General features: G+C 37.4%; 3 protein-coding genes across 4 annotated transcripts in view; all 3 read left to right on the top strand.

The window, feature by feature from the left end:
* The window catches only part of Prl3b1 (prolactin family 3, subfamily B, member 1), a 5668-nt gene extending 3746 nt beyond the window's left edge, over positions 1-1922 (top strand). The window contains 1 exon segment of the mRNA NM_012535.3: positions 1590-1922. Within this exon segment, the coding sequence (NP_036667.1) occupies positions 1590-1778 (189 nt within the window). The 3' untranslated portion in view covers positions 1779-1922.
* Positions 1923-33721: 31799 nt separating this feature from the next.
* Prl3a1 (prolactin family 3, subfamily A, member 1) lies at positions 33722-52149 on the top strand. Of its 2 annotated transcripts, NM_153736.3 has the most exons (5): positions 33722-33909; positions 37046-37221; positions 49108-49215; positions 50995-51174; positions 51833-52149. In NM_153736.3, the coding sequence occupies exons 1-5, from the start codon at positions 33879-33881 to the stop codon at positions 52019-52021; spliced, it is 684 nt and encodes a 227-aa protein (NP_714958.1). In that variant the 5' UTR covers positions 33722-33878; the 3' UTR covers positions 52022-52149. The 2 variants fall into 2 exon arrangements, with proteins under 2 accessions (NP_714958.1, XP_087446035.1); XM_087589909.1 differs by lacking the exons at positions 33722-33909; positions 37046-37221 and adding an exon at positions 37811-37945.
* Positions 52150-65660: 13511 nt separating this feature from the next.
* Prl6a1 (prolactin family 6, subfamily A, member 1) lies at positions 65661-70509 on the top strand. The gene is given in 5 exon segments (NM_022176.2): positions 65661-65996; positions 67171-67349; positions 68111-68224; positions 69212-69391; positions 70167-70509. Coding segments are annotated over 5 exon segments (705 nt in total). The 5' UTR covers positions 65661-65956; the 3' UTR covers positions 70359-70509.
* Positions 70510-72089: the final 1580 nt, after the last annotated feature.

The raw sequence follows: 72089 nt of genomic DNA, 5'->3' as shown, positions 1-72089 counted from the left end.
TCCTTATCTCCTGTGTTGAAGAGGTGATTTGTTTAAGAGGTGAAATATTCAATATTCCATTTCTGAGATAGAAATATAATTTAAGTAAACAAACAAATAAATGATATAATTATATAAAATAACAAAATAACACATATTAAAAAATGTAACACACATCCGCACACACACGCACATACATACAAACACATATATAAACATATATATATATATATGTATATATATATATATATTTCACAGCCTTTCCAGTAATGAATTGTTATTTATAAATCCAACCTTCTTCAGGACCCTTACTAAGAAACATACACATCAGAATACATGGACTGACCCTGGGCTCCAACCTCATAGGTAGTAATGAATAGCCTAGTAAGAGCACCAGTGGAAGGGGAAGCCCTTGGTCCTACCAAGACTGAACCCCCAGTGAAGGTGATTGTTGGGGGAGGGCGGTAATGGGGGGAGGATAGGGAGGGGAACACCCATATAGAAGGGGAAGGGGAGGGGTTGGGGTATGTTGGCCCAGAAACTGGGAAGGGGAATAACAATCGAAATGTAAATAAGAAATATTCAAGTTAATAAAGATGGGGAAAAAAGAACTCTCAATTTAAGGTAGATGCTTTTCATAGTAATTCATAAAGTAACCTCAATAGGTGGAATAGATATCTCTGACTAACATAGATAATCTGATAACAGTATTAGAGTGACTAAACCTTAATATATTTAGGATATGTTTGGTATGTTCAAATATTTGGGAGAATGCATTATATGGAGAACTGGTTAAGTTTAAAAATAGAATAATAAGAGAACATTGTCCCTATAACCATAATATTAATATGAATGATCCTTAGGAATGGTCTGAGAAAATACTCGTACTTTTTACTGTCCTTTGAACAAATGCACAAACACTTTTAAAATATTTTCTTATTTGTCATCACTCAGTATATCCAGTATTAGTATACCTTGTCTGAGATTAATGACACAGCAGAAAATATGTATTCTTATATTTACTGTTACAGCCTTAATGCTTTCTTAATACCTTGACCCATATGAATGACAAACCAGCTTATACTAATAAATTTTCTAACAATCACAATTCAATATTTATCAGTTTTAGAAAATGAGACTAATAAAATTGGCATAGTCTATAAATGCTTTCCTTGCAGCAAGGAACTTGATCTCAGAATATATATAAAAATAAAGAGGTCCAGTGACTATTTCTTACTATCCAAACATTAGGAAGGCAGAATGACAGATATTTCAGCAAAGTCTTTGGTGAGTGAAAGAATTTGTCTTAAGTGGATGGAAATCGAGAAAGTTAAAAATCAACAGTGGAGGGGCTGGGGATTTAGCTCAGCGGTAGAGTGCTTGCCTAGGAAGCGCAAGGCCCTGGGTTCGGTCCCCAGCTCCGAAAAAAAAAAGAACCAAAAAAAAAAAAATCAACAGTGGAATTTTATCCAATGTTGACCTCTTGTCTCCTAATACACACACATAGTTTTCTGCACATGTGCATATACATATTTATACAGTCATATGCAAGAATGCAATGTGACCAAGTAATACCAATAAAATAAACAATCCCTTTCCTTTCTGTTTAGGTTCAACCTGGAGCTGTTGGAAGTGATTATACTTTCTGGTCTGAGTGGTCAGATTTGCAGTCATCTGATAAATCCACTAAGAATGGTGTTCTTAGTGTCCTGTATCGGTGCATGCGCAGGGATACACATAAAGTTGACAATTTTCTCAAGGTCTTGAAATGCCGCGATATTTATAACAACAACTGCTGAGTAGCCATCCCTGTCCTCTGTCTCTGAGAAGGTCCCTCATGCTCTAGACCTTCAGGGCACTAATAAATCTCTACCTCTTTGGTGCCCTTCCTGATTTAGTTTGTATCTTTCTTAAAAATAAACTCACTCTTTGGAAATGCTAAATTCAATTGAAGATTTGTCAATGTTTCATGGGCATTTAGTACGGAATTTGGTAATGGTTTCATGACATTCATATCAAACATTCTTTACTAATAATTTAGTTTACAAAAGTCAACTGAGTACTGGTACTGGTCAGAATGAGTGAGGATGGTTGATCATATTAGAATCTAAGCAAGAGGTTCCTAGTAATCAATGGGTCCATTTTGCCAAGAAGATGGAATCCTGAATATAAATTAAGAAAACCAATCACAAGCCATGAGCACTTTCACTAATTACTTCACAGACAACACAATTGCTATACAATTGGACTATACTTAAGCACAGTAAACATACATGCACACACATCCACACATGTATACACACACACACATACTTTTAATATCTATCTTTTTGTTTTCCTTCTACCAAGTATTCTCATATTCTCCCCTTTCTCCCTTTGGAATTCATTGCCATATTTTTATTAATTTGTACCATATGCATATATAAATTATATGCATATTAATATAGACAATCCTAAATATAATCTCCTTAGTCTGTATAATGTTATTTGTTACTGGTATGTATGTATGTTTTCAATATTGAACATTTGGTATTAGACAACCAATTGGTATGCCTTTATTTGGGGAACAATATTTATCTGACCCTCAACATTTACTAGTTGCTTGTAGTTCTTTGTGTAGACTTTGATGCCTTTTTAAATACTTGGAAGGTTTGTAATATACATGCATGAATATGCATATAGAGTCTATGAATATTTCTAAAAACTATTCAATCTTAAACCTCTATATTGCCATCTTAGACAGATTCTGTATATTTCAATGCTCTATATTAGTATTGATTTAACAATGATTCTCGTTTTTAAGCTTTTTTGATAGCCTACTCTCACGGTACATTTATTAATGTCACATACCAGTGAATACAAATTCTATTTGTTCTTTTGACCAACTAGTAGTTCAACCAGTTTATGGTCCCTGAACAATCTAAGATATGGAATAGTTCCTTCCTTTTCTTTAGTCTCCCTAGGCATAGAAACTCCATTCCATCTTCTCATCATTTAAAATAATTTTACATGTATTATAAATAACATACAATGACTAATGATTCAGTGAACATGTTACTGTACATGAGATAAAATTTTAAAAATATTTGTGCAATGTAAAGTTAAAGTGAGGTAGAAAGAAAGGCAGAATAGGAAAAAAAATCAGTAAATGATTTGGTATAAAACGTAAAGCCTAAATTTAATTTACTTCTCTCTCTCTCTCTCTCTCTCTCTCTCTCTCTCTCTCTCTCTCTCTCTCTCTCTCTCTGTGTGTGTGTGTGTGTGTGTGTGTGTGTGTGCGTGTGTCCGTATGTGTGTGTATGTGTGTGTGTGTGTGTGTGTGTGTGTGTGTGTGTGTGTGTGTGTACGTGGTATGTGTTTAGATGAATTTAGTAAGTGGTCATGCACTTATATATGCATTTGAAACTAGAAGTTAATGACTGATGTCTTCCTCTACCCAATCACATAATAATGAATTTTTTGACAATTCATGAATATATATTATATGCTGTAATCATTTTTATTCTTTATTATAATATCCTGATCCCATCTCCAGTTTTTTTCCATCTTCTACCTGTGAGCCTTCTTTCATTCTCTTGTATTACCTTTATTATGTTTGCAAAGTTGATATAAGATTTATTCTATAATGGAAACCAACTCGCACCAATCACTTCATTTACTTACTCTTCAAAAATGAATACAATAGAAACAGAAGGGAAAATTTTTTATCTACATGTGCATGTACTATGTCTTCCTATGTTTTACTGGCATTTTACCAGAACTCATAAAAAATAATGTAACATAAGCAAAATATAAGCAAAAGTCTAACATCAAATATTTTCACTGAAATGTGTAATATACTACAACAGAACAATTTATATTGGCCAGTATTAACAAGTTGTAATTCACTCATCTTCTTTAACACTTCTTGTGAACAATTTAAAATAAGAATGAAATCAATCTATTTATTTACATTACCAGCCTCAATCACTGATCTCTTTAATTTTTTCCACTGTATATATTTAATTTCCATAATTTGATCTGTACAGCTCTAATAGACACATATAATGAATGTTTGAAATCAAGCCAATGGCACCATTGCAAGATCATTGGACCTTTAAGACAGAGGAAGTTCGTACACTGAATAGGGCCTTGTAAGTTCATTTATGGACGAAAGTCTATTTCTCCTTCTTTCTGTTTGTCCTTTCTCTGTCTACCTATCTCTTACACAGTCCCTCAGCTGGTCACTAATTTAGAAGTTTTAGAAACTTCCTTATAAAATAATATTTTTATTATTATCTTAAAGATTTCTGAAATTACAAAGCTTTTTAAGTTCCCAAAAATGATATATCCTTAGAGAAATACGCCATAGGCAATAGATATGCTTCTTATATGCGATAATCAGTAATAATCACAATCAAACTGTAATATAAAGACAAGAAGACAAAGGAAAACAATAAAATGAATTAGAAAGTGATGTATAAGCAGGGGAAGTGATCAGATATTTTAAGAAATATGTTCCTACTTGCCTGACTCACCAAGGGAAGGAAGAAAATGTGAGCCAAATCAGTACTTGTTTCTCCACTGAAGACAAGGCATGCATTTCATTGAGAAGCTCAGTTAACACAACTGTTTAAAAACATATTTGTGAGAGTTGCAATCTGGCTTTGCAGTGTACAGATGCTTGCTTCTTATTGTGACAAACTGTTTATGATCTCTGGGGCCTCCATATAGGAAAGGGAGGACTTATTTTTTCATGTTATTCTTTGACTCTACAAGAATGAATATATATGTGCATGCATATTTGTGTATACATAGTGAGACATGCAAACATATAGTGTTGTAAATGTTGTGAGACAGACTTTTTTTTTGTGTTGAGATACATATCTATTCTCCTAGGAAAGAAAGCCAAACCAATACAGATACCATTAAAAGGCAAGTAAAATGCAGATATCACTAAAGTTCAACGTGAATTAGTTTTCTTGCTGTTATTTATATGAATTTGGTTGGTGGGTTAATATAAGGCCCCAAGATGAATGCATGACAGTTCCATCACCAAAGCCAACAACTTAAAGGTGAAAGTGACACAAATACTGGGAGCCAGAATCACACTACACAGCCTGCAGGAATCTGGACAGTTTGGAGCATGCCCTTACCAAGTGTTTTAGTTGATCTGAACCTCTTTAGGCTGTTGTCTAAAATCCAATTGGTTGTAAATTGGATTTTAGATAGCCTCAGCTACATGTAGGCAATTTAACCATTTCCTTCCTATATTAGATTGCTTGCATGGTATCTTACTTGTTGGTGAATGTGCCTTTGCTTCTTCTTGGTAGTTTGACTAACAAGAGAGTGATATTCAACAGACTACCCCCTCATTAGCTCTTAAGAAGAAAGCAACCTAACAACAATGTCAACCAACAGGCACACCAGAGCTCCCAGGGACTAAACCATGAAAAAGAGTACACATGGAGCAACCCATGGCTCCAGCCACAAATGTAGCAGAGGATGTCTTTGTCAAGCATTAATGGGAGGAAAGGCCAATGGTCCTGTGAAGGCTCGGTGCTCCAGTGCAGGGGAATGCCAGGGTGAGAAGTTGTGAGGGAGTGGATGGGTGGGAGAGGACCCTCATGGAGGCATGGGTGGGGGATGGGATAGGGGTTTTTGGAGGGGAAACCTGAAAGGAGGATACCATTTAAAATGTAGATAAAGAAAACATTCAATAAAAAACATGAAGGAAAATAAGAAGAGAACAACGAGATTTTTAAGTAGTGCTGATTTCACAGAACTACTTTGAGTTAATTTCTTCATATTTAATGGAGCATTTATGCATAATGGAGACTTTCACATCCCCTGATAATATTCTGTTGTTTTACCTTCATATAAATATACCATCATGAAGTATTTTGCTGTTTATCTTTACCTTTACATTCTATATCAAATAATGATTTTCTCAGAGGAAACATCTAACAAACACTCATTCCCTCTTTTAACTCATATTATTTCTGCCTTCTCTTTCACAATGGGTACCCCGTTTTGGAGGGGATAATGTATTAGTTGACTGTGGCTCTTGAGCTTCTTTATATCTGTTTGTTTATACTTGTTTACAGAGCATGATTGTTGTTTTGCAATTTTTATATATAATATAAAGTATATATAGTATATTTATATACAGTAGTGAAAAATTTTTATATATAATATAAAGTATATATATATGTATATATATATATATAGTATATTTATATATAGTAGTGAAAAAAAGACACAGGAAGCAAGAAACCACAGCCCCAACAACAATATTAATATATATCATTCAAATGTATTTGGCTGCAGTAATAACCTAACCATATAAATAAAAATGTTGATAAGCAACTTAAAGTCTCCATCTTTGCCCAGAGCTAGGGCTGTCCCACAGCCCTTGGATACAAAATCTGCCCTCAGACGGCTGGTCCACCAGGAGCTCTCTCCCTCATAAGCCCATAGCCCCTAAGTGGGATCCCACTTTCTCTCCATTGCTATCCAAGGAGAGACGAACCAGGAGCACACAGGGCTTGGGAGCCTCAAGGTGGCCAAGAACAGGACCCTTTCAGTATCCATTTGCACCCAGAGCTGAGGCTTCCCCACAGTTCTCGGTCCAAAAATCTGCCTGTAGAGAGCTGGTCTACCAGCGGTGCTTTTCCTCTTAAGCCCACATGGCCACTTCATTGATAATTTAAATAGAAACCTGCCAGGAGTGTACAGAGCTCGGGAGCGACAGGGTGGCCTTCTGGTCTTCATCTGCGGCCAGAGCTAGGACTGTCTATCAGCCCTGGGACACAAAACCTGTCCTCAGAGAGCTGGTATGCCAGGAGCACTCTCCAACCCATAGCCAACAGGTGGGAGACCACTTTCTCTCCATTGATTGTTGAAGGAGAGACATGCCTGGAGCACATGGGGCAAAGGAGTCTCAGGGCAGCCTACCACAGAATATTTCCAGTCTCCATCTGTGCCCAGAGCTGGGGCTGTCCTATGGATCTCAAACCCAAAACATGCCCTGAGAGAGCTGGTTTCCCAGGAGTCCTCTCATTTCTAAGATCACAGGCTCAGAGGCCCACAGGAGGAACAAGCTCCAATCAGAGACAGCAAGACCAAATAACATCAGAGATAACCAGATGGTAAAAGGCAAGCACAAGAACATAAACAACAGAAACCAAGACAATTTGAAATCCCAAGAACACAGTTCTCCCACCGCTAAAACTACTGGATACCGTTACATAACCAGAAAAGCAATATTTGGATTTAAAATCATATCTCATAATGATGATAGAAGACTTTAGGAAGGACATAAATAACTCCCGTAAAGAAATATAGGAGAACACAGGTAAACAAGTAGAAGACCTTAATAAGGAAACACAAAAATACCTTAAAGAATTACATGAAAACAAAACCAAACAAGGGAAGGAAATGGACAAAACCATTGAGGATCTAAAAGTGGAAATAGAAACAATAAATAAATCACAAAGGGAGATGACACTGGAGATAGAAAACCTAGGAAAGAGATCAGGAGATAAAGATGCAAGTATCACCAACAGAATACAAGAGATTGAAGAAAGAATCTCAGGAGCAGAAGATACCAAAGGAAAATATTGACACAATAGGAAAAAAAAACCCAAAAATATAAAACAAAAACCCCTAACTGAAAATAGCCAGGAAATTCACAACACAAAGAGAAGACCAAACCTAAGAATAATAGGTATAGAAGATTCCCAAATTAAAGGGCCAGTAAATATCTTCAAAAAATTATAGAAGAAAACTTTCCTAAACTAAAAAAGGAGATACCCATGAACATACAAGAAGCCTACAGAACTGCAAACAGATTGGACCAGAAAAGACATTCCTCCTATCACAAAATAGTCAAAACACCAAGTACACAAAACAAAGAATGTTAAAAGCAGTAAGAGAAAAAAGTCAAGTAACATATAAAGGCAGACCAGACATCTCAACAGAAACTATGAAATCTAGAAGATCCTCAAGAGATGTCATATAGACCTTAAGAGAACACAAATGCCAGCCCAGGATAGTATATCCAGCAAAATTCCCAATTATCATAGATGGAGAAACCAAGATATTCCATCCAAAACTAAATTTACATACTATATTTCCATAAATCCAGTCCTACAAAGATAATAGATGGAAAACTCCAACACAAGGAAGGAAACAACCTAGAAAAAGCAAGAACGTAATTTTTTTGTAAAACATCTAAAAGAAGGTAGCAACAAAAATGTAATTCCACCTCTAAATACAAAATAACAGGAAACAACAATCAGCACTCCTTAATATCTCTTAACATCAATGGACTCATAGACTAAAAGACTGGATTTGTAACCAGGAACAAGCATTTTGCTGCATACAGGAAAAATACTTCGTGACAAAGACAGATACTTTCTAAGAGTAAAGGGTTGGAAAACAATTTTCCAAGCAAATAGTTCAAATAAACAATCTGGAATAAACACTCTAATATCAAATAAAATAGACTTTCAACCCAAAGTTATCAAAAAGTAAGTAGGGACAATTCATACTCATAAAAGAAAAAAATTCTACCAGGATGAACTCTCAGTTCTGAACATCTGTGGCACAGATGAAAGGGCACCAATATTAATTAAACAAACTTTAATAAAGCTCAAAGCACATTTTTGCCACACACAATAATAACAGGAGAATTCAACACACCACTCTCATCAATGGACAAATCATGGAAACAGAAAGTAAACAGAGACACAATGAAATTAACAGAAGTTATGAACCAAATGGATTTATCAGACATCTATAGAACATTGCATCCTAAAACAAAAGAAAATACCTTCTTCTCTGCACCTCATCATATCTTCTCAAAAACTGACCATGTAATTGGTTACAAAACATGTCTTGATAGATACAAGGAGATTGAAATAATCCCATGCATACTATTAGATCACCAAGTTTGATACTGACCTTCAATAATGACAAAAACAACAGCAAACTCACACACCCATGGAAGTTGAACAATGCTCTACTCAATAGCAATTTGGCCAAGGAAGAAATAAAAAAAAATTATAGACTTTTTATAATTTAGGGAAAATAAAGGCACAACATACAGAAACTTATGGGATTCAATGAAAGTGGTGCGAAAAGGAAAATTCAGATCCTATTACAAAAGCCTATACTTGACAAAATAGAAAAATCTGGGGAAAACGGACAATTTTCTAGACATATACCAGGTACCAAAGTTAAATCAGGATCAATTAAACCATCTAAACAGTCCAATAACCCCTAAAGAAATAGAAGTAGTCATTGAAAGTCTCCCTAGCAAAAGCAGCCCAGGGAAAGATGGGTTTAGTGCATAATACTATCCGACCATCAAAGAAGGCTTGATACCAATATTCTTCAAACTAGTCTACAAAATAGAAACAGAAGGAACACTACCCAATTCATTCTTTGAAGTCACAATTACGCTTCTACCTAAACCACACAAAGACCTTACAAAGAAATGGAACTTCAGACCAATTTCCCTCATGAATATAGATGCAAAAATACTCAATAAAATTCTTGAAAACAGAATCCAAGAACACATCAAAATGATCATTGATTAGGATCAAGTAGGCTTCACCCTAGGAATAGTTCAATATATAGTTCAATATATAGAAACCCATCAATGTAATCCTCCATATAAACAAACTCAAGGAAAAAAACATGATCCTTTCATTAGATGCTGAGAAAGCATTTGACAGACTTAAAAACCCATTCATGATAATAGGTTTAGAAAGATGATGAATTCAAGGCCCATACCTAAACTTTGTAAAAGCAATATATAGCAAACCAGTAGCCAACATCAACTAAATGGAGAGAAACTTGAAGAAATCCCACTAAAATCAGGGACTAGACAAGGTTGCCCACTTTCTCCCGACCTATTAAATGTAGCACTAAGAAACATTTAGACAACAAAACAATGTTAAATGTATAGAAATTGGAAAGGATGAAGTCAAAATATCAGCATTTTCAGATGATATGTTAGTATATTTAAGTGATCCCCCCAAATCCCACCAGACAACTCCTACAGCTGATAAACAACTTCAGCAAAGTGGCTAGATATAAAATTAAATCAGTAGCCTTCATCTACTCAAAGGATAAACAAGCTGAGAAGCAAATTATAGAAATAACACCCTTCGCATTAGTCATAAATACTATAAAATTCCTTGGTGTGACTCTAACCAAGCATGTGAAAGTGAAAGAGTCAGAGTTGGGACCAATTAGGGGATAGGGGGAAATTACCACAATAAACCTCTGAGCACAAGGACCCCTCTCTTCCATGAAGAAAAAAGCTGATTTAGTTCCTGGAATTGCTGTAAGCCTGACTCCCAACTGAAAATCCTGAATGGTACACTTAGTTGATCTGAAAGTTGTTTCACTACACCAAATGTGCATAGTACCATGCCTAGGTAGCATTGTGCAAATTCTGCCCCAAGTGTTTGAATTCTGCCACAATTGTTTGCACGTTGTGTAACTCTGTTTTAAAGTCTGTTCAGGGTCATTTCCCCTTAAAGTGGGATGACCCCGGCATGTCGGAATTATTAAACTCCTCTTGCTTTTGCATAGATCACTATCTCTAAGAGTATCATTTCAGGAGGTCCCAGTTGAGGTTTAATTTGGACTTCACAAAAGATCTGTATGAAAAAAAAAACTTCAAGTCTCTGAAGAAAGAAATCAAAATGATATCAGAAGACGGAAAGATCTCCCATGCTCATGAATTGGCAGGATTAATATAATAACGACCATCTTGCTAAAAACAATCTACAGAATCAATGCAATCCTCATCATAATTACAATTCATTTCTTCATAGAGTTAGAAAGAGCTATTTGCAAATTCATTTGGTAAAGCAAAATAGCCAAGACAGGAAAATCTATTCTGAACAATGAAATAATTTCTGGGGGAATCACCATTTCTGACCTCAAGCTGTATTGCAGAGCAATCATAATTAAAAAAAAACTGTATGGTATTGGTACAGACACAGGCAGGTAGACCAGTGGAATAGATTTGAAGACCCAGAAGTGAGCCCACACAACAATGAACACTTGATCTTTGCAAAGAAGCTAAAACTATCCAATGGAAAAATGACAGCCTTTTTCACAAATGGTCCTGGTTCAACTGGTGGTCAGCATATAGAAGAGTACAAATTGACCCATTTTGATTGCCTTTTTCAAAGTTCACATCCAAATGGATCAAAGACCTCCACATAAAACCAGATACTCTGAAACTAATAGAAGAAAAGTGAGGAAGAGCTTCAAAAATATGGGCACTGGGAAAAATTACTTGGACAGATACCAGTGACTTATGCTCTAAGATCAAGAGAAAGAAATGGGAACACATAAAATTGCAAAGCTTCAATAAGACATACGACACTGTCAATAGGACAAAATAGCAACCAACTGATTTGGAAAAGGTCTTTATCAATCCTACATCTGATAGAGGGCTAATGACTAATATATACAAAGAATTCAAGAAGTTAGACTCTTGAGAATCAAACAAAACCTGGGGTATAGAGCTAGACAAAGAATTCTCAACTGAGGAATACCAAATGGCTGAGAACCACCTAAAGAAATTTTCAACATCTTTAGTCGTCAGGGAAATCCAAATCAAAACAACTCTGAGATACTACCTCAACCAAGTCAGAATGGCTAAGATCAAAAACTCAGGTGTCAGTACATCTTGGTGAGGATGTGGAGAAAGAGGAACACCCCTCCATTGTTGGCAGGATTGCAAGCTGGTACAACCACTCTGCAAATCAGTCTCGAGGTTCCTCAGAAAATTGGGTATAGTACTACCAGAAGACCCAGGATACTACTCCTGGAAATACATCTAAACGATGCTCCTACATATAACAAGGCCACATGCTCCATTATGTTCATAGCAACCTCATACCCAGATGTCCTTCAATGGAGAAATGGATACAAAATTTGTGGTACTACTCAACTATTAAAACAAAGACTACATGGAATTCTTAAGTAAACAGATGGAACTATAAAATATCACCCTGAGTGAGGCAACCCAGTCACAAAAGAACACACATTGTATGCACTCACTAATACTGGATATTTGCCCAAAACTTGGAATACTTATGAAAAATTCACAAATCACATGAAGCTCAAGAAGAAGGAAATCAAAATGTGGCTGTTTCATTCCTTCTTAGAATGGAGAACAAAATACTCACAGGAGGAAATACAGGTACAAGAGTAGAGCAGGAGCTGAATAAAAACTCATCTAGAGACTGTCCTTCCTGGGGATTCATCCCATATGCAAACACCAAGTGCTGTCACCATTGCAGATGCCAAGAAGTGGTTACTGACAGGCGCCAGAATTGGGTGTTTCCCAGAATTGAGAGCCCTATTCATACAGTCAAGGATGGTTTCAGCTAACCATTGGACTGAACAAGGGGACTTCAATAGAGGAGTTACAGAAAAGACTGAAGGAGCTGAAGGGATTTGCAAAACCCATAGGAAAAAAAATAGTATCAAGCCATCAGATCCCCACCAGAGTTCCAGGGACTAAAAACCCCCAACCAATGAGTTCACATGGAAGGACCCATGCCTCCAGCCACATATGTAGCAGAGGATGGCATTGTTCAACTTGACCCTGTGAAGGCTTGTTTCCCCAATATAGAGGAATGCCAGTGTGTTGGGGTGGCAGTGGGTGGATGGGAGGGGGAGCATCCTCATAGAAGCAGGGGAGGGGGACTGGGTATGGGAACGGGGATAACATTTGAAATGTAAATACATAAAGTATCCAAGAAAATTAAAATTAAAAAAGGATAAAATGGCAGCTTATAGATTGGTAAAAGATCTTCACTAACCCTACATTCGACAGAGGGCTAATATCCATAATATATAAAGAACTCAAGAAGTCAGATTCCAAAAGAACCAATAACCCAATTAAAAAATGGGGCACAGAGCTAACCAGAAAATTTTTAACAGAGAAATCTCAAATAGCTGAGAAGCATGTAAATAAATGTCCAACATACTTAGTCATCAGGAAAATGGAAATCCAAACACTAAACTTAACCCTAACTCTAACCCTGAAATTTCACCTTATACTAATCAGAATGGCTAAGATAAAAAATAAAATCAAGTAACAGCTCATGCTGGTAAGGAAGCTGAGAAAGGAAAACACTCCTCAATTTAAAAAATGTTGACAAGCACCTAAGCTTCCATATCATTCAAATTTACTAAGTCAATAGCAATTTTTTTCTTTACCCATGCCTGTGATTATCCCCTTCACAGGTTTTCTATAAGGTCCCAATAAGAGCTGTGAATGTCCACCTGTGGAGCTGTCATTAAGGCAACTAAGAATTGTGATTTTAAGTTTTATTTTTTTAGTTTTACATGTCTGAGCTTTGGCTTGCATGTACCACAGATATATCTGTGAACCACATATGTGCTTAGTACCTGTGGAGGTCAGAAGATGGTATTGGATCCTATGGAACTGGAGCTATGGATGTCTGTATGCCACCGTTTTGTTGCTGGGAAAGGATACTGGACCTTTTGCAAGAACAAGTGTACTTTGCCACTGGGCCGTCTCTTATCAATTCCACATTTTCCTTATGTCCCTCTGGCATTTGAGAACTTTGAAAAAGAGGAGGCAGAAACATTGTAGGAACCAATCACAATCACAGACACCAAGGAGACAGGATTTCAGGACGGAACAGGCCTGATGGCCATATTAATCTATAGAGACTCACATGACATCATTCACAGGTCTAAGCCAAATGGGTCCTCTAGACTCCTAGAACTAAGAGGGGAAGTGGACACAAGACCCTGTCCTTCATCTACGAACTATTTTCAATTGATAATTGCTCAAAAGGAAATTAATCTTCTCCAATGGAGTCTTATTGGAATTACAATAAGACTCATTCAAGCAGGTGACATGTCCAGCAGTAGATGGATAAAACAAATAAATCAAACGATGTCTTTGGAGGATTTCTAATCTCATAAAGCTATGTGTAGGCTTTTTGCTTTTGTTTTCTAGTTAGAGAGAAGGAAATGCTGTGGATTTTTGTGAGTGGGTTTATGAGGAGGATCTGGGAAGACTTATGGAAGGAAAACAGAAATCAGAACACATAAAATCTATAATTAAACTAAAATTGTCTTTTAAAAACTACAAATTTCTTCTCAAATAATTCTAACACATTTTTGTTTGCCACTTTCATTAGGAATCTGGCAGTCCAAAATTAAGTAGGATTTTGAGTGACAATTTTCCTGAACAATAGCATATTCCAGTGTTACAAAAGCTAGATCACAAGGAAGAAACACTTTGTGCATTGTCTTAGAATTATTTCTTCAAGTAGTGTAGCCAACATATGGAACATGTTAATAGGGTCTTAACATCCAATTCTAGAAGACATCTAGCAATAATGGCAATAGATTTTTATTGTTCTCGAGACTCTAGGGCAGTGCTTGTCAACCTGTGGATTGAGATCCTTGTGGGTTGTATATCCTATATATCAGATACGTACATTAAAATTCAAAATAGTACATAACAATTCTGAAGTAGAAACAAAAATAATTTTATAGACAAGGGTGATGACAACAAGAGGGTCATATTAAAGGGTCATAGCATTAGGAAATTTGACAGTCACTGTGATGGAGAGTAAATATTTTATTTTGCAAGGTCTAGTTAAACAAAATAAATTACTCAGTGATAACAGAGGCAGATCTTTATAACTATGGAAATGCATGAATTATGGTATAGTATTCACCCCAAATCTAGAAAAATTGATGCTTAAACTCTCAGTGTTTTGAGAGTATGCATGTTTTATATTACTTTGTATTGAAACAATATCATTTAGGAAGGAGAGGAAACAATAGAATAGTAAAGAAGAAAAGAGTTTTGGAAGGTAGAATATTGATTGACTATCCAATGGGAAGAAAAAGTAGGTAGACAGTGTTTGCTTAATTTCTTCTCTTCAATTTCTATCTGGATACCATCTGCAGAAAAATTACACCTACAAAATGCATGAGTAATGTGATCATATATCAATTAATTCAATAAATCACCCCAAGAAATCAAATCTTTTCAATCTGTTCAGGTTTTGGAGTATGCAAACTCTGATAAAGCACCTGTCTATTCTATCTCAGTAAGGTCCTGTGGACAGTCAATATTTGTAAGAAGTACCTGGTTTCTCAATGGAAATGATCAAATAGAATACTGTTAGCTAGAGTTTAGATTGTAGCAGGTTTATTGAAAACAAATCAAGATCAATTTAACATTAACCAGAAATCATTAAGTGTTAATTATTATTATCATTATTTTTAGCAAACTCCAATTCCATGAAAGAAAATTAACATTTTTGTAGTGCACATCATATATCCAACAGACTTTCTATATGCTTAGTAATAACAAATCAATACTAGAGCTCACAACCTTCCTGTGGCCATCACATGTATACAATCCACTAAGTTTTGCTCATTTTAATGAGATGTTTTTCATGATTGTTTATGGAATGACCATGAGTATTTTTCAAGCCTAGGTAGAACCTTGGAAACAGGTGGTGCGTGCACTGTCTGATCTTCAGATGCATTTGATACTATGATGTTAAGAACAAAAGAGTTAAGGAAAGAACTTTATGGTTTGCTGTCGGACTGAAGAACATACACAGCAGGGTAAACTCACTCATTCTTCACATTTTTCTGCCTATTTCCTGGAAAAAAAGGTAATTCATGGATGTGAAATAAAATTTCTTATATACTTGCAGTAGTGCGAATTAAATATTCAATATCATAGCCCTGCCAGGAAGGATCATGCTGTTTGAAAATCCTATCTCCCCCAGCCCGCAGCAGCTCTCTGCTCCCAGACCCCGTGGGAAAGAGACCTCACCGCCTGGTCAGGTTGGCACTCCTAAGGCTGCAGAGCGGAAGAGACCACCAACACTGCCCACCCCTGCCCACATCCCTGGCCCAAGAGGAAACTGTATAAGGCCTCTGGGCTCCCGTGGGGGAGGGCCCAGGAGCTGCAGGACCCCTGCCTGAGACACCGCCGGAACCTGAAGGAAACAGACCAGATAAACAGTTCTCTGCACCCAAATCCCGTGGGAGGGAGAGCTAAACCCTCAGAGAGGCAGACACGCCTGGGAAACCAGAAGAGACTGCACTCTGCATACACATCTCGGACGCCACAGGCAAACACCAAAGGCCATCTGGAACCCTGGTGCACTGAAGCTCCCGGAAGGGGCGGCGCATATCTTCCTGGTTGCTGCCGCTGCAGAGAGCCCGTGGGCGGCACCCCACGACCGAACTTGAGCCTCGGGACCACAGGTAAGACCAACTTTTCTGCTGCAAGAAAGCTGCCTGGTGAACTCAAGACACAGGCCCACAGGAACAGCTGAAGACCTGTAGAGAGGAAAACCTACACGCCCGAAAGCAGAACACTCTGTCCCCATAACTGACTGAAAGAGAGGAAAACAGGTCTACAGCACTCCTGACACACAGGATTATAGGACAGTCTAGCCACTGTCAGAAATAGCAGAACAAAGTAACACTAGATATAATCTGATGGTGAGAGGCAAGCGCAGGAACCCAAGCAACAGAAACCAAGACTACATGGCATCATCGGAGCCCAATTCTCCCACCAAAACAAACATGGAATATCCAAACACACCAGAAAAGCAAGATCTAGTTTCAAAATCATATTTGATCATGATGCTGGAGGACTTCAAGAAAGACGTGAAGAACTCCCTTAGGGAAACACAGGAAAACATTAATAAACAAGTAGAAGCCTACAGAGAGGAATTGCAAAAATCCCTGAAAGAATCACAAAAATCCCTGAAAGAATTCCAGGAAAACACAGTCAAACAGTTGAAGGAATTAAAAATGGAAATAGAAGCAATCAAGAAAGAACACATGGAAACAACCCTGGATATAGAAAACCAAAAGAAGAGACAAGGAGCTGTAGATACAAGCCTCACCAACAGAATACAAGAGATGGAAGAGAGAATCTCAGGAGCAGAAGATTCCATAGAAATCATTGACTCAACTGTCAAAGATAATGTAAAGCGGAAAAAGCTACTGGTCCAAAACATACAGGAAATCCAGGACTCAATGAGAAGATCAAACCTAAGGATAATAGGTATAGAAGAGAGTGAAGACTCCCAGCTCAAAGGACCAGTAAATATCTTCCACAAAATCATAGACAAAAACTTCCCTAACCTAAAAAAAGAGATACCCATAGGCATACAAGAAGTCTACAGAACTCCAAATAGATTGGATCAGAAAAGAAACCCCACCCGTCACATAATAGTCAAAACACCAAACGCACAAAATAAAGAAAGAATATTAAAAGCAGTAAGGGAAATGGGTCAAGTAACATATAAAGGCAGACCTATCAGAAGCACACCAGAATTCTCTCCAGAAACTATGAAGGCCAGAAGATCCTGGACAGATGTCATACAGACCTAAGAGAACACAAATGCCAGCCCAGGTTACTGTATCCTGCAAAACTCTCAATTAACATAGATGGAGAAAACAAGATATTTCATGACAAAACCAAATTTACACAATATCTTTCTACAAATCCAGCACTACAAAGATAATAAATGGTAAAGCCCAACATAAGGAGGCAAGCTATACCCTAGAAGAAGCAAGAAACTAATCGTCTTGGCAACAAAACAAAGACAATGAAAGCACACAAACATAACCTCACATCCAAAGATGAATATAACGGGAAGCAATAATCACTATTCCTTAATATCTCTCAACATCAATGGCCTCAACTCCCCAATAAAAAGACATAGATTAACAAACTGGATATGCAACGAGGACTCTGCATTCTGCTGCCTACAGGAAACACACCTCAGAGAAAAAGACAGACATTACCTCAGAGTGAAAGGCTGGAAAACAATTTTCCAAGCAAATGGTCAGAAGAAGCAAGCTGGAGTAGCCATTCTAATATCAAATAAAATCAATTTTCAACTAAAAGTCATCAAAAAATATAAGGAAGGACAGTTCATATTCATCAAAAGAAAAATCCACCAAGATGAACTCTCAATCCTAAATATCTATGCCCCAAATACAAGGGCACCTACATATGAAAAAGAAACCTTACTAAAGCTCAAAACACACATTGCACCTCACACAATAATAGTGGGAGATTTCAACACCCCACTCTCATCAATGGACAGATCATGGAAACAGAAATTAAACAGTGATGTCGACAGACTAAGAGAAGTCATGAGCCAAATGGACTTAACGGATATTTATAGAACATTCTATCCCAAAGCAAAAGGATATACCTTCTTCTCAGCTCCTCATGGTACTTTCTCCAAAATTGTCCATATAATTGGTCAAAAAACGGGCCTCAACAGGTACAGAAAGATAGAAATAATCCCATGCGTGCTATTGGACCACCACGGCCTAAAACTGGTCTTCAATAACAATCAAGGAAAAATGCCCACATATACGTGGAAATTGAACAATGCTCTACTCAATGATAACCTGGTCAAGGAAGAAATAAAGAAAGAAATTAAAAACTTTTTAGAATTTAATGAAAATGAAGATACAACAACCCAAACTTATGGGACACAATGAAAGCTGTGCTAAGAGGAAAACTCATAGCGCTGAGTGCCTGCAGAAAGAAACAGGAAAGAGCATATGTCAGCAGCTTGACAGCACACCTAAAAGCTCTAGAACAAAAAGAAGCAAGTACACCCAGGAGGTGTAGAAGGCAGGAAATAATCAAACTAAGAGCAGAAATCAACCAAGTAGAAACAAAAAGGACCATAGAAAGAATCAACAGAACCAAAAGTTGGTTTTTTGAGAAAATTAACAAGATAGATAAACCCTTAGCCAGACTAAAGAGAGGACACAGAGAGTGCATCCAAATTAACAAAATCAGAAATGAAAAGGGAGACATAACAACAGATTCAGAGGAAATTCAAAAAATCATCAGATCTTACTATAAAAACCTATATTCAACAAAATTTGAAAATCTTCAGGAAATGGACAATTTCCTAGACAGATACCAGGTACCGAAGTTAAATCAGGAACAGATAAACCAGTTAAACAACCCCATAACTCCTAAGGAAATAGAAGCAGTCATTAAAGGTCTCCCAACCAAAAAGAGCCCAGGTCCAGACAGGTTTAGTGCAGAATTCTATCAAACCTTCATAGAAGACCTCATACCAATATTATCCAAACTATTCCACAAAATTGAAACAGATGGATCACTACCGAATACCTTCTACGAAGCCACAATTACTCTTATACCTAAACCACACAAAGACACAACAAAGAAAGAGAACTTCAGACCAATTTCCCTTATGAATATCGATGCAAAAATACTCAACAAAATTCTGGCAAACCGAATCCAAGAGCACATCAAAACAATCATCCACCATGACCAAGTAGGCTTCATCCCAGGCATGCAGGGATGGTTTAATATACGGAAAACCATCAATGTGATCCATTATATAAACAAAGTGAAAGAACAAAACCACATGATCATTTCATTAGACGCTGAGAAAGCATTTGACAAAATTCAACACACCTTCATGATAAAAGTCCTGGAAAGAATAGGAATTCAAGGCCCATACCTGAACATAGTAAAAGGCATATACAGCAAACCAGTTGCTAACATTAAACTAAATGGAGAGAAACTTGAAGCAATCTCACTAAAATCAGGGACTAGACAAGGCTGCCCACTCTCTCCCTACTTATTCAATATAGTTCTTGAAGTTCTAGCCAGAGCAATCAGACAACAAAAGGAGGTCAAGGGGATACAGATAGGAAAAGAAGAAGTCAAAATATCACTATTTGCAGATGATATGATAGTATATTTAAGTGATTCCAAAAGTTCCACCAGAGAACTACTAAAGCTGATAAACAACTTCAGCAAAGTGGCTGGGTATAAAATTAACTCAAATATATCAGTTGCCTTCCTCTATACAAAAGAGAAACAAGCCGAGAAAAAAATTAGGGAAACGACACCCTTCATAATAGACCCAAATAATATAAAGTACCTCGGTGTGACTTTAACAAAGCAAGTAAAAGATCTGTACAATAAGAACTTCAAGACACTGAAGAAGGAAATTGAAGAAGACCTCAGAAGATGGAAAGATCTCCCATGCTCATGGATTGGCAGGATTAATATAGTAAAAATGGCCATTTTACCAAAAGCGATCTACAGATTCAATGCAATCCCCATCAAAATACCAATCCAATTCTTCAAAGAGTTAGACAGAACAATTTGCAATTTCATCTGCAATAACAAAAAACCCAGGATAGCTAAAGCTATCCTCAACACTAAAAGGACTTCAGGGGGAATCACTATCCCTGAACTCAAGCAGTATTACAGAGCAATAGTGATAAAAACTGCATGGTATTGGTACAGAGACAGACAGATAGACCAATGGAATAGCATTGAAGACTCAGAAATGAACCCACACACCTATGGTCACTTGATGTTTGACAAAGGAGCCAAAACCATCAAATGGAAAAAAGATAGCATTTTCAGCAAATGGTGCTGGTTCAACTGGAGGTCAACATGTAGAAGAATGCAGATCGATCCATGCTTATCACCCTGTACAAAGCTTAAGTCCAAGTGTATCAAGGACCTCCACATCAAACCAGACACACTCACACTAATAGAAGAAAAAGTGGGGAAGCATCTCGAACACATGGTCACTGGAGAAAATTACCTGAACACAACACCAATGGCTTATGCTTTAAGATCAAGAATCGACAAATGGGATCTCATAAAACTGCAAAGCTTCTGTAAGGCAAAGGACACTGTGGTTAGGACAAAACAGCAACCAACAGATTGGGAAAAGATCTTTACCAATCCTACAACAGATAGAGGCCTTATATCCAAAATATACAAAGAACTCAAGAAGTTAGACCGCAGGGAAACAAATAACCCTATTAAAAAATGGGGCTCAGAGCTAAACAAAGAATTCACAGCTGAGGAATGCCGAATGGCTGAGAAACACCTAAAGAAATGTTCAACATCTTTAGTCATAAGTGAAATGCAAATCAAAACAACCCTGAGATTTCACCTCACACCAGTGAGAATGGCTAAGATCAAAAACTCAGGTGACAGCAGATGCTGGCGAGGATGTGGAGAAAGAGGAACACTCCTCCATTTTTGGTGGGATTGCAAACTGATACAACCATTCTGGAAATCAGTCTGGAGGTTCCTCAGAAAACTGGACATTGAACTGCCTGAGGATCCAGCTATACCTCTCTTGGGCATATACCCAAAAGATGCCCCAACATATAAAAAAGACACGTGCTCCACTATGTTCATTGCAGCCTTATTTATAATAGCCAGAAGCTGGAAAGAACCCAGATGTCCTTCATCAGAGGAATGGATACAGAAAATGTGGTACATCTACACAATGGAATATTACTCAGCTATCAAAAACAACGACTTTATGAAATTCGTAGGCAAATGGTTGTAACTGGAAAACATCATCCTGAGTGAGCTAACCCAATCACAGAAAGACATACATGGTATGCACTCATTGATAAGTGGCTATTAGCCCAAATGCTTGAATTACCCTAGATGCCTAGAACAAATGAAACTCAAGACGGATGATCAAAATGTGAATGCTTCACTCCTTCTTTAAAAGGGGAACAAGAATACCCTTGGCAGGGAAGAGAGAGGCAAAGATTAAAACAGAGACTAAAGGAACACCCATTCAGAACCTGCCCCACATGTGGCCCATACATATACAGCCACCCAATTAGACAAGATGGATGAAGCAAAGGAGTGCAGACAGACAGGAGCAGGATGTAGATCTCTCCCGAGATACACAGCCAGAATACAGCAAATACAGAGGCGAATACCAGCAGCAAACCACTGAACTGAGAATAGAACCCCCGTTGAAGGAATCAGAGAAAGAACTGAAAGAGCTTGAAGGGGCTTGAGACCCCATATGTACAACAATGCCAAGCAACCAGAGCTTCCAGGGACTAAGCCACTAACTAAAGACTATACATGGACTGACCCTGGACTCTGACCTCATAGGTAGCAATGAATATCCTAGTAAGAGCACCAGTGGAAGGGGAAGCCCTGGGTCCTGCTAAGACTGAACCCCCAGTGAACTAGACTGGTGGGGGGAGGGCGGCAATGGGGGGAGGGTTGGGAGGGGAACACCCATAAGGAAGGGGACGGGGGAGGGGGATGTTTGCCCGGAAACCGGGAAAGGGAATAACACTCGAAATGTATATAAGAAATACTCAAGTTAATAAAAAAAAAAGAAGAAAAAAGAAAAAAAAAAGAAAATCCTATCTCCAAAGATCTTAACTGAGAACCACACCCACCAGTAATCTCAGTAGGAAATAGGTGCTCCTTGTAGTAACGCAGAAAGTATGTTTCATATGTACAAATTATATTCATACCAAATTCAGTTGTGCCTTGATATTTTAAACCTAAACAAAGCTATGGGAATGCTCATAATGGCTAAGGAGTAGGAAAAATACATCATTCAGAGATTTTAAAGATAGAAGAATGTAAGAATTTTATCACTAAACACATAAATATGAATGATGTGTCATGGAATGAGATGAGAATACACTAGCTTCTTTATTGCTCTTTGGTCTTCCAATTTCTCAATAATTCAGTTAAATCCTTATGGATATAACTTTCTAAATCTGAAGTACAAAAGAAAAATATGTATTTCCTGTCTCAAGTTCAATTTTAGACTGTTAATCTCTTAATGATTCCATGACTGATATACATGACAAACCCATGATTTCCAATCAAGCTCTTACATTTCCAAGTATGTAATATTATTTAACTTTTACAAGTTCTACAGAATGAGCCTAAGAAAATAGATTAGTGTGTAAATGCCTTCTATGCCAGCACAAGGATCAAACTTGATCCCAGAACCCACATAAAATAAAGGTATAGTGACTTCTTTTTATTATTTAAATATTAGGAAGGTTGGCACTCAAAGATACTTGATGAGTCTTAGTTATAATAAGAGGTGACTCAAGAGAAAAAATGCAGGGAAAGTTAGAAGCTACATATTGAGGTTTAAACACTATAGTTCTCTGACTTTGAAAAATGTGGGTCAAATAATCCAAATAGTATAAATAACCTGGGTCCTTTCTACATTCATGTTCATTCCTGAGTTGTTGAAAATAAATTACTATATATTCTCATCTGGATGGTCGTTTTTGTAGTTATCAGATGAAAACACTTGTTAATTTATTGTTTTTAGTCTTGTCCAAAGTCTGAGAAAAAAGGGATCCACATAAAGTTGACAATAACTTCAGGTCAAAATGCTAAGATGTTCTTCACAACAGTTCCTAAGCACACATCTATGTCCTTTGCTTCTTAAAAGGTTTGGAATTATATAAACTTTCAAATCTCCATTTAATTTTTCTTTTTGTGCATTTCTTGGCTTGATTGAATTCTTGTTAAAAGTTAAATTCATTAACTCCTTTAAAAATTTTGTACCTGTAAGTGCAGATGACTAAACTTATTAGAACCAAAGCACAAGATTTCTAGTGTCAGTAGATCCGGTCTAACAAGAAGATATAAGTCTGTGGATTCATAATGTATACAAACATCCACCTATCTTCACTTCTTCACATCTAATGGCAGGAAGTAGAAGTTCTCTTCTAGGGTGCTATACCATAAATGTAGTGTGCTTTCTACAGTTTGGAACCAGTTAGGATACATACAATATTTACCTTTATATTTACTATAAAATTAACTTCAACCTCTGTCTTCATATTGATATCTTGGAGCAATCCTACATATCTGAAGACTCCATAAACTACATGTCTGTAAATACTTCCTCTAATATTCAAATATTGAGTTTCCTTTACCTATCTTCCAGCTTTTAAATTCAAAACACATAAAACAGCTGTCATCTCTTCTTAAAATATTTCTTCCATATTCTTCTTCTATTTATTTGTGTCTTATTGTTTTTTAGAATTCAGTAGATAAGGACAAATAACAAATGGTTACCGTGCTAATTTTAATAAGACTACCCACCACAGACAGAGATATGAAGTATTCTCTCTCTGGCTGTTAGGACTGCTTGGTAAGGACTATATGTGACATGGTCAGAAATGGTGTGTGTCCTTGGAAGTTCACTTTAAGATTTCACAATTCCAGGCTGGTTTTCATTTTCTGTCTCATCTTTGCAGAGAAAGATGTATATTTTCATGTCTGCATGCCTGTTGCTGGATCACAACCATGAAAGTCATAGACTTTCTTCTATAACTTGCCTCAATCATGATTTTATTTCACAGAAATAAAACAGTAACTAAGATATTGATATCACACAGGTTATAAAGTGAGTAACTAGGAGCCAAGTTAAATTTCTCTGAAAATCAGATGCTTCTCTTGTATGTCCTCTAATGTGGTCCAAACACATGCAATGTCTGTACATGTGGATCTTGTATCCCACCCACAATGTGTCTGTAGTAGACAAGAAGCACAGTCTGTAACCCAGCGCCTCTAACCTTCAGGAAGGGAACAGTTAGCTTGACTCATAAGCACACTGAAATGATGTAGACTGTGTCTAATCAATGTTTATATATTGAAAGGTGGCCCCAGGCAGGAATGAAAAAATACTTTTCTCCCTACCACAGTTTAGTAGGAAGGTAAAGACAGAGAAAAAAAACTCACATTTTTTTTTTCAACTTCACAGACAGGATTATCTGAGCTCTGATTCTGAGCTTAGGAAAAAGGGAAGGCATGGTAAATATGCTTGTAAAAGAAAAACTTGGTATGTGTTAAGTCTGATCATAGTGACTGAGCTGTACAGCTAAGCTAATGGAAACAACCACCTCTGGGTTCACTAAGATACCTGCTTAAAGAAGGTGGAAATTGGCACTTGAGCAGAAGGTCCCCTGTGCTCCAGACACCACCTGGACCTGAAGGGACATGGTCAACAGCTCTCTGCACCCAAATCCCATGGGAGGGAGAGCTAAACCTTCAGAGGGGCAGACATGCCTGGGAAGCCAAAAGAGACTACACTCTGCCCACATTTCTGACTCCAGAAGAAAACAATTAATGCCATCTGGGACCCTGGTGCATAGGGACTCAGGAAAAGGCGAGGCAGGCCCTCCTGGTTGCTGCCCTCACAGAGAGCTCAAAAGCAGCCCCCGGGAGCAACTTCAGCCACGGGACCACAGGTAAGACCAACTTACCTTACCAGGTCTGCTCCAAGCGACCTGTCTGGTGGACTCAGGACACAGGCCCACAGGAACAGCTGAAGACAAGTAGATAGGAAAGACTACATGCCCGAAAGCAGAACACTCTGTTCCCATGACAGGCTGAAAAAAAACAGGAAAACAGGTCTACAGCACTCCTGACACACAAGCCTATAGGACGGTCTAGTCACTGTCAGAAATAGCCGAACAAGGTAACACCAGAGACAACCTGATGGCGAGAGGCAAGCACAGGAAACCAAGCAACAGAAACCAAGACTACATGGCATCATCGGAGCCCAATTCTCCCACCAAAGCAAATGCTGAATATCCAAACACACCAGGAAAGCAGAATCTAGATTTAAAATCACATTTGATCATGATGATGAACTTCAAGAAAGACATAAAGAACACCCTTAGAGAAATGGAGGAAAACATAAACAAACAAGTAGAAGCCTATAGAGAGGAATCACAAAAATCCCTGAAAACACAAACAGGTGAAGGAATTAAAAATGGAAATAGAAGCAAAAAAAGAAAGCACAAAGGGAAACAACCCTGGATATAGAAAACTAAAGGAAGAGACAAGGAGCCATAGATACAAGCATCACCAACAGAATACAAGAGATAGAAGAGAGAATCTCAGGAGAAGAAGATTCCATAGAAATCATCCACACAACTGTCAAAGATAATGTAAAATGGAAAAAACTACTAGTCCAAAACGTACAGGAAATCCAGGACTCATTGAGTAGATCAAACCTAAGGAAAATAGGTATAGAAGAGAGTGAAGACTCCCAGCTCAAAGGACAAGTAAATATCTTCAACAAAATCATAGAAGAAAACTTCTCTAACTTAAAGAAAGAGATGTCTATAAACATACAAGAAGCCTACAGAACTGCAAGTATCTTGGACCAGAAAAGAAATTCCTCCCGTCACATAATAGTCAAAACAACAAATGCACAAAACAAAGAAAGAATATTATAAGCAGTAAGGGATATAGGTCAAGTAACATATAAAGGCAGACCTATCAGACTCATTCCAGACATCTCACCAGAGACTATGAAAGCCAGAAGATCCTGGACAGATGTCGTACAGACCCTAAGAGAACACAAATGCCAGCCCATGTTACTGTATCCAGCAAATCTCTCAATTAACATAGATGGAGAAACCAAGATATTCCATGACAAAACTAAATTTATACAATTTGTTTCTTCAAATCCAGCCCTACAAAGGATAATAAATGGCAAAGCCCAATATAAGGAGGCAAGCTACACCCTCGAAAAAGCAAGAAACTAATCATCTTGGCAACAAAACAAAGAGAAGAAAAGCACACAAACATAATCTCACATCCAAATACGAATATAACAGGAAGCAACAATCACTATTCCTTAATATCTCTTAACATCAATGGACTCAACTCCCCAATTAGAAGACCTAGATTAACAAACTGGATACAAAATGAGGACTTTCGATTCTGTTGCCTACAGGAAACATACCTCAGAGATAGACACTACCTCAGAGTGAAAGGCTTGAAAACAACTTTCCAAGCAAATGGTCTGTAGAAGCAAGCTGGAGTAGCCATTATAATTTCGAATAAAATCAATTTTCAAGTAAAAGTCTTCAAAAAAGAGAAGGAAGGACACTTCATATTTATCAAAGGAAAAGTCCACCAAGGATTAATATAGTAAAAATGGCCATTTTACCAAAAGCGATTTAGAGATTCAATGCAATCCCGTTCAAAATTCTCAATCCTAAATATCTGTGCTCCAAATAAAAGGGCACCTACATACATAAAAGAAACATTACTAAAGCTCAAAGCACACTTTGGACCTCACATGATAATAGTAGGAGATTTCAATACCCCATTCTCATCAATGGACAGAACATGGAAACAGAAATTAAACAGAGACATAGACAGAGTAAGAGAAGTCATAACCAAATGGACATCACAGATATTTATAGAATATTCTATCCTAAAACGAAAGGATATAACTTCTTCTCACCACCTCATGGTACTTTCTCCAAAATCAACCGTATATTTGGTCATAAATCAGGCATCAATAGATATAGAAAGATAGAAATAATCCCATGCATCCTATCAGATCACCACTGGCTAAAGTTGGTCTTCAACAACAATAAGGGAAGGACGCCGACATATACATTGAAATAGAACAATGCTCTACTCAATGATAACCTGGTCAAAGAAGAAATAAAGAAATTAAAGACTTCTTAGAATTTAATGAAAATGAAGGTACAGCATACTCAAACTTATGGGACAGAATGAGAGCCGTGCTAAGAGGAAAACTCATAGCTCTGAGTGCCTACAGAAAGAAACAGGAGAGAGCATATATCAGCAGCTTTACAGCACACCTAAAAGCTCTAGAAGAAAAAGAAGCAAACACCCAGGAGGAGTGAAGGCAGGAAATAAACTCAGAGCTGAAATTAACCAAGTACAAACAAAAAGGACTATCCAATCAACAGAACCAATATCTGGTTCTTTGAGAAAATAAACAAGATAGAAAAATGCTTAGCCAGAACAATCAGATGACACAGAGTGTGTCCAAATTCACAAAATCAGAAATGAAAAGGGAGGCATAACAACAGAGCCAGAGAAAGTTCAAAAAAATCACCAAATACTACTATGAAAGCCTATATTCAACATAACTTGAAAATCTGCAGGAAATGGACAAAAACCTTGACAGACACCAGGTACTGAAGTTAAATCAGAAACAAGTAAACCATTTAAACAACCTCATAACTCCTAAAGAAATAGAAGCAGTCATTAAAAGTCTCCCAACCAAAAAGAGCCCAGGTCCAGAGGGGTTCAGTGCAGAATTCTATCAGACCATCATAGAAGAACTCATTCCAATACTATCCAAATTATTCCATGAAATTAAAACAGATAGAGCACTACCAAATTCCTTCTATGAAGCCACAACTACTCTTATACCTAAACCACACAAATACCCAACAAAGAAAGAGAACTTCAGACCAATTTCCCTTATGAATATCGACCCAAAGATACTCAATAAAATTCTTGCAAACCGAATACAAGAGCACATAAAGACAATCATCCACCATGATCAAGTAGGCTTCATTCCAGGGATGCAGGGATGGTTTAATATATGGAAAAGCATCAATGAAATCCACTATAAAAACAAACTGAAAGATAGAAACGACATGATCATTTCATTAGATGCTGAGAAAACATTTGACAAATTTCAACACCCCTTCATTATAAAAGTCCTGGAAAGAACAGTAATTGAAGGCCCATACCTAAATATAGTAAAAGCCATATACAGCAAACCAGTAGCTAATATTAAACTAAATGGAGAGAAACTTGAAGTATTCCTACTAAAATCAGGGACTAGACAAGGCTGTGCACTCCCTCTCTATTATTCAATATAATTCTCGAAGTCATAGCCAGAGCAATCAGACAACGAAAGGAGATCAAAGGGATAAATATTGGAAAAGAAGAAGTCAAAATATCACTATTTGCAGATGATATGATTGTATACTTAAGTGATTCCAAAAGTTCCAACAGACACCTACTAAAACTGATAAACACCTTCTGCAAAGTGGCTGGTATAACATTAATTCAAATAAATCAGTAGCCTTCCTCTACACAAAAGAAAAACAAGCCGAGAAAGTAATTAGGGAAATGACACCCTTCATAATAGTCCCAAATAATATAAAATAGCTCAGTGTGACTTTAACGAAGCAAGTGAAAAATCTGTATGATAAGAACTTCAAGGCTCTAAAGAAAGAAATTTAAGAAGATCTCAGAAGATGGAAAGATCTCCCATCCTCATGGATTACAGGATTAATATAGTAAAAATGGCCATTTTACCAAAAGTGATCTACAGATTCAATGCAATCCCGAACAAAATTCTAACCCAATTCTTCATAGAGTTCGACAAAACAATTTGCAAATTCACCTGGAATAACAAAACAAACAAACAAACAAACAAACAAACAAAAAACAGGATAGCTAAAAACTATCCTCAACAATAAAAGGACTTCTGTGGGAATCAGTATCCCTGAACTCAAGCAGGATTACAGAGCAATAGTGATAAAAGCTGTATGGTATTTGTACAGAGACAGACAGATAGACCAGAGGAATAGAATCGAAGACCCAGAAATGAACCCACACACCTATGGTCACTTGATTTTTGACAAAGGAGCCAAAACCATCCAATGGAAAAAAGATAGCATTTTCAGCAAATGGTGCTGGTTCAACTGGAGGTCACCACATAGAAGACTGCAGATCAATCCATGCTTATCACCCTGTACAAAGCTTAAGTCCAAGTGGATCAAGGACCTCCACATCAAACCAGATACACTCAAACTAATAGAAGAAAAAGTGGGGAAGCATCTCGAACACATGGTCACTGGAGAAAATTACCTGAACAAAACACCAATGGCTTATGCTCTAAGATCAAGAATCGACAAATGGGTTCTCATAAAGCTACAAAGTTTCTGTAAGGCAAAGGACACTGTTGTTAGGACAAAGTGGCAACCAACCGATTGGGAAAAAAATCTTTACCAATCCTACAACTGATAGAGGGCTTATATCCAAAATATACAAAGAACTCACAAAATTAGGCTGCAGGGAGACAAATAACCCTACTAAAAATGGGGTTCAGAGCTTAACAAAGAATTCACAGCTGAGGAATGCCAAATGGCTGATAAGCACCTAAAGAAATGTTCAACATCTGTAGTCACAAGTGAAATGCAAATGAAATAACTCTGAGATTCCACCTCACACCAGTCAGAATGGCTAAGATCAAAACCTCTGGCAATAGCAGATGGTGGCAAGGATGTGGAGAAATAGGAACACTCCTCCATTTTTGGTGGGATTGCAGACTGGTACAGCCATTCTGGAAATTAGTCTGGAGGTTCTTCAGAATATTGAACATTGCACTATCTGAGAACCCTCTCTTGGGCATATACTCAAAAAGATGTTCCAACATATAAACAAAGACACATGCTCCACTATGTTCTTAGCAGGCTTATTTATAAAAGCCAGAAGCTGGAAAGAACCTAGATGCCCTTCAACAGAGGAATGGATACAGAAAATGTGGTACATCTACACAATGGAATATTACTCAGCTATCAAAAACAATGACTTTATGAAATTCATAGGCAAATGGATGGAAATAGAAAATATCTTCCTGAGTGAGGCCACCCAATCACAGAAAAACACAAATGGTATGCACTCATTGATAAGTGGATATTAGCTCAAATGCTTGAATTACCCTAGATGCACAGGACACATGAAACTCAAGAATGATGACAAAATGGGAATGCTTCAGTCCTTCTTAAAAGGGGGAACAAGAATACTTGTGGAGGGAATAGAAAGTCAAAGTTTAGAACAGAGGTTGAAGGAACACCCATTCAGAGCCTGTCTCGCATGTGGCGCATACATGTACAGCCACCAAACTAGAGGAGATGAATGTAGCAAAGGAGTGCAGGCTGACAGGAACCGGATGTAGATCTCTCCTGAGAGACACAGCCAGAATATGTCAAATACATAGGCGAATGCCAGCAGCAAAACACTGAACTGAGAAAGGGACCCCCGTTGAAGGAATCAGAGAAAGGACTGAAAGAGCTTGAAGGGGCTTGAGACCCCATATGAACAACAATGCCAACCAACCAGAGCTTCCAGTGACTAAGCCACTACCCCAAGAGTATACATGGACTGACCCTGCACTCCATGTGCATAGGTAGCAATGAATAGCTTAGTAAGAGCACCAGTGGTAGGGGAAGCCCTTCGTCCTGCCAAGACTGAACCCCAAGTGAACGTGATTATTGGTGGGAGGTTGTTAATGGGGGGAGGATAGGGAGGAGATCACCCATATAGAAGGGGAAGGGAAGGGATTATGGGTATGTTGGCCAGGAAACCGGGAAAAGGAATTACAGTTGAAATGTAAATAAGACATACCCAATTTCATAAAGATGGAGGAAACAGAACTCACATTATACTCCCTAAACACTTAAAGCTATACTTCTCTTAAAAATAAAGTCAAAACAAAAAAAAATGAAATCAGGGTAACTTTCACAGCCCTACACTCTCTTCAGCACCAGGAAAAATTCCCTGTATTCAAACCTTAGAAGCAGTTTGATTATGAATTTTCCTCATTTCTAGACTAAACCCAAATTATTCATAGGCAGGTTGATCTATGAGCTCAAACTTGAATTTCTGTGATTCCTAGTCTAATTAGAAAATGAATTGTTTAAAAAAGTTTTTTTTCTTTACCTTCTGACTAAACTGTGGTAGGGAGAATAGTATTATTTCATTCCTGCCTGGGGTTACCCCTCAATATGTAAACTTTGATTGGACATGGTCTACATCATCTCAGTGTGCTTATGAGTCAATCAAACTGGCCCCTTCCTGAGGGTAAGAGGCAATGGGTCAGAGACTGTGCTTCTTGTCTACTTCAGACACATTGTGGGTGGGATACAAGATCCACATGCATCTTTAATGTTTCAATATTCTTCCACTTAGAGATAGATAAGGAAACCTTTTTATCGCAATTTCCATCTCAAGTTTAGATTCTCACTGTTACACATCTTTTAAAGACATTCAAATGTTTAAGTTAAAAAATTAATGATGACAATCTGGCCACCAAAGTTTGGGGCATACAGTTTATGTTAAGAATATATCTTCTTCAAATCAGAACGTCACTAAAGGAAGATGCTTATAGTAGGAGAAGCATTACACACACACATACATACATACATACATACATACATACATACATACATTCAGGAATACTAAAATGGTGAATGTGAGTTGGAAAAAGAAGACTGTCAAAGAGTGATTGCTAGAAGGCAAATGGTACAGGATTTGCTTTGGGATCTATACAGCTCTCAGTATGGATACTTATCTCTATATCCCAAACTGTGCTATGAGCTTTTATTCTTGGAAATAATTATGCTAAAAATGAATGCTTCAGACATATTCTTAGTACTGCATTTGTAGAGCTTTGCTTGTTGGTGGATACTAAGACAGTCTTCTATAATTGTGACAAATGGGACCTTGGTGAGTTTAAAATTTCTCAATCTTTTCCAGGATTCTTCACATACAGTCTTAGTCAGTAACTAAGTAAACAGATCTAGAACATGTCAAAATTCCATAAAGAAGCTACAACAACACTGAATTTGGGTGAATGTGATGTGGTGTTATCTCTTTTGGCTCCTTATTGGATATGCAGCAACTCTACTGTTTCTACCTAGTCAGACTGGCAGCTCATATAACATAGAGGTATGAAAAAACACAGCTCAGGCAGAATGATGTTAGACTATACAAAAATAAATAAATCAGACAACTAAATATATCTATCCTGAGCTAGGAAACTTGTGCTCCATGGAGGAAACATTTGGTACACTCTTGAGCCCTCTTTTGGTACTGTATTAGAACCTAAGAACATTTTTAATATCCTCACGGATGCTGAATTCTAATGACATTTTGCACTGCCTTGCATCTAGCATCTAGCCATAACTTGTGAAATTGTCATTGTATAACTCCAACTTCTCCATATCTGAATGTTTTGGAAACATATCTGAAGTACAATTAATTAAAGAATATGTAAAAATGTACCTAGCAGACACAGAAAATGCTATATTTCATGACACAGATTATTGTGCAAACTTACTATATCTACAATCAGTTTCTCCCCTGTGATTAGCTATAAGGGGCAGGGCATAAAAGATTTCACAACCAATGCATGGTATTGGTACTCTTCTTGATTGCATACATACCATTAATAAATGGCAATATTTACTGCTTAAGAAACTATATGCCCTGGTTTCATGTCATGAAAAAATATTTAGTCTTAGAGTGATCTAGAACTCATACCATGCTCAATTACATTCATAATGCCAAAAGGCTGTTTGAGGAAGATTGTCACTATAGCAACTAGTGATCCATATGATACAGTTATCAGCAAGCCGGGAAAGTATGTCAAGTTGTTAAACAGTGGAATAATAATTATAGTCACCATGAAACAGCACACAGATGTGATTTAAGGTCAACCAGACAATAGTAAATCTGTGATTTACATTCTAAGAGAATGTAAAAAATATGGGCCTGAAAAAAACAGAGACTCAAACAATACTACTAATACTATAATCAGAGTTTTGATAAATAGACATGACACACCTGTCAGTGTGCCTTGTAAACATTTGTTTTTCAATCTATAGATTAAACTTTCATCGACTTTATGGCAACACTTTAAAATGTTGACGGTTACTGGTGAAAGATTAATACTTAAAATGGCAGAAGTAATTGAGTATGACTTTGACACTGTGGTCTGATGTTGGAAAAGAATGATATGTATTTATAATATCTGAAAATTTAGGGAACATTGCAGAAGACGTGACAGAAAGACCATAAGATAATGAACTAAGGAGATAGTGTTAAGTAATAAGTATGCATCTCCTGCTAGACAAGACTATGAGTCATCTCAGGACAGATAATTTACAAAATAATTTAAATGATGAAAATACTGTGGTCAAAAGCAAAATAGCACTTGGAGACATAGGGTGTGGTAATGCTAAAGTGGGTATAAATATGCATTGAGAAATAAGGAATGACACCCTTACCTAGACATTGATTGCTTCCCTCTGCCTTTCAGTTCTGCTCACCTTTGGGATCTCTCTGTATATGCAGGATATAAAAGATTAGTTAAGGCACAACTCAGGTGAATCAACTTTCCAGAGTTGCTAAGGACACTGAGATTGACTTCTCAGAGATGCAGCCAGTTTTTAGTCAACTATGTTCGTGTGAGTAGCCTTTCATTCATGTTCCTCTAAGTAAGATTTATCAATGCATTTTCTTATGAGGATGGGTTTGGGTAGTACACATGTTTACTGCTGTCATTTGTGTCATTATCTGTTGTGAATTAACATTTGTTCATACCTTACATACAGACACCAAGCATGAGAGAACAGAAATCTTTTTAGAACGTAATTACACAATAGTCTTTGAAGACAATGGATTTCATTGAGATTTTTGCCTCTGATGGAGAAACATAAAAATGTCCAGAGATATTTTATATGGTCTTAATTTATAATAGGGTAGAAGGGGTAATTTTATAGATATTTAATTGAAAAATGCTCTTGAACACCTTTTACAACAAAGTATTATCCAACACAAATGGCTAGATTACTAAATTTAAAAATCATACTTTATTTAGAACACAAGATTCAATGATCCAATTGTCTGAACTCCAGAAGGCAAAAGCTAAGATCTTTTGGATTATGGGTTTCTTATATATATTTGGTCACTTCAGGGAAACCAAAAAACATATCCAGTTATAAAACCTAATGTAAGTAATAATAGAAGACTTGTATCTTTAAGCAATTCCCTGAAGTCAAGTGTCAGAGCAACAAGATAAGCAGGCTTATGTTAACAAATACCTTATCTTTGTATAGATCATATGTTCATAAAAATTGATTGATGACAGCCAGAAATGTATTTTGTTAAATTTAGATGGAGTTCTCTTCTGTTTTACTTTATCTTATACTGTAACCCCACCTGAAATACATGCTATATAAAATTATCTTTTTTACTTTTGAGATTATATTAAACATTCCTTCCTTCTTCTTATTTTCTTTAATTCCTTTTTAACCTCCTCATTGCTCTTTTTGAAATATGTGCCCCACTTTTTTCAAGCATACATATACATGTAAATACATATATATTCCTAAGTATAACCTGCTTAGTCTACATATTGTTACTTGTATTTAAGGTGTGAGGGCTTAGTATTGGATTACTGATCAATGTGGTTAGCTTCCTTGGGTAGACTATTTCTTTTCTTCTCATATTCTTCAGTTTTCTGTGGTTGTTTGTATAGAGATGACTTAAATTCTTATTTGTATCATGCTTTAGGAAAATTAATTGATATAATGAACTGATCTATTATATTCATTCTATAGCTAAAATATTGTTTACTCAAATTGGATACTATGTATATTGTTGGAGTATTTCAAGATTTAAACTATTGGTAGTTAGCTATTTTTTCAGGCAAACATATTAGCACTAAACTAGTTATATGTTAGATAGATGTTTGCTATATTTGTGAGAGGTTGTATAAAAATTAAGTCCCCGTAAAATATACTTTTTGTGTTAGAAATTTTTAGGAGTATCACACATGTTCAAAAGAATAGGAGAAATAGATCACAACAATTGTTTTCAAATACTAAATTTTGAGCTCTGAAAACATACAAACAAATAAGATTATGCAGACTTCGTTGGCTATATTTAGGAATATATATGTGTATACATATGTACATATGCATATAATTATAATTAATCAAAAAAGGCTGTGAAAAAAACTTTACAAGAGCATGGTGGGGAATAATGTCTCAGAATAACAAGAGAGGAAAAATAAGATAATTTTACAGTTCAAAAATAAAAGAATTATATTTTTAAAAATAATACTGGATGAAGGTAGCATGCATGATCTGGCCTCTTTTGCTTTTGAGGCCACTGTTTTCTGCAGTAACATTTAGGTAAACCTTAATTTGGACATTCATGCTAATTTTTCTCATGTATTAGTGCTCAAATGAACAGGAATATTTCTGAAACTTCATGAGCACTATGGGTCAACAATCTAAATATTACTTACTGTATTAAAGAAGTGCACATTTTAACATGGACTGCATTAGAATATGCTTAATTCTCTCAATTTAATAGACATTTGAATGACTATATTCTACTTATAACATAATATATATTTTTGAAAGAGATATTAAATGGTACTTACATATTTCAATCTTCTTGCGACTGTACCTATTGATATGCTGGAGTTCTATCTTTGACTTTCCCTGAGCCAACAAATTGATGAAATTGTCACTGATCATTTTCAAATATTTTAAATGGAAGTGTTTTATAGACCAGGAAAACAGATAATGTGAAGTTTACTGGGGTTTCTGTAGTGATGTGGTCAACAATAATCAACACCAGTGTTGTTCCCGAGAGTTAAAGAGAATGATTCTGGCTGGCAAGACTTGGGTTTATGAAATTCTCTGCCACATAAATGCATAGTGAAAGGCCACATTGTCCACTAAGTGACAAGGTGAAGTGACAAATATGTGGTGTGAGAGTACTGACTCTCTCAGTAGTCATGACAGAAGAGTAGAGATATCATTTGCACATTTCAACCTTACATAGCCAATAGAGTTCATTAAAATTTAAAAGATTCAGTGTACTCACAGATCAAACTTAGTGTAAAAACATCAAATGGTTTGGTAAAATGGCCACAGCACAAGAGAGTTATGGTGAACTGGCAACTTCAGGCTGTGATATCATATTTATGACCAGATTCTCATCTTCATTGCCAGTAATCCAGCAACCATGTGTTTACACTCATTAGGGACAAAAATGGAGAAAATGTATCTGTGCTCTTTGAATCATTGTTATCCAAAATTCTAGCATTAGATATTTAGTTTTAAAAAGTGCGAGTTGCGGGGTTGGGGATTTAGCTCAGTGGTAGAGCGCTTACCTAGCAAGCACAAGGCCTGGGTTCAGTACCCAGCTCTGAAAAAAAGAAAAGAAAAAAAAAGTGCGAGTTGCTGGACAATACATTAAAAGGACCACTATGTAACAAATTATTGTAATATGTGAAGGATTAAATATTGTGGATGACTATTAATGTAAGTTCCAAATGTTTATAAAGTTAAACCACACTTCAAGAACAAGGCAAAGATGTGGGAAATCAACCAACACTCAAAATATGTATGGGGAAAATTCAAATACCCCTGCATTTTTATAGTGGTCAAATATTACTCCCCAATTCAGACATACAGAAGCAAATCATGCAGCCCAAGAATTCCAGAACAGAGCTTGCTAGATAGGTTAAACATTGCAACTTCATTAGAATAAATCATCTGGGTGTGATTTTTCTCTTTATCACAGGGGTGCTTCAGCTGCTACTTGTGTCAAATGTTCTCCTATGGGAGAATGTATATCCCATGCCCATGTGTCCTGACATGGAAGGATACAATGAAATGTTCATTGAAGATCTCTTTGACCATGCTATTGTCACGGCTCATTACACCTCAAACCTCACCATGCAAATGTCTGAGGAGTTTGTAAGTACTTCATTTCCATATGCTTTCTTCTTTTTTTTCAAAAATTTATTTAATCATTTTTTACAGTACAGATTACATCCCTCTCCCACTCCACCCTCTTACTATACCAAATCCCATACCTCTCATCCCCATCTGCACGAGGATGTTCCCACCCAAGCCCCAACCTCTACTCCATTAGACCTTGCCACTCCCTGGGTCTCCAGTCTCTTGAGAGTTAGGTTGATCTTCTCTGAGTCTAGACCTGGCAGGCCTCTGCGGTATATGTGTTGGGGGCCTCATATCAGCTGTTGTATGCTGTCTGGTTGATGACCCAGTGTCTGAGAGATCTCGGAGGTCCAGGTTCCTTGAGACTGCTGGTTCTCCTACAGGGTCACCTTGCTCCTCAGCTTCTTCCAGATTTTCCTTAATTCAGCCACAGGGATCAGTATCTTCTGTCCACTGTTTGCCTGTAAATATGTGCACCTTGCTCTTTCAGCTGGGTCTTTTGGAGGGCAGTCACAATAGGCCCGTTTGTGAGCACACAATAGCTTCAGTAATAGTGTCAGACCTTGGGGCCTCCCCTTGAGCTGTATCCCACTTTGGGCCTGTCACTGTACTTCCTTTTTCTCAGACTCTTCTCCATTTTTGTCCCTGCAGGCTTTCAGACATGAACAAATATGGGTCATAGATTTTGACTGTGGGATGGCAACCCCATCCCTCACTGATGCCATGTCCCCTGTTGAAGGTGGGCTTTACAACTTTCCTCTCCCCACTGTAGGGCATTTAATTTAAGGTCCCACCCTTGGAGTCCTGACAGTATCTGACTTCCCAGGTTTCTGGGATATTGTGAAGGATTTCCCCCACATCCTACCTCTCAAGGTTGCCTGTTTCCATTCTTTCTGCTGCTCTTCTTTGCTTTCAGTTCTGTTCCCCTCACCCAATATCTGACCATGTTGCCCTCTTCCCCTCTCTGTTCTCTTTTACACCCAGGTCCTTCCCTAACATCCTTCTCCTGTGATGGCTTTCTTATCCATTCTGAGTGCGAATGAGGCATCCTCACTTGGACTCTTCAGCTTGCTAACCTTTTTGAGTTCTATGGATAGTATACTGCGTGTTCTGTACTTTTTTGGCTAATATGTACTTATTAGTGAGTACATATCATGCATATACTTTTGTGTCTGAATTACCTCACTCAGAATTATATTTTCTAGTTCTATTCATTTTCTTGCAAAACTCGGGGTGTCCTCGTTCTTAATAGCTGAGTAGTGTTTCATTGTGTAGATGAATCACATTTTCTGTATCTGTTCTTCTGTTGTGGTACATCTGGATTTTTTCCAGTTTCTGGCTATCAAAAACAAGTCTGCTAGGAACATAGTGGAACACTTGTCCCAATGGCATGGTGGAGCATCTTTTGGATATATGCCCAAAAGTGGTATAGCTGGATCTTCAGGTAGATCAATTTCTAGTGTTCTGAGGAATCGCCAGATTGATTTACAGAATGGTTGTACAAGTTTGCAATTCTATCCACAATGCAGTGTTTCTTTCTTTCTCTACATCTTCACTAACATGTGCAGTCACCTGAGTTTTTGATTTTAGCCATTAGGATTGGTTAAAGGTGGAAATCTCGGGGTTGTTTTGATTTGCATTTCTGTGATCATTAAGGACTTTGAACATTCTTTAAGTACTTCTCAGCCATTTCAGATTCATCTGTTGTGAATTCCGTTTAGTCCTATATCCCATTTTTTTTTAATTGGATCGTTTGGGGTTTTTTTTTGGTAAGCTCTTTGAGTTCTTTATATATTTTGATATTAACCCTCTGTGAGATATGCTATTAGTGAAGTTTTTTTTCCCCAATCTGTAGCTTGCAAATTTGCGAGCCCTTCAAAAATTCTACAGATTAAAACAGAAGATATAATGGAGTTTTTTCAGAAAATATACCTTCATATGGTTTCTGAAAGCCATCACATATTAAGAAATGATATATTAAGAATAGGGAGACTACAGGGATTTTAGAGTTCTGGTAGGGTGGGTGGATTGGGTCATCTTCGTGGAGATAGGGGATGGGGAGGAGGTATGGGAGGTGGAACAATTGGAGGGTGGACTGAGAGGGGAATAAAAATATGGAGTTTAAAAATAAATAAATAGTTAAATAAATAATAAAAAGGAAAATAAAGAATCATAAATTTGATAAAATCTCAAAGGTTTGTAAACATTACAGTGACTTTAAATAATTACTTAAATACATCTTTTATCTTATTTGCTATATTTTGGTAAAAAGTGACTGTGAACAATAATTTATGACTTTAAGTCTTAAGAGTGAGGTCAGAGAAGAAGTCTGATGTCCTGGTCTTGAATGTAGGGTCTGGTTTCCAGGATTATCTTTCACTTAGGAGATATGGAATATAAAGGATGTGCATTAGAGTGTGGAGGGAATAGAAACGAACAAATATGACACTGTGTGTGGAAGAAACAACACAAAGCTATTTAGTTAGCCCCAGTTGTTCAGGCTGGCTGACTATAGATTTCCATTGATAAATTTCTTTTTTTTTTATTAACTTGAGTATTTCTTATATACATTTCAAGTGTTATTCCCTTTCCCGGTGTCCGGGCAAACATCCTCCTCCCCCCTCCCCTTCCTTATGGGTGTTCCCCTCCCAACCCTCCCCCCATTGCCACCCTCCCGCCACCAGTCTAGTTCACTGGGGGTTCAGTCTTAGCAGGACCCAGGGCTTACCCTTCCACTGGTGCTCTTACTAGGATATGCATTGCTAACTATGAGGTCAGAGTCCAGGTTCAGTCCATGTATAGTCTTTGGGTAGGGGCTTAGTCCCTGGAAGCTCTGGTTGCTTGGCATTGTTGTACATATGGAGTCTCGAGCCCCTTCAAGCTCTTCCAGTTCTTTCTCTGATTCCTTCAACGGGGGTCCTATTCTCAGTTCAGTGGTTTGCTGCTGGCATTCGCCTCTGTATTTGCTGTATTCTGGCTGTGTCTCTTAGGAGCGATCTACATCCGGCTCCTGTCGGTCTGCACTTCTTTGCTTCATCCATCTGGTCTAATTGGGTGGCTATATATGTATGGGCCACATGTGGGGCAGACTCTGAATGGGTGTTCCTTCAGTCTCTGTTTTAATCTTTGCCTCTCTCTTCCCTGCCAAGGGTATTCTTGTTCCCCTTTTAAAGAAGGAGTGAAGCATTCACATTTTGATCATCCGTCTTGAGTTTCATTTGCTCTAGGCATCTAGGGTAATTCAAGCATTTGGGCTAATAGCCACTTATCAATGAGTGCATACCATGTATGTCATTCTGTGATTGGGTTAGCTCACTCAGGATGATGTTTTCCAGTTCCAACCATTTGCCTACGAATTTCATAAAGTCGTTGTTTTTGATAGCTGAGTAATATTCCATTGTGTAGATGTACCACATTTTCTGTATCCATTCTTCTGTTGAAGGGCATCTGGGTTCTTTCCATTTTCTGGCTATTATATATAAGGCTGCGATGAACATAGTGGAGCACGTGTCTTTTTTATATGTTGGGGCATCTTTTGGGTATATGCCCAAGAGAGGTATAGCTGGATCCTCAGGCAGTTCAATGTCCAATTTTCTGAGGAACCTCCAGACTGATTTCCAGAATGGTTGTACCAGTTTGCAATCCCACCAACAATGGAGGAGTGTTCCTCTTTCTCCACATCCTCGCCAGCATCTGCTGTCACCTGAGTTTTTGATCTTAGCCATTCTTACTGGTGTGAGGTGAAATCTCAGGGTTGTTTTGATTTGCATTTCCCTTATGACTAAAGATGTTGAACATTTCTTTAGGTGTTTCTCAGCCATTCGGCATTCCTCAGCTGTGAATTCTTTCTTTAGCTCTGAACCCCATTTTTTAATAGGGTTATTTGATTCCCTGCGGTCTAACTTCTTGAGTTCTTTGTATATTTTGGATATAAGGCCTCTATCTGTTGTAGGATTGGTAAAGATCTTTTCCCAATCTGTTGGTTGCCGTTTTGTCCTAACCACCGTGTTCTTTGCCTTACAGAAGCTTTGTAGTTTTATGAGATCCCATTTGTGGATTCTTGATCTTAGAGCGTAAGCCATTGGTGTTCTGTTTAGGAAATTTTTTCCAGTGCCCATGTGTTCCAGATGCTTCCCTAGTTTTTCTTCTATTAGTTTGAGTGTGTCTGGTTTGATGTGGAGGTCCTTGATCCACTTGGACTTAAGCTTTGTACAGGATGATAAGCATGGATCGATCTGCATTCATCTAATGTTGACCTCTAGTTGAACCAGCACCATTTGCTGAAAATGCTATCTTTTTTCCATTGGATGGTTTTGGCTCCTTTGTCAAAAATCAAGTGACCATAGGTGTGTGGATTCATTTCTGGGTCTTCAATTCTATTCCATTGGTCTATCTGTCTGTCTCTGTACCACTACCATGCAGTTTTTATCACTATTGCTCTGTAATACTGCTTGAGTTCAGGGATAGTGATTCCCCCTGAAGTCCTTTTATTGTTGAGGATAGCTTTAGCTATCCTGGGTTTTTTGTTATTCCAGATGAATTTGCAAATTGTTCTGTCTAACTCTTTGAAGAATTGGATTGGTATTTTGATGAGGATTGCATTGAATCTGTAGATTGCTTTTGGTAAAATGGCCATTTTTACTATATTAATCCTGCCAATCCATGAGCATGGGAGATCTTTCCATCTTCTGAGGTCTTCTTCAATTTCCTTCTTCAGTGTCTTGTAGTTCTTATTGTACAGATCTTTTACTTGCTTGGTTAAAGTCACACCGAGGTACTTTATATTATTTGGGTCTATTATGAAGGGTGTCGTTTCCCTAATTTCTTTCTCGGCTTGTTTCTCTTTTGTGTAGAGGAAGGCTACTGATTTATTTGAGTTAATTTTATACCCAGCCACTTTGCTGAAGTTGTTTATCAGCTTTAGTAGTTCTCTGGTGGAACTTTTGGGATCACTTAGATACACTATCATATCATCTGCAAACAGTGATATTTTGACTTCTTCTTTTCCGATCTGTATCCCCTTTACCTCCTTTTGTTGTCTGATTTCTCTGGCTAGAACTTCAAGAACTATATTGAATAAGTAGGGAGAGAGTGGGCAGCCTTGTCTAGTCCCTGATTTTAGTGGGATTGCTTCAAGTTTCTCTGCATTGTGTTTAATGTTAGCAACTGGTTTGCTGTATATGGCTTTTACTATGTTCACGTATGGGCCTTGAATTCCTGTTCTCTCCAGGACTTTTATCATGAAGGGGTGTTGAATTTTGTCAAATGCTTTCTCAACGTCTAATGAAATGATCATGTGGTTTTGTTCTTTCACTTTGTTTATATAATGGATCACGTTGATGGTTTTCCGTATATTAAACCATCCCTGCATGCCTGGGATGAAGCCTACTTGGTCATGGTGGATGATTGTTTTGATGTGCTCTTGGATTCGGTTTGCCAGAATTTTGTTGAGTATTTTTGCATCGATATTCATAAGGGAAATTGGTCTGAAGTTCTCTTTCTTTGTTGTGTCTTTGTGTGGTTTAGGTATAAGAGTAATTGTTGCTTCGTAGAAGGTATTCGGTAGTGATCCATCTGTTTCAATTTTGTGGAATAGTTTGGATAATATTGGTATGAGGTCTTCTTTGAAGGTTTGGTAGAATTCTGCACTAAACCCGTCTGGACCTGGGCTCTTTTTGGTTGGGAGACCTTTAATGACTGCTTCTATTTCCTTAGGAGTTATGGGGTTGTTTAACTGGTTTATCTGTTCCTGATTTAACTTCGATACCTGGTATCTGTCTAGGAAATTGTCCATTTCCTGAAGATTTTCAAGTTTTGTTGAATATAGGTTTTTATAGTAAGATCTGATGATTTTTGAATTTCCTCTGAATCTGTAGTTATTTCTCCCTTTTCATTTCTGATTTTGTTAATTTGGATGCACTCTCTGTGTCCTCTCGTTAGTCTGGCTAAGGGTTTATCTATCTTGTTGATTTTCTCAAAGAACCAACTTTTGGTTCTGTTGATTCTTTCTATGGTCCTTTTTGTTTCTACTTCGTTGATTTCTGCTCTGAGTTTGATTATTTTCTGCCTTCTACTCCTCCTGGGTGTATGTGCTTCTTTTTGTTCTAGAGCTTTTAGGTGTGCTGTCAAGCTGCTGACATATGCTCTTTCCTGTTTCTTTCTGCAGGCACTCAGCGCTATGAGTTTCCTCTTAGCACAGCTTTCATTGTGTCCCATAAGTTTGGGTAAGTTGTACCTTCATTTTCATTAAATTCTAAAAAGTTTTTAATTTCTTACTTTATTTCTTCCTTGACCAGGTTATCATTAAGTAGAGCATTGTTCAATTTCCAAGTGTATGTGGGCATTCTTCCTTGATTGTTATTGAAGACCAGTTTTAGGCCGTGGTGGTCCGATAGCACGCATGGGATTATTTCTATCTTTCTGTACCTGTTGAGGCCCGTTTTTTGACCAAATATATGGTCAATTTTGGAGAAAGTACCATGAGGAGCTGAGAAGAAGGTATATCCTTTTGCTTTAGGATAGAATGTTCTATAAATATCCGTTAAGTCCATTTGGCTCATGACTTCTCTTAGTCTGTCTACATCTCTGTTCAATTTCTGTTTCCATGATCTGTCCATTGATGAGAGTGGGGTGTTGAAATCTCCCACTATTATTGTGTGAGGTGCAATGTGTGTTTTGAGCTTTAGTAAGGTTTCTTTTATGTATGTAGGTGCCCTTGTATTTGGTTCATAGATATTTAGGATTGAGAGTTCATCTTGGTGGATTTTTCCTTTGATGAATATGAAGTGTCCTTCCTCATCTTTTTTGATGACTTTTAATTGAAAATTGATTTTATTTGATATTAGAATGGCTACTCCAGCTTGCTTCATCTGACCATTTGCTTGGAAAATTGTTTTCCAGCCTTTCACTCTGAAGTAATGTCTGTCTTTTTCCCTGAGGTGTGTTTCCTGTAGGCAGCAGAATGCAGGGTCCTAGTTGCATATCCAGTTTGTTAATCTATGTCTTTTTATTGGGGAGTTGAGGCCATTGATGTTGAGAGATTTTAAGGAATAGTGATTATTGCTTCCTGTTATATTCATATTTGGATGTGAGGTTATGTTTGTGTGCTTTCATTCTCTTTGTTTTGTTGCCAAGACGATTAGTTTCTTGCTTCTTCTAGGGTATAGCTTGCCTCCTTATGTTGGGCTTTACCATTTATTATCCTTTGTAGTGCTGGATTTGTAGAAAGATATTGTGTAAATTTGGTTTTGTCATGGAATATCTTGGTTTCTCCATCTATGTTAATTGAGAGTTTTGCAGGATACAGTAACCTGGGCTGGCATTTGTGTTCTCTTAGGGTCTGTATGACATCTGTCCAGGATCTTCTGGCCTTCATAGTTTCTGGCGAGAAGTCTGGTGTGATTCTGATAGGTCTGCCTTTATATGTTACTTGACCTTTTTCCCTTACTGCTTTTAATATTCTTTCTTTATTTTGTGCGTTTGGTTTTTTGACTATTATGTGACGGGAGGTGTTTCTTTTCTGGTCCAATCTATTTGGAGTTCTGTAGGCTTCTTGTATGCCTATGGGTATCTCTTTTTTTAGATTAGGGAAGTTTTCTTCTATGATTTTGTTGAAGATATTTACTGGTCCTTTGAGCTGGGAGTCTTCACTCTCTTCTATACCTATTATCCTTAGATTTGATCTTCTCATTGAGTCCTGGATTTCCTGTATGTTTTGGACCAGTAGCTTTTTCCGCTTTACATTATCTTTGACAGTTGAGTCAATGATTTCTACGGAATCTTCTGCTCCTGAGATTCTCTCTTCCATCTCTTGTATTCTGTTGGTGAAGCTTGTATCTACAGCTCCTTGTCTCTTCTTTTGGTTTTCTATATCCAGGGTTGTTTCCATGTGTTCTTTCTTGATTGCTTCTATTTCCATTTTTAATTCCTTCAACTGTTTGATTGTGTTTTCCTGGAATTCTTTCAGGGATTTTTGCGATTCCTCTCTGTAGGCTTCTACTTGTTTATTAATGTTTTCCTGTGTTTCCCTAAGGGAGTTCTTCACATCTTTCTTGAAGTCCTCCAGCATCATGATCAAATATGATTTTGAAACTAGATCTTGCTTTTCTGGTGTGTTTGGATATTCCATGTTTGTTTTGGTGGGAGAATTGGGCTCCGATGATGCCAAGTAGTCTTGGTTTCTGTTGCTTGGGTTCCTGCGCTTGCCTCTCGCCATCAGATTATCTCTAGTGTTACTTTGTTCTGCTATTTCTGACAGTGGCTAGACTGTCCTATAAGCCTGTGTGTCAGGAGTGCTGTAGACCTGTTTTCCTGTTTTCTTTCAGCCAGTTATGGGAACAGAGTGTTCTGCTTTCGGGCGTGTAGTTTTTCCTCTCTACAGGTCTTCACCTGTTCCTGTGGGCCTGTGTCTTGAGTTCACCGGGCAGCTTTCTTGCAGCAGAAAAGTTGGTCTTACCTGTGGTCCCGAGGCTCAAGTTCGCTCGTGGGGTGCTGCCCACGGGCTCTCTGCGGCGGCAGCAACCAGGAATACCTGTGCCGCCTCTTCCAGGAGCTTCAGTGCACCAGGGTTCCAGATGCTCTTTGGTGTTTTCCTCTGGCGTCCGAGATGTATGTACAGAGATCAGTCTCTTCTGGTTTCCCAGGCTTGTCTGCCTCTCTGAAGGTTTAGCTCTCCCTCCCACGGGATTTGGGTGCAGAGAACTGTTTATCCGGTCTGTTTCCTTCAGGGTCCTGCGGTGTCTCTGGCAGGGGTCCTGCTGCTCCTGGGCCCTCCCCCACGGGAGCCCAGAGGCCTTATACAGTTTCCTCTTGGGCCAGGGATGTGGGCAGGGGTGAGCAGTGTTGGTGGTCTCTTCCGCTCTGCAGCCTCAGGAGTGCCCACCTGACCAGGCGGTTGGGTCTCTCTCTCACAGGGTCTGGGAGCAGAGAGCTGCTGCGGGCCGGGATCCGAGGGTGTGGGCGATAAATTTCTAATGATAGATAGATGGTTTAGAATTGAAATGTGTTCCCTTCCGAGTGGAGACCCAGGGTCTGATCAGAGTACGCTCAATGTGGGGAAAACAGAGATGACATCAAGACAAAATCGGGAGTCTTGAGAATATTTCTAGAGACTTGTAAGGAATACAAATGTCCATTGTTTTCACTCACTGGTCCTTCTTTCAGCTTACATTCATTCACAATCTTTCACCTTCACAGTATCCCTGCTATAAAGAGTGAGTCACACAGATATGGTTCCTTCAAATGAGGTCACAAGAGTTGAATTGTCTGGAATACCCTGTCTGTTCTATTATAGAATTTGGTTCTGTATAGCTCCAGTGAGGAATAAAATTTGTCCACTGTGAAAATGCAGGTAATGATTACATTGCCTTACACATATTGTGAGAGAAGGGGGACTTCCTGTGTCTTTGGCACTTGCAAATTCAAGGATTGTTAATAATAAGTAATACAAACCTTCAGAGGATTATATATAGATATTAAATAATACTTTTAATAATTTGCTTATTATCCGTTAAGTGTTTTAATTTAGTTAAAATATAATTATTTCATTCCAACTTTTCCTTTACTTCCTCTATCCTCCCAATGCTTGTTCTACTTCATTATCCTCAATCCCAAACTAATGGCTTTTAAAGTTATAATAATGGTTATGTTATATATATTTAAATATACATGAATATATAAATTTAAATATCAATAAAAATAAAACAAGTACATGTGAATATGTATTAATAGATAATGGACCCCCCATACACACACACACACACACACACACACACACACACACACACATATATACATCCTATTGAGTATATTTAATCTAGCTTTGCTGTCCTATAATTAAGTATAGGATTCAGTGTTTCATCCCCAAGGAAGCCTACTTCTTCTATCAGTAGTCAGAAGTTTGTGGTCCAGGGGTGGGGACACCAGAGATTCCAATACTTTAGTTTTAGCATGTCTGTTGTTCTAGTTATTGTTCAGGTGTAAGTAAGACAGCCATTTCGGTATGGTATCATGTGCATAACTACCCTGTTATTTCTAGGAGACATAATCTCACTGCAGACTCCCCATTTCTCTGGCTCTTAAAATCAATCTGTATCATCTTTGTGTTGTTCTCTGAATTTTATAATTAATTTTGATCTCACCAACACAATTACCATATAAGTTTATTATGAATGTGCTATTGTCATATTAAAAACTCAGTGGTAATTGCAAGTTATAATTTCACCAAATATATTTAAAACAAATATATCAACTTAGATCCACAGTAAAATTACATAGATATGAATACATTATTCTGTATCATTTAGTTCAAGTTATAATTAAGACACTGAAAACCCTTAGTGATTTGGACTGATAGTTTTATAAAAGGAATTGCATTCTTTTTTTTTTTTTATTAACTTGAGTATTTCTTATATACATTTCGAGTGTTATTCCCTTTCCCGGTTTCTGGGCAAACATCCCCCCTCCCCCCTCCCCTTCCTTATGGGTGTTCCCCTCCCAACCCTCCCCCCATTGCCGCCCTCCCCCATAGACTAGTTCACTGGGGGTTCAGTCTTAGCAGGACCCAGGGCTTCCCCTTCCACTGGTGCTCTTACTAGGATATGCATTGCTACCTATGGGGTCAGAGTCCAGGGTCAGTCCATGTATAGTCTTTAGGTAGTGGCTTAGTCCCTGGAAGCTCTGGTTGCTTGGCATTGTTGTACTTTTGGGGTCTCGAGCCCCTTCAAGCTCTTCCAGTTCTTTCTCTGATTCCTTCAATAGGGGACCTATTCTCAGTTCAGTGGTTTGCTGCTGGCATTCGCCTCTGTATTTGCTGTATTCTGGCTGTGTCTCTCAGGAGCGATCTACATCCGGCTCCTGTCGGTCTGCACTTCTTTGCTTCATCCATCTTGTCTAATTGGGTGGCTGTATATGTATGGGCCACATGTGGGGCAGGCTCTGAATGGGTGTTCCTACAGTCTCTGTTTTAATCTTTGCCTCTCCCTTCCCTGCCAAGGGTATTCTTTTTCCTCATTTAAAGAAGGAGTGAAGCATTCACATTTTGATCATCCGTCTTGAGTTTCGTTTGTTCTAGGGATCTAGGGTAAAAAATGGGGTTTAGAGCTAAACAAAGAATTCACAGCTGAGGAATGCCGAATGGCTGAGAAACACCTAAAGAAATGTTCAACATCTTTAGTCATAAGGGAAATGCAAATCAAAACAACCCTGAGATTTCACCTCACACCAGTGAGAATGGCTAAGATCAAAAACTCAGGTGACAGCAGATGCTGGCGAGGATGTGGAGAAAGAGGAACACTCCTCCATTGTTGGTGGGATTGCAGACTGGTAAAACCATTCTGGAAATCAGTCTGGAGGTTCCTCAGAAAATTGGACATTGAACTGCCTGAGGATCCAGCTATACCTCTCTTGGGCATATACCCAAAAGATGCCTCAACATATAAAAGAGACACGTGCTCCACTATGTTCATCGCAGCCTTATTTATAATAGCCAGAAAATGGAAAGAACCCAGATGCCCTTCAACAGAGGAATGGATACAGAAAATGTGGTACATCTACACAATGGAATATTACTCAGCTATCAAAAACAACGAGTTTATGAAATTCGTAGGCAAATGGTTGGAACTGGAAAATATCATCCTGAGTGAGCTAACCCAATCACAGAAAGACATACATGGTATGCACTCATTGATAAGTGGCTATTAGCCCAAATGCTTGAATTACCCTAGGAATTGCATTCTTAAAGGAAAGAAACTATAAGCAGATTTTGCTTGCTTAATTATTCAATTTTTATGTAATGCTAATTTTTATAAACTATACATCTATATAATACATTTATGTAATGATCATAGCTGTGCTTATTTAATTTTGTAATGTCAATAAGTTAAAATGTTTTATTATTTCCAGGGTATGCATTTTGCCCATAGCCTTGGGTACAAATCGAGGAACTCCAGCACCTGTCACACCATTTCACTTACTACTCCTGGAAGCAATGAACAAATCCAACAGACACATGTAAGTCTTCATTCTTAGTTGTCAGTAAAACAAATGAATCAATAAATAGGGTCTACTGTATGGTAGGTTATTGCAGGTGCATTATAGGAGTGGTCATTACATATCCAACAACAATATGCAGAAGAATTAACAGTCAAAAACAATAACATGATATTGTCAATATACTATAAGTTAAAATTAGTGCTAGATTGTACTGACTGTAATTTAAGTTGAACATTCATGGGTGAATATGCATTCATCCACACATATGGAAAAGATGCAAATACAGTTTCATTTATTATAACAAAAAGGCTTTTCCACTCACAGCATATTTCTTAAATGACCAGAATGCTATTTCTTTTTTGAGATAAACTACTATTCTACTTCTGTTTGGTTTTTCATTACATGTGCACTACTCCCTGACTGGTCTGGCTTCTTCTCTGATATAATTGAAAATCAGCGAAACAAGAGGCTCTGCTCATACTCTATTCCGTGACTCAGATTAACCTTTACTTTGATGGGGCTACATATCTTAGCAGCTCGAATGTGTAATTGTTATGATCTGTCTACTGTGACTTGCTGTCAGAACAAATCTCTGTATAATTAAAACTAAACTTAATATGTGTACATATATCAGATATATAATTTGTTTTCTATTATTTAATTAGTAGTACCTATCACCGAGACAGAAACTATTCCCATTAATAAAAATGTGATTATAATGAAGGAAGAAGAGGAGGAAAGAGGAAACATTTTCTTAAAGTTAGACACTTCAAAAAGCACTCTATTGGCGTTGATGCACTTAATTCTCACAGAAGTCCTCTAACAAATGTATCATTAGAAAAATTATGAAGAAAACCTTCAAAGTACTACACAGAGTTTATTATATCACTTGCATGGAGGGCAGAAATGTGAATCTGTGCTTCATTCACCTCAGGATATCATTCTTAATCATCATGCCACAGTGAACCCAGCAACCATTCTGCCATCACAATTTAGTCTTGTTCTTTCTTTGATGATATATATATATTCTCCTCTCCTCTCTATGGTTCCATTTAATTACCACTAGAGTTGCTAAGAGACAACACAGCAAGTATTTTAAATTGGAGAGGGACATTATATAAGATCTTGGTAATGAGCATATACTCACTGTGAGGAAGGACATTTGTGTTTCTAGAGTCCAAGGTGTTTTTACCTCAATGTTGTTAAAGGGACTGCTGAACTACTGTTCTTTCAGTGGATATGCCCATAAATGTGCTTCTCTAACAAAGGCCAGGGAAAGAAAGAAATGTTAAGCATTAACTCTATGGACGTGTTGGTTTCTTTATTGTATTTTAATATCATAGAATATATAAAATGACATGGGAATATGAGTGACTAATTTGATTTTTTGGTATGAAAGTGATTTGGCTCATTTGACACTGATAATACTAGAATATGGTTATTTGAATCTGATCCTTTGGACACCTACCAAGGGTCATCAAAGCTTTGATTTCTTATGAACAAGATAAATAACCAAATAGAAATGATCACTTGAGGACAGTATGGTAGAATATAGATGGAAAACAAAATATGATCAATTTAGTCTCAGAAAAAAATATGATCTAGTTGGTTTATGTTAGCAAACTGTAGTTCTGTGGATTAAAATGTCATTTTTATAATGTGATATACCGAAACATTTTCCATCCACTCAATAAAACAACTAGATATTGTAATTAGCCATGATTATGCAAAAAGCACATGTATTTACTATGGCTGATTTCACTTATTTTAAATTGATATTTGACAATCATTGATTAGTCAGATGTCCTTCTGAAGATGATGATAAGCATTTTACGAGCCTGGTACCACCCTCTGGAACATCTTGTACATGCAGTGGCTACTCTTGAAGGAATCTGTGAGACCATGCTGTTCAAAGTCAAAGAGGTGGAGGAAAAAAACCAAGAAATTTTAGAAAAAATCAAGGCAATCCTTGTTAGGGTGAGTGATTCTTCTAAGTTTCTTTGATTCCTTTTTTTATGGAAGGGGAGGGGTTGTGGGACAGGGAGATATAAATTTAAAATAATCCAATAAAAAAAATATAACAGAAGGCAAAGAATCAAAATAAAAAAAGAAAGAAAAGAGATATTTTGTTTCAATGAAAAAAATGAATACACAGATACTTAATTCATAACAGTTAAATTTATGTTTCCAAAATGTTCACAGCTGTGAATATAAAGATTTGTTGGCAACTCCAACATCCTTTTAGGTTTCCAGTGAGAACTTCATACACTAGAAAAATCTAATCAATTAATTAATTAATTTACTTATTCAGTAAACATCCTGATTGTTTCCCAAAGTGCGGAGTCAGGAATATGTAAATCCCTGGTAAAGGAAGAGAACCTATTCCCAAAAAATAATTTAAAAACAGGAGAGGCACAAGGGGTCTGAAAAACTATCCCAGTTGATCTCTCCCATCAAATTAATGTGCATGCACACGTCCACATATGAGTACTCATGTACATACAATACACACACAAAGACACACAGACATGCACACATGCACACAGACACACACACACACACACACACACACAAAGATGGTATAAACACTGACTACTTGACTACTATTAATAATACAAGTTCTTCTGGTGCTTAGGTTTATCCTGGAGCTGAAGAAAATGTCTACCCTGTTTGGATGGGACTGGCAGATGTGAGGTCTGCCAATGAACTAACTCGTCACTTTACTCTTAGTAATCTACTTCACTGCCTGGACAGTAATACTGACAAAGTTGCCACTTACCTTGAGGCCCTAAAGTGCCGTATCATTCATAATAATGACTGCTAGCACATCCATCTACCTACTACTGGTAATCCAGTATCATTAATGCTTTCTTTCTTTAGTTTTTATCTTTTCCATGCACATATGTGTATAGTGAATTGTTCCTTAAAAAATAAAAACAGGTTCTTTAGAAATGAGATCTCTGTAGGACTCCTAAGAGTGAAAGTATGTATGTATGTGTATGTGTGTGAGTGCAGGGTGGTAGTTTTTACTCTTGCCTGCTCTTGGGACCTTTTCCCTCATGCTGGGTTGCTTCATCCATTCTTGGTATAAGAGTTTACGTGCAGAATTATTGCATCTTGCTAAGCTTTTAATATACCTGTGAGGTCTATACTTTTCTAAAGAAAAACAGAGAAGTGGATCTGGGGAAATAGGGAGGTGTTGGGGGAGGGGGAGTTTGAGGAATGGAGAAGGTGGAAGCTGTGGTCAAGATGTATTGAATGAGAGAAGAATAAAAAAGTCATATCTAGAATAAAAAGCATGTCATATATCCTTTGTAGATTTAATATATTATTGATCTATGGTATTATGATATTCCTGTGAAAACTTTCCAAATTTAGTTGTTTGTTTTGATAATAAGACACTTGTTACCTTAGAACAAAAGATCGAGATGGGTGTATTTACATGCAAAGCAAAAGATCATGGTTAATTAGTATATCCGTTTTATGAAGAAGATAGAAATTTGGAGATAGGCTTTGAGAGAAAATGCTTTTCTACAAGCAAATTTTCAGTATCATGATAAGAAAGGCAAAAACTGCACAAGTGCACTCTTCCTAAGTAACATAACTTTTAAATATTCCAGAACCCTATTAGGATACAAGTATGAACTGTCTCCATATTTCTCTAACAACTTTCTTCAACCAACCTCCTCCTTAGTACCATATTAGACAGATTCCACATGTTCAGGTCACTATGATGCTGAAAATTCCTCTCATGCTCAAGTTATGTCAGATGCTTGCTCTCCTCCAGTTTTAAGGTCACACAGCAGGGAAGGGAAATCTCACCTGTTCTTACTGATGTTTCTGCCCTTCTCCTCTTTCTGCATATCAACACCTGCAGCTTTCTCAGAATTTTAACATAAGGGCAAATGAAAAATAGTGACACAGAATTTTTATAAGTAAACTGTATTACTTACTGTGGCTGAAGTTTTCTTTTGTTTGGAATCAGATACTTCTGTCTGGAGACACCACAAGGACAAAAAGTAAAGAAAATTTTGTGAGTTTCAGTGAACCTGTGAAAAAAGTTTTCATGAATATGCAAATTACCTTATTAAAGTTAATATATCAGATGATGTTACAGAAGACAGAAAATGTTTCAACGGCAACAATAAGATAATTTAACTTATCTATATTTATGTACCTGTTATGACTTTTTGATGCAGTTATGAAGGTCTGATTACACTTCAATAAAAATAGGAAAGGTATTAATCTAGAATGCTTTTATATTATATGCAATACAGATAGGATGATGAGGATTTAGAAAATAATCACAAAACTCTTTAACCAAATGTGTGATAACTCATAATTGTATGCATTAATGGTATAATGGGCAAATATAGTAAGAATTAGTTTTCCATTGTAGAGGATGATTTATAGAATTTGGAGAGTTTTAGTTTATTCTATAAAGAAGTTGAAATCATCACAATTTGAAAAAAGAAAACAATGTCATAGGAACTGAAAATGAAAGCATTAGCCTAATTTGAAGATTTGTAGGTTTGGGGGTGGGGACTAATAGGAAATAAAAGGGTAAGGCTTGATAATCTATTTACAAATTCAGTGACATGCATGGGATAAATCAACAAGTATTCTGTGAAGAAAACAATGAATCCAAGGTAACATATACATGAGTGAATCAGCAGGTTAGGACCCCACAAAAAATTGTAAAAGGAGAGGTATCAAACACATGGAGGAAACTGGAACTAGATGAAAAAAAAAACAGATATAAAAAAATCCATGAAAAATATTTATTTTAGATGAACTAAAATTTTTTTCAATACTTACATGATTGTTTTATTCCTATAGTCATTGACTTAGCACCTGAAATCATCAGAATAATCTTATTCAGTCAAATGGCAGAAGTAAGTAAAATCAAGATATTTTATTAAAATATTCATGTGCCATAAGAAACAATATTATACTGGTCAGAGACAGCACATTCTGTCCCCTTTATCACTCACATAAACACACATTTTCAGTGATTCAGCCAACCTATCAAGAAACAGAACATCAGTTTGACTTTATTCTCTCAAATTCTGTCCACTATCTCATCCTGCTTGTCATCATTTGGATCTGGAATATTCCCCCCCAAAGAAGTGCTATTTAGTCCATTTCCTAAGGTGGCCCACTTGGAATCCATTGACTTATGAACATGGTCTAGAGTTATATGACAGGGTTGCAAGTGGGAAATTGCCTAAGTCAGAATGGCCAGTGGTCATGTTTGTGGATGTATGTTCTTGACTTATTGTTTATGGAGGAATGGATATTAACATACTGTTCCACTCCTGGGCAGGTAGGCACAGGTTCTGTGAGAAAAGCAGTATTTCTCAATGGTTATGGCTCTAGTCTCTGCCCAGAGATTACTACCATTTGTGCTTGCCCTGACCTAGCACAGTGATGAGCTGTTACCTGGAAGCATATTCAACTCAACTGTTTCAAGATGATTCTTGGAATCTAATACTAAGAGCCATCATCTTTTTAAATTATCCTAAGTAAAATAGGAGTAATACAGTTTAAAGGAGCAAAAGAGGAAATCTTTCAATACTATCTTACAATAAATAATTCCATTTTCCACAATGGCTTTAAGTTGCTATTTGTCAATATCATTTTTATACATACCAAGAAAGGGAAGAAAAACTATCATAACCTTCTAAAATTACCCCAAATTATTTTACTGATAATCACTAATATTCACTAAATCACCAAGCTTCTAAGTCACTCTGCATGAGCTCTTATTGACCACTGAACCAATACATCCTACAGTTTTATACAATATTTTAATATCTATACTAATATATAACCATTTTTGAATATATATTGTATACTTCTTATCTTTCGGTTCCTGACCCTTCTCCACTTGATTGTCTTTTAAATTTGTCCTATAATTTCTAGTTTCTGTCACAGAGCATATTATTTCTTTAATTGCTCTTACACACACACACACACACACACACACACACACACACACACACACACCACAACCTTCTTAGTCTATATAATGTCACTTGTACTTAACAAGTACTCAATTCATGCTTATGAGCAAAGACAAAGATTACTGACTTTATAAACCTTAGACTATGAGAAGGAAGACACAAATTTGAACACAATAACTTTGTGGTGTTTTCTCCATTTAATTAGATGTTGGCTATCAAATTGCTCTAAGTTGCCTTTGTTACATCTAGGTATGTCCCTTTTATGCCTAATCTCTCCAAAACTTTTATCATGAAGGGGTGTTGGACTTTGTCAAAGTCTTTTTTCAGCATCTAATGAAATAACCCTATGGGGTTTTTGTTTGATTTGTTTATATGATGGATTATATGGAAATATATTCATATGTTGAACCATCACTGCATTTCTCCGATGAAACCTATTTCATCATGATGGATGACCCCTTTTGATGCGTTCTTGGATTTTCTCTTTGAGTATTTTATTTAGCATCTATGTTTGGGAGGGAAATTGATCTGTAATTCTCTGTTTTGTTCAATCTTTGTGTGGTTTGTGTCCCTGATTAAGTATGGTCTGCTAAAATGAATTTGGTAATGTTCCTCTGTTTCTATTTTGTTAAATAATTCTGAGGAGTATTAATGTCAGCACTTCTTTGAAAGTTTGACAGAATTCTATGCTAAATCTAGTAGGCCCTGGGCTTTATTTTGTTGGGAGACTTATAACGATTGCTTCTATTTCCTTGGAGGTTATAGGTCTATTTAAATTATGTGTGTGATTTTGACTTAACTTTGCTAAGTTGTATCTATTAAGAAAGATATAAATTTCTTTAACATTTTCTAATTTTGTAGAGTACAGGTTTTCAAAACACTTCCTAATGATTCTTTGGATTTCCTTGCTGTCTGTTGCTATGCACTCTATTTCAAAATTTATTAATTGGGATATATTTTCTTTGTCTTTAGTCCAGATAAGAGTTTGTCTGTCTAGTTGATTTTTCTCCAAGAACCAACACCTGCTTAACTGATACCTTGTATATAATATATATTATATATAATATATAATTTCATTGATTTCACTGAAAGTTTGATCATTTTCTGTTGCCCCATATGAGTTTGGGTATGGCGTGCACTCTTCTTCACTGAACTCTAATAAATCTTTCTTTTGCCCATTAAGTGGACAGCAGTTGAGTATCCATGAGTCTGAAGATTTTCTGTTTTTTGTTTGTTTTGTTTTTTTATTTTTGTTTTGTGTGTGTGTGCGTGTGTGTGTGTTTGGTTTGCTTTTTTTGTTGTTGTTATTTGCTTTTTTGTTTTTTTAATTTTGTTTTTGTTGAAATCCAACTTTACTCTATGGTCTGACAGGCTACAGAGGGGTTATTTCAATTTTATTGTATGTATTGACACTTACTTTGTGCCTAAGTATATGGTCAATTTTGCAGAAAACTATTGAGTGAGGTAAAGGAAACCCAGAGACAACCTGACATGTACTCTCTTAAATATGGATATTAGCATATAAGTGAAGGATAATCATGCTACAGTATACAGATGCAGAGAACTTATGGAATGAGGAGGGCTAGGGTAAGGGTAGGGCCATGTGGATCTCTCTGGGAAGGAGAAATAGAATATATTTGAGAGATGGACTGGGGTTGGTGGGGATGGAAACAGGAAGGATCTGAGGTCTTTAGGAAGGAAAGAAGGAGAGAGAAATGGAAAAGACAACTGGAATTGGAGAACATGTGGAGAATGTAGAATTCTAGTGTAGTGGAACCTTCCTGGAATCCACAGGAATGATTTTAGTTAGCAAGGGATTGACCCTAGCTAACAAAGTCTCCTAGTAAAAGGGAGATACAGTGCCTAAACTGGTTATCTTGTTTAACCGGGAAACTCTCCCTGAAGTGGGACTGGTAGTACTCGTGGGACTGTTCATAAACCCTGTCACAAAACCTTTGACCTATAAACTGTCCTCCTGTAAGATGTACTGGGGTCACGGTGTCGTAAAGCTCATGGGAATGGCCAACCAGTTGTCCAAGTTTAGGCCCACAACACTACAGTGAACCCAAGCCTGACCCTGCCTGGAACCAGAGGCAGGACAACCCAAAAACCCAGGATAGTACCCCCCCCCCCAAAAAAAAAAGTCAAAGATCTGTCATCTAGCAACTAATGCTTGAAGATACAGAGAACTACAGCAAACACTAGGTGAAATCAATAGAACCCGGAAGCCAGAGAGGAAAGGAAAGATTTTTGCAAGAGGCTCACAAAAGCAACTAAGCAGGGATTAGAGGGGCTTACAGAGACCACAGGAAGAAATATGGACTCAGGAGCAGGAGCTGTCCCTGAATTTGTTGCTTGCTTGTGACTTTCCTTCCTGCAACTGGGCTACCTTGTCTGGCCTGAGTGAGAGAGGATGTGTCTATCCCTGCAGTGACTGGCATGTAGGGGATAGGGGGTAGAGTTGAGGAGGATGGAGGAATAGGGTTGGATGGATGGTTGAGAAGGAATGATACTCAGGAAGGATCTACCCACTTCTCAGAGAAGAAGAGGGGGAAATAGGGAAAGGACCTAGGAGGGGACCACTGGGGGAAGTGACTAACATTGGGATGCAAAGTGAATAAATAAATAAATTACTTAATAAAGAAGCAAAATAAATATGGAAACTGTATGGGTTTGTGCTAGGTTCTCTGTATTTAAGTTAGGATTGTGTAGCTTGATGTTCCTGTAGGACTTCCAACAGTGGGAGTTAAGGGATGTGTCTTAGTCAGGGTTTCTATTCCTGCACAAGCATCACGACCAAGAAGCAAGTTGGGTAAGAAAAGGTTTATTCAGCTTACACTTCCACATTGCTGTTCATCACCAAAGGAAGTCAGGACTGGAACTCAAGCAGGTCAGGAAACTGGAGCTGATGCAGAAGCCATGGAAGGTTGTTACTTACTGGCTTGCTTCCCCTGGCTTGCACAGCTTGCTCTCTTGTAGAACCCAAGACCACTAGCACAGGGATGGCACCACCCACAATGGGCTGGGTCCTTCTCCCTTGAACACTAATTGGGAAAATGCCTTACAGCTAGGTCTCATGAAGGAATCTCCTCAACTGAGGCTCCATTTCTGTAATAACTCCAGCTTGTTTCAAGTTAACATACAAAACTAGCCAGTACACAAATGGTTCACCTGATTAGCACAATTGATGTTACTTTTGTTTTCAAGTGGAGTTCATGGTCATGGTGAGAAAGTGAAAAGAAAAGTATTTCAAACCTCTCAGATTAAATGATCAATATTTCATCAATAATCACCAGTAACCTACAGAATCTTCAAATTTAACAAGTCAGGCTCTTAGCTGCCTAGTAACAGGGTATTTCCTTGTACACTTGCTCAGGCACTTCACTTACACAGATTTTAGTACCAAACTGATGAGTAAAAACAATAAACGGGCTGAACTTGTTAGACGTATATTCTTACTGGAAAAGAAACAGAACACAAACAGGACATATGGACACTGAAGCAGATGAGCAGGTGACCTGTGCTCTGAAGAAAAGAATCAACAGATTCGCCTGCTAGAGACTCAGGGAAAGCAGGTGTTGGGAAAGGTGGTTCAGGTAATGTCCAGTCAGAACTCAAGCAAAAGGTGAGCCTCATTTTCTGTGCTAACTCAGACTACAGGGTGTTCCTTTGGATTGCCAATCCAACTTTTATCCTGTCTATCAGGATTTACAGCCCTCCTAAATGATTACCATCATTGTGTCACAGTAGAAGTGGAACGTTAGATGTGTGCTTCATTTCACATTGATCTGAAAAAGAATTTTCTAATTACTCAAACTCTTTTCCTTTGAATGGATACCTGTTATGAATAATTGTTCAGTAAATGCTTAAAAATTCACTACATCCTGAATACAGTGATGTAAGCATATTTCTAGGATTTGAAAAAACATATCTAGTTTTATTCATGAAGTCCTACCAAATATTCACAGTCATAGAACTTGCATCGAAACACAATATTTCTCTACTACTTTCTTAAATTTATGGGGATTTTGAGTAAGAAACATATTTATTGAGAATAGAAATGGCTATTTTAAAGGGCTTCCTCTTAAAGGGGAGAGAAGTGAGATCAAAAGAGGAAAATGGAAGGCAAAGAAATAGGAAGGCTATTCCTTTGAAATCCAAAATGATCTCAAATATATTTTCGTTTTTATTATTACTATCTTTATTGGATATTTTTTATTTACATTTCAAATGTTATTCTGTTTTCTGATTTCTCTTCCATAATTCCCCTATCTAATCCCTCTCTCACTTCTTCTAAAAGGGTGATCCCCCCTCCCAAACCACTCCCCCTTCCCACCTCCCTGTCCTGACATTCCCCTACGCTGGGGTGTTCAGCCTTGGCAGGACCAAGGGCTTCTCCTCCCATTGGTGTCCCAAAAGACTATCCAATATATTTTCATACAAGGTAGGTATGGGTCATCCCTGAAACTCTAGATTTCCAGAGTTTTAAGGAGAAATACCATGATACATTTGAGATAAGACTAGTTATGTTTTGAGTTCCAGACTATCTTAATATCAAAAGGTTCCATTAAACAAACAAACTTAAAAACACAAACCAAAAGAAAAACATAAAAATATTCACATGATTTACACTAGATATGAAAATAAGATTAATTTTATAGTGCAATAAGTCTTTCAAAGAAAAAGTCTCAGGCACCTGAATGTACATTGGTCACCTATTAATAAAGATTCAAGGAACATGTTGATTTTCTGGTTGATATTTAGAGTGAAGTTAATCGTATCACATAAACAAGAATCGCTTCAGTGAAAGTTTTGGTCTGGTAATCTGTGCTGTTTAATGGAGCTTTCTTTCCAAGGTTCCATTTGAAGTAAGGAGGCCTACTTGCAAAAGTGAGAGTGTTTTCAAGTGTGAATATCAGGTGGTGAAAGGAAAAAGTATAAAATTGCCCCATAGACAAAAGTTGAAGCCAAAGCAGGCCCTGGAACTGACTGTTCCAGAAACTAGCTGATCACAGAAAGAGTAATTGCACCAGGTGGTTAAGCCACTTTGTTCCAGAAACTAGTTTACAATAATAGCCCCTGACCATAATAGCAGCTGACCATAATAGCAGGAACTGGTTAACCATAAAGTTAGATTAAAATCTTAAAGAACAATCATGAGAAACAGTAGGTTCTTTCTTGTGATTCGGTATGGTTTTTCCTTTAAATACCCCTTCTTCCAACCATTCGGTGTCGCACTCCTCTACCCCTGTATGGGATACGAGTCTTGACCCCAGTGCACTGGTTTCTGTCATCCCTTTCAATAAACCTCTTGTTGATTGCATCAAGATCAGTCTCTTGTGAGTTCTTGGGAGGTGGTGTCATCCTGAGACTTGAGTGAAGGTCTCCCCACTCCAGGGGTCTTACATTGGGATGTAGCAAAACTTTATTTGTATGTAAAGATGATTTGTGATTATTGTTCCCAACCATGAATCCTAAGGTCTTCTGAACAGTCTCCTATCAGACCACTGCATATTTCAGGAATAGACACCATGACAATTCCATTTAGAACCCAGGTCTCTGGCCTTACACAGTGTTAGTCACTGGGACTACTGGCATTATCTCTTCAGGCTTCGAAGGAAATTAGGTATATGAATCTGTAAGGGAATTGTTTTGGGCATCATTCATTAGTCAGTAGTATAGAAGAAAAACTAGTAAGCAAAGTGACACATGAATATTTATAATGATATATACAGCACTTTAGAATTATCTTAACAGAACCCTTTGTATAATGTAGGTATATTGATTTCTGGGGTCATAAATATCACAGGACAAGTAATAAAATTTGTTCAAATATAAATGTAAGCAGGTAAGTTTTCTAACCTTCTTTGGACCTGAATTACACAATTTGTAAGAGTACTGGATCCCAACTGCCTTTCCAACTCCAGATAGTTGAGATAAATCATCTCATATCATGTGATATGGCAATGCCACCAAAAATGAATTACTATGTCTCTCACAGCCCAGATAACAAAGAGTGAATCAAAATATAAAGAAAGGAATCCAATGGGCTAAATACAAAACTAAGCATGTGAATACTTGCTGCACACAAAATATCTAAACTTTCATATCACCAAAATATCTGTTCAACAGTAGTTTCAAATGTGTCTGAATACAGATGTGCCAAAGTCAATGCTGTGATCCAGCCAGAATACTGGAAGAAAGTAGAGGCAAAGGACTGTATGCTGCCTCTCAGGACAACAACAACAACAACAACAACAACAACAACAACAAAATCAAGATAAAGTTTAGAACAGAGACTGAAGGACACCCATTCAGAACCTGCCCAATGTGTGGCCCATACATATACAGTCACCAAACTAGATAAGATGGATGAAGCAAAGAAGTGCAGACTGACAGGAACCGGATGTAGATCTCTCCTGAGAGATACAGCCAGAATATGACAAACACATAGGTGAATGACAGCAGCAAACCACTGAACTGAGAACGGGACCCCTGTGGAAGGAATCAGAGAAAGAACTGAAAGAGCTCGAAGGCGCTTGAGCCCCCATATGAACAACAGTGCCAACCAACTAGAGCTTACGGGGACTAAGTCACTACCTAAAGACTATACATGGACTGACCCTGGACTCTGACCTCATAGGTAGCAATGAATAGCCTAGTAAGGGCCCCAATGGAAGGGGAAGCCCTTGGTCCTCCCAAGATTGAACCCCCAGTGAGTGTGATTGTTGGGGGTAGGGCAGTCGTGGGGGGAGGATAGGGGGTACACCCATGTAGAAGGGGAGGGGAAGGGGTTATGGGGATGTTGGCCAGGAAACCAGGAAAGGGAATAACAATTGAAATGTAAATAAGAAATACCCAGCTTAATAAAGATGGAGAGAAAAGAATTTACTAGACAGCATAGGATCTCTGGAAACTAGACTTACAGCTCCTTGTAAAATGTCATATGATAATTGGGAATTTAACCTGCACTTTCTGTAAAAGTAATAAAAGCTTTAAACCAAAAATTAAAAAAAAAGCGAGAAGAAGCATCTCTAGGAGTCAAAGATGAACCAGTGATTCCGACTGCACACTCTACTTTGCAGGAAGGAGTTTTCAGGAGTGTGAACTTACAAGGCACACACTTATAGAGAGATGCAAATGTCCAATATGCGAGAGAGCATTTAATGAGACCTGGAAACCCTATTAAAATATTTGGAGAATATATAAATGTAGAATCCCCTAATTTGTTGCAAAACCTTACAGACAAAACATTTTAGACTATACAAACTACAGCAGATGGAGAACTTACCTTAGTAAGATAAATGGAGATGAAGTGGTTGGATTTGACTAAATGTGGACAATGATTTTCTGTGGTTACAGACAACACTAAGAAATCATTCACCTTGTTACATGCGTGCAATGTGTCCAACAAATTGCTGTCTAATTATTTTTCTTTAGGCCTAGTTTGCACAGAGAGAATCTTTACGGTAGTCAGATGTTATAAGACAAAATGAGATGGCCAGTTAAATTGTTGAGAATAAATGACTGCTGCTGTGACACAGTATCCTAATATTTATTAAAATTAATGTACATATCTTACCTTCTTCTGAAGCAGAAAACATGAAAAATGTTACAGAAAAAATGCAAGAATCTGAGGAGATGGGGGGATGTGGTGAAGAACAATTTACATCTGCTCTGGAAGGGTTATCAATCCTCATAATGGAGTCGAGAAGTCTCTGGCTTTATAGATGTAGAAGTAAGTTCATACTTTGAAGTCATACAGTATAAATGGCAGAAGCATTTAGACACAGCAGGTCTACAATAGTGGTGACATTGGTAACATTCCCTGAAGCAAGACAGTAATTGAAACCTATTCCAATAAAGTAATTGGGTTTTATAACTTACTTCCTTCCCGTTCTAGTAGTGTGTGGCCTGGGGGCAATCTGCCAGAGTATATAGATGGTAAACAGCAAACTGAGATGAGGACTCCAGTGCAGCAGCATTCCTGCATGGCCCACAGACGTGGACATTTTTCAAGATGCTGTCTTTGTGACAACGTTGCTTCTGTACGTAAGATCTCACTAATGCTCTTAAATGTAAATATTATACATTTATTGTTTCTCCAATGTTATTTGCTGAGATTCTTTCTTAGAGTTCTATCTTGTGTACCTGGTGTTAATAGATATATTACATTGAGAAGGCTAAGGAAAAAATCATAATCTAGAAAGGACCTGCTCAGGAGCAAAGTAGACCATTTTAGGTCAGTTTTTTTTTTTTTTTTAATTAACTTGAGTATTTCTTATATACATTTCAAGTGTTATTCCCTTTCCCGGTTTCCGGGCAAACATCCCCCTCCCCCCTCCCCTTCCTTATGGGTGTTCCCCTCCCAACCCTCCCCCCATTGCCGCCCTCCCCCCATAGTCTAGTTCACTGGGGGTTCAGTCTTAGCAGGACCCAGGGCTTCCCCTTCCACTGGTGCTCTTACTAGGATATTCATTGCTACCTATGGGGTCAGAGTCCAGGGTCAGACCATGTATAGTATTTAGGTAGTGGCTTAGTCCCTGGAAGCTCTGGTTGCTTGACATTGTTGTACTTTTGGGGTCTCGAGCCCCTTCAAGCTCTTTCAGTTCTTTCTCTGATTCCTTCAACGGGGGACCTATTCTCAGTTCAGTGGTTTGCTGCTGGCATTCGCCTCTGTATTTGCTGTATTCTGGCTGTGTCTCTCAGGAGCGATCTACATCCGGCTCCTGTCGGTCTGCACTTCTTTGCTTCATCCATCTTGTCTAATTGGGTGGCTGTATATGTATGGGCCACATGTGGGGCAGGCTCTGAATGGGTGTTCCTTCAGTCTCTGTTTTAATCTTTGCCTCTCCCTTCCCTGCCAAGGGTATTCTTTTTCCTCATTTAAAGAAGGAGTGAAGCATTCACATTTTGATCATCCGTCTTGAGTTTCGTTTGTTCTAGGGATCTAGGGTAATTCAAGCGTTTGGGCTAAAAGCCACTTATCAATGAGTGCATACCATGTATGTCTTTCTGTGATTGGGTTAGCTCACTCAGGATGATATTTTCCAGTTCCAACCATTTGCCTACGAATTTCATAAACTCGTTGTTTTTGATAGCTGAGTAATATACCATTGTGTAGATGTACCACATTTTCTGTATCCATTCCTCTGTTGAAGGGCATCTGGGTTCTTTCCATTTTCTGGCTATTATAAATAAGGCTGCGATGAACATAGTGGAGCACGTGTCTCTTTTATATGTTGAGGCATCTTTTGGGTATATGCCCAAGAGAGGTATAGCTGGATCCTCAGGCAGTTCAATGTCCAATTTTCTGAGGAACCTCCAGACTGATTTCCAGAATGGTTTTACCAGTCTGCAATCCCACCAACAATGGAGGAGTGTTCCTCTTTCTCCGCATCCTCGCCAGCATGTGCTGTCACCTGAGTTTTTGATCTTAGCCATTCTCACTGGTGTGAGGTGAAATCTCAGGGTTGTTTTGATTTGCATTTTTTAGGTCAGTTTTTAAGGATATTATTTCTTTTGCTCCTCAATGTGAGTCAAAATTATTAAGATGAATCATCATCTTACTTAAACTAAAGGAAGCGAAAGGATGGTGAAAGTCTCCTGAGGTGGTTGAAGCTTGTAATTGCAGTTCTGGATTATAAAAAGAGAGTTTGGCTTTGGCGAACTGGACAGCCCAGTCAACTAATGAATTGTGAAAATTTTGTGGAATTCAGATTTCTGAAAATCACATTTATTTAATTTCAAAAGTTATTTAGGAGTAGTATCAAGTAATATAAAATGTGATTTTAACTTACTTGTAAAATATTAATTGCTTCTTTTGTCGTTAGAGTGAAACTGTTGGTATGCCAGAGGTCTGTCTCTCTGACTGTATGTTGGATTAGTAAATTTGGAAGGAATCCAACATTGATAAATTTCAAAAGTTTAAAAATGATTGTTTGATGGAGTAAAAAATAATGTAGAAAAATGAAGGCTACTAGGGCTTCTGTGGTCATGTGATCAAAGGTATAGTTGGTGCTTTAAAAGCAGCAACATCTGCAATACAGTCTCAGCACCATAGATGGGTGATCTGCTACACAGGTACTTAAGAGAACATAGATGTGTAAGGCACATGTAGGTGGGGTAGAGAGTCTATAGTTCTGGCTTTCATCCTCCCAGAATCTATTAGTACGGGTTAACAAAGTCACATAACTTTGTAAGTCACATGTCCTTTTCACCAGGACAGTTTGATAATATTACATAGACTTACTCTCAAGTTATTGTAAAGCTCGAGTTCACAGAAAACTCGATCTGAATCTTTGGCAAAAGAGCAGACCATGGAATTATAGAGAGTTAGCAAATCCAGCATACAGTACAGTCATCCTTTCATGACTCATTCTCATCATGCTTACTATGAAGCAATAGGAAATCATGTGTTTACTTTTGTAAGGCATGAAGAAATAACACATGAATAAATTGTGTTGTCCCGGTCAAAATGCAAACCCTGTGTGCTGAGTTAGAGACAGTGTCTTAGAGAATCAGAGCAATGAAGATCAGCATATCAAAATGTAAGTGGTGAGTGATTTTAAAAGACTAGAAAGAAGGGCACTCTAGCGGCTTGTCCTCCAGGTTCAGGTTCTCTTCACTGTTTCTGGCCAGCAGTTGTGGTTCTGTTTGAAGACCCATAGCCTCAGCTGCATGAAGGAATCCAACTCCAAAGATATCCCATGTCAGAAGAAGATTAAGACAATGTGTCTCTGAATCGAGAAGCACTGAGAAGATTATGTCCATGAATTAGCGAGGGAAGATAAATGGTGAAGAGCTGGTTGAGAATGTCAAAGAAAATGGAAGGTATGTGCAAAGTATTTCATCCTGGAAGGGAACAAAAAGCAGCCTCTTGTTAGATGACAAAGGGGAGGACGGTGGGAAGAATCTGGAGGTGGTAGCAGTGAGAAGAGAAAGAGGAAAAAAGAGGCCTTAGGTCAGAGAATGCAGGGAAAACGATGAAAGATGGCGTGTGATCAAGTTTCCCTGATGCAGTGGGATGGAAACCAAAATCAGGCCCTACTTCACAAGTTAGGACAATAGAAGAGACCAAAGTATCAAATTAAAGTAAACAAAGGTCAAAAGAAATAATCTAGAGAAAACTTAAAGACAGAGATCAGCATTGTTTGATTTTTGCCAGTGAAGTGGTGACAGTGACAAAGGAAGTGAATGCTGCATCTAATGCCTCCTGCAAGATAGGACAGAAGAAACAGGGGTAGAATGTCACTTCAGCTGCCATCACTCTCTACCTGGTTGGATATGAAGAAGTCAAGTGGTGGGAGCAGCCACATGGAGGGGCAAAAGAGACAAAACAAATGACAACACAGCAAAAACAACATGAAAACCAATGAGAAGTAAAAAATGAACAGAGAGAGATTCAAGGAGGAAGAACAGATTGCTGAAGAAATGGCCATCCATATACAAGGGCCAGAGGCTACACTGCACAAATAGATTCTCAATCATATGACCATGGGCAATTAGGATCTCACCCTGGGCAAAATGAAACTTTGGCATTCTGGTTGGAAGCTCCACCCTGGATGATTGGACTTTTTCTGTTTTCTGGGAAATATAAAGTGGCTCTAGTATTCTTTATCGTTTATCGCAGAAAAAGCTTCTTTGTTTTTCTACATTGCTATTTGGTTTATGTACCTTATGTATCTTAATCTCACATGGTATTCATTTTGCGTTTTGAATTTTGTTTCTGTGAATTAATAAACAAGAAAATAGTACACAGGTAAATAAGAACGTCACTAAGAACTGAATTCAAAATGTTAAAAAAATTCAGTGTTATTTTTGATAGCAATCCAAAAATTTGACCAATACCAACTTTTCTATATAACCATATAATTTAATTAATCGAATCTTTCAGTGGTAGATGTTTATTTACCATGACAGCTGTTCAAAGACACTGGGCAGAGTTTATAATATCCTTGATAACCTCAAAGAATAGAATCTCATCCTAGCTCCTGTTTCTGTATAGCAGGGACACTCCTGATGCTGTTGATGTCAAACATCCTTCTGTGGGAGAATGTGGCCTCTGTGCCCAGGCATGCCAGTGGGGCTGGGCGTGGTGAGATGTCTCTACATGGCCTGCTTGATCATGCCATCATTCTAGCTCATAATGTCACTGAGCTCATTGCAGAAATGAACAGTGTATTTGTAAGTACCTCACTTTGGCTTTCTATCTCCAAGCCAGATATTGTAGAGCTCTGTTGTTTATTAGGAAACATGCTATAGCAGATTTAAATGATATATGTCATCCCTAATAGAAAGCATCCTTAATTGACAAGGATAACAATCAAGGAAGAGGCTCTTGAAATAGTAAGTGGGAATATTCTTAGGGAGGCTAGCTGAGAGTGTAGTGGGGAATGACTACAGAATTAATATAGAAACAATTGATGAAAAGATCAGTTTCTTAATTTTTCTGCTCACACTTTTTTTTGCAGTACTTGTTTTTCAAAAATTATACAGCTAGTGAGTGCTAGAGAGGTAGTAAAGTGTTGCAATGCAGGTTTGAAGACTTCAGGATTCCTGTAATCCATAGAAAATAGAGTTGACAACACACTTATAAAAGGTCAGCTCTCCTACAGTGAGATGGAATGTTGTAACAGGCTAATCTCTGGCATTGCCATTCTTGCTAGCTTGATGTATGCTGTGGCAGACAAAAAGAGACAAGGTGTCATGAAAAAGATAGAGAAAAAGGACCAAAAATCTGAACAAAGCTTTTCATCTCCACATTGGTACTACTACTTGATGACATTCTGATTCACTTACAAAAACCTGCCTGTGTGCACATGTGCCTGCATGTGCACAAGCACACACAGATCAAATAAAAATAACTTTAACAAATGAATCAATTTTCTGCTGTGATTGTTATGTATTAATTTACTCATGTTCTAATTAAGATTTTTTTTAACTAGCTGGAGGATGTGCTATATAAACCAGGCAGGTGGTTCCCTGAAAGAGACCTTACTGCCTGCCACCGATCACCATTTACTATTGCAGTGTCTAAAGAAGGAACCCAACAGAGGCTGGTGAGTCTATAGTATATCCTTTAAGCTGAAAATCCAAGCAGTTCACACTGGCTTTGCTCTGCTCTGCTGGAGGTGATTATATGTGATAAAATAGTTTCAATCACACATGCAGAAGGAAGGGGGATTATTCAGAATGGCAAAATGGTGGACACCATGGATCAATGGAATCCAGCTGAGGATTTGTTTTCATTGCCAAAGGAAAGACTATGATGTAACAGCACTAGAGCATTTTATCAAGAGATTAGTTTCCCATGTGACCTTGGTATTGAGTACACACTTGGAGATAAAATCTCTTCTGCTTTCCATCATTCACTCACTAAAACCAATGCTCTTTCATTGTTCTTCACCTGCATATAGTCACACATTGGCTACTCATCAAGAGGCAAGTGGCTATTTTATAGTAGCCTTGAAAGGCAAATAAATGAAGGCCTGTCTTCCTTGAAGATTTCAGCCAGCTTCTTAAAGCAAATGAAAAATCACAAATGAGTGCATCAATTAATAATATGATATTTTACTATAGTGAATGCTTCTATAAAAGAATACTACTGGAAAAGTCACTTAGGCCACTTGCCATTGAAGAGCAGTGCTGACATCTGATTTATGAGAGTCATAGGACCTGACTATCTGCTTAGAGTTTTCTGTGGAGAAACAATCACACACACACACAAACCAAAAAAAAAAAAAAAATCAAACACTACTGATTTCACCAAGAGAACAGATGGTAGGACTTCATAGAGTAACAAACATATTATCAAACATATTATCATTAGAAAAAGTATTTAGTCAAATCACACATATTTAGTATGACTAACTCAAACTATAGACAAAGAACTACACTTTGAGGTTTTCATAACAAAGAATATCTATATTTTTCAAATAAATGTAATAAGTAGATGCTAAGTTTGGTTTCTTTGAAAATATACCACATGGGCTAACTCTGCTATATTTCATCAATCTTGATACAGTTGTTTAATTATTGGTGTTTAGGGTGTATTCCTGGTGAAAGAGATGATTGGTATGTTGGAAACTTGGACATTCTCTCTATATCATATAGCAAATGAAATGAGTCATATGGAGGAACCCCCTGATGAGATTATATCAAGAGCCAAAAACATTGAAGAAAAAATCAAAGAACTTATGGATGTTCTTAAAGGTATACTCAACAAGGTATGCAGCTTTATATCCCATTGCTTTTTTCATTCATCATAGAGGTGACCAATGTAGTAAGGAATGAATGCAGACCTACCTTATTTTACTTATAAAATATATAGTCATCCATTATGCTCGATGGTCTCTTCAGTAAATCATCCCTGGTAATGTAGTCCATCTCAATGCTGCTTTTCTGAGTATTTTACACCTCAGGAATCTCTCTTTATTTTCTTTTGAACAACTCCCTTCCATTGGCAAGAGAAAGAATCCTGACAACATCACCACATCTACTTGTCCAAACAATCCCTGGACTATTTGTACCTGAAGATATTAGGTGCAGTTCTCATTATGTCTGGGGATTCCATTCAATTATGTGGACAATAGACTTGTTGAAAAGTAGAACAGGGAAGGCTCAGTAAAGTATCATCCAGACCAATACTGAGGGCATGTTTAAATTCCCATGTGAGAGACCTGAGACTAGGTCCTACCTTGTCCCTTTCTAAAACTCATCTATATAAGGCAAGTAGTATGCAACTGACTCTCTATTTGCTTTATATTTTAAAATACTCTTAATCTGGTATCTACTGTATTCAGAAAATATATTCAAGGATCTCTCTTAAAGAATTTTCATTGCTAATGCATTCATACTACTTTGGCATTGATACATTAGAATTTATCACTTTGTCTAAGATCTTATAATTCTAATTTTATCCCAAGAGTTCTCTCAAAATTTAAAAGGAAAAGCAGCAAGTAAATAATGATAAATAATAAATGAATATCTTTTGGTGATTAGATTCAACCTGGATCCCCACAAAATGAGAGATTCCCTATGTGGAATGAACTGGCATACTTGCGGTCACCTGATGAAGAACGTCGCCATTTTGCTTTTACAAACTTATTCCAGTGCTTGCTCCAGGATTCACGGAAATTTGACTCAAAAGTCAGACTACTGAAGTGTAGACTTATCTATAATAGAGATTGCTAATCTCACAACCATCCAATTTACTTTAGAATGATTGTGTTTAATCTTTCTAGTTTTAACCAATTTTAAATTTTTAACTTTGGATGAATGTTTTTATGTGAAGAATCCTTCATTAGAAATAAAATGGACTCTTTAAACATATTAATGTCTAAAATCCAAGTTTGTCAATATCTCATTTTTTCCTTGTAATACAAATAAACAAATATATCACTAACATAGAGATTCAGGTATCAAAACATCACTATACCAGAGGTCTGATTGCAAATAAAGCAATTTACAATTTAGGAAGAATCACAGCAAATCACTATGGGTCACTTCATTAAACCACTGACAATTAAACAATATCTCTGTACTACGAAGAATAAGGAAGCTCCAGATACTTTCAGAAAGACATGTAGTTTTTGTGGCACAATTTTCATGTGAAATGATAAACAGTAAAATATTATGGAACATTATTATGCTCAAATGCCATTAAACTTACAAACAGTGCAAAAAGTGTTAGCTGTTAAAATATGTGTGTCTCCTGTATCCTTACTTTTCTTCTGAAATTTATTTTAGGCTGTTCCCATGTATGTTTTACTCTGGATCTAGCAAGGCTTATTTGGTTTAGTTTCAATTTCATCTCTGTCAAATTATTTAATACATTCTGCTTGTCTTCTTGTGACTCAAGTCAATTATCAAAGACAACCGAAATAATCAGTCTCTATAACATTTGTTTTCATTTTTCTACCACTAAATATGCATTCATTTAATATTCTTCAGGTAGGATGGTAGATTAGTAGAAATAGAATAGTATCCCACTAATATTTCCTTATTCAACTGGAGCATGAGACTCAAATTGAATTGGGAATTTTTAAGCTTCAAAATACAGGTCACTCAAACACTACTGAAACTTTTCAGTAATCTCAACCACTTCCTTTCCTTTCCTGTTCATAGAGACTTATAATGGATCAGAAAGTAAAATATGATATATACCGTAACTCACTGTAACAAAGACTGGAAGACTGAATACAAATCAACCTTTGTGTATACTAGCCACAATTAAAAATTTAGCTCAGTTCTCATTAAAGTTTTTTTTTCTGTTTTTTCTAAGCATTCCTCTATGCTCTAGTTTAGAACTTGAATATGTACATATCATGGTTTTTTGAAACATTAGAATTGTGATGAATTAGTAAAGACTCTACAAAGAAGAACACGGGAGTAGAAGGAGGCATTGTTACTCGAAATTTCTTGGAGGTCATAACTAGGATATTTGTTTACTTTTTCCTCTTCTACCATCTCTTACACATGGTCCCAACATAATGAACTCTACTTTCATGGGATCAATGCAAAACATTCAACAATCAAAAATTACTTTAAATTGTAAATTAATTGTGTGATTTCACCTCTGAACATTAATTTTTCAAGTATTGCTCCATGGTTGACCAATAATGTATTATTTGTTTTCTTCCTCAAATCTAACATATATTTTTATCCAAGTTTTACTATCAAGAGATGATCGGCCAACCACTAAAAAAAATAATGCTCTATAGATACTTTAAAATATTATTTCTTTGATGAACAACAGAACCTTTCTAATAAGTTGTAAACATTACATAAGTAACAAAATGTCACCTTCTTAACATGCCAGCATGCATCCAGATGTATCCCATCTATATGAAAAAAATTCTGCTACTATCAAGACCAGTATGCTTAGAAGGACAAGACAAGAAAACTGACTATGAGGGAATAGAG

The sequence above is a fragment of the Rattus norvegicus genome, chromosome 17 (genome assembly GCF_021556685.1).
Source record: "Rattus norvegicus strain SHRSP/BbbUtx chromosome 17, alternate assembly SHRSP_T2T, whole genome shotgun sequence".
Lineage (NCBI taxonomy): Eukaryota > Metazoa > Chordata > Mammalia > Rodentia > Muridae > Rattus > Rattus norvegicus.
The sequence above is the reverse complement of the archived record's forward strand: the minus strand, read 5'-3'. Positions and strand labels throughout refer to the sequence as shown.

Bases quoted from the DNA above. Each gene is read 5' to 3' on its own strand.
- Prl3a1 (NM_153736.3), top strand. From the start codon at position 33,879: ATGCAGCCAGTTTTTAGTCAACTATGTTCGT. The intron at 49,216-50,994 runs GTAAGTCTTCAT...ATCATTGATTAG, and splicing joins AACAAATCCAACAGACACAT to TCAGATGTCCTTCTGAAGAT. The intron at 51,175-51,832 runs GTGAGTGATTCT...TCTGGTGCTTAG, and splicing joins TCAAGGCAATCCTTGTTAGG to GTTTATCCTGGAGCTGAAGA.